This window comes from Leiobunum rupestre, chromosome 1, assembly GCF_980474605.1.
Source record: "Leiobunum rupestre chromosome 1, qqLeiRupe1.1.hap1, whole genome shotgun sequence".
In the NCBI taxonomy this organism is placed as follows: Eukaryota; Metazoa; Arthropoda; class Arachnida; order Opiliones; family Sclerosomatidae; genus Leiobunum; species Leiobunum rupestre.
Window position 1 is genome coordinate 89431009 of NC_143384.1, and position 72089 is coordinate 89503097.

At 35.2% G+C, this 72089-nt stretch overlaps 2 protein-coding genes and 1 long non-coding RNA gene across 4 annotated transcripts; 2 read left to right on the top strand and 1 right to left on the bottom strand.

Moving 5' to 3' along the window:
• Nucleotides 1-17343: 17343 nt before the first annotated feature.
• Nucleotides 17344-23136, bottom strand: LOC149968839 (uncharacterized). Of its 2 annotated transcripts, none has more exons than XM_090154975.1 (5): nucleotides 23015-23136; nucleotides 22245-22317; nucleotides 22090-22181; nucleotides 21901-22013; nucleotides 17344-20090 (listed from the first exon to the last, which is right to left on the bottom strand). In XM_090154975.1, the coding sequence occupies exon 5, from the start codon at nucleotides 20055-20057 to the stop codon at nucleotides 17463-17465; it is 2595 nt and encodes an 864-aa protein (XP_090011101.1). In that variant the 5' UTR covers nucleotides 20058-20090; nucleotides 21901-22013; nucleotides 22090-22181; nucleotides 22245-22317; nucleotides 23015-23136; the 3' UTR covers nucleotides 17344-17462. The 2 variants fall into 2 exon arrangements, with proteins under 2 accessions (XP_090011101.1, XP_090011100.1); XM_090154974.1 differs by having other exon boundaries at nucleotides 23006-23136.
• An 8264-nt stretch (nucleotides 23137-31400) lies between these two features.
• LOC149968840 (uncharacterized) lies at nucleotides 31401-34630 on the top strand. Its single transcript, XR_016480645.1, has 4 exons — nucleotides 31401-32790; nucleotides 33273-33360; nucleotides 33493-33568; nucleotides 34134-34630. It is a non-coding gene; the product is annotated as an uncharacterized LOC149968840 (long non-coding RNA).
• A 35619-nt stretch (nucleotides 34631-70249) lies between these two features.
• Nucleotides 70250-70837, top strand: LOC149968841 (uncharacterized). The gene has a single exon (XM_090169062.1). It carries the CDS (start codon nucleotides 70250-70252, stop codon nucleotides 70835-70837), a length of 588 nt encoding a protein of 195 aa, XP_090025188.1.
• The last annotated feature ends 1252 nt before the right edge of the window (nucleotides 70838-72089 follow it).

Below are 72089 nucleotides of genomic sequence, written 5' to 3' on the forward strand. Positions count from 1 at the left end.
TAAAAGAGATGAGCGCGAGCATGGGCTCGCCCTCTTGTACTAAAAGATGTGAGCGCGAGTGCGGGCTCGCCCTCTTGTACTAAAAGAGATTAGCGTGGGCTCGCCCTCTTGTACTAAAAGAGATGAGCGTGAGCGTGGGCTCGCCCTCATGTACTTAATGAGATGAGCGTGAGCGTGGGCTTGCCCTCTTGTACTAAAAGAGATGAGCGCGAGCGTGGGCCCAACCTCTTGTACTAAAAGAGATGAGCGCGGGCGTGGGCTCGCCCTCTTGTACTAAAAGAGATGAGTGTGAGATTGGGCTCGCCCTCTTGTACTAAAAGAGATGAGCGCGAGCGTGGACTCGCCCTCTTGTACTAAAAGAGATGAGCGTAAGATTGGGCTCGCCCTCTTGTACTAAAAGAGATGAGCGTGAGCGTGGGCTCGCCCTCTTGTACTTAAAGAGATGAGCGTGAGCGTGGGCTCGCCCTCTTGTACTAAAAGAGATGAGCGCGAGCGTGGGCTCGCCCTCTTGTACTTAAAGAGATGAGCGTGAGCGTGGGCTCGCCCTCTTGTACTAAAAGAGATGAGCGCAAGCGTGGGCTCGCCCTCTTGTACTTAAAGAGATGAGCGTGAGCGTGGGCTCGCCCTCTTGTACTAAAAGAGATGAGCGCGAGTGTGGGCTCGCCCTCTTGTACTAAAAGAGATGAGCGCGAGCGTGGGCTCGCCCTCTTGTACTAAAAGAGATGAGCGCGAGCGTGGGCTCGCCCTCTTGTACTTAAAGAGATGAGCGCGAGCGTGGGCTCGCCCTCTTGTACTTAAAGAGATGAGCGTGAGCGTGGGCTCGCCCTCTTGTACTAAAAGAGATGAGCGCAAGCGTGGGCTCGCCCTCTTGTACTTAAAGAGATGAGCGTGAGCGTGGGCTCGCCCTCTTGTACTAAAAGAGATGAGCGCAAGCGTGGGCTCGCCCTCTTGTACTAAAAGAGATGAGCGCAAGCGTGGGCTCGCCGTCTTGTACTTAAAGAGATGAGCGTGAGCGTGGGCTCGCCCTCTTGTACTAAAAGAGATGAGCGCGAGTGTGGGCTCGCCCTCTTGTACTAAAAGAGATGAGCGCGAGCGTGGGCTCGCCCTCTTGTACTAAAAGAGATGAGCGCGAGCGTGGGCTCGCCCTCTTGTACTTAAAGAGATGAGCGTGAGCGTGGGCTCGCCCTCTTGTACTAAAAGAGATGAGCGCGAGCGTGGGCTCGCCCTCTTGTACTTAAAGAGATGAGCGTGAGCGTGGGCTCGCCCTCTTGTACTAAAAGAGATGAGCGCAAGCGTGGGCTCGCCCTCTTGTACTAAAAGAGATGAGCGCGAGCGTGGGCTCACCCTCTTGTACTAAAAGAGATGAGCGCGGGCGTCGGCTCGCCCTCTTGTACTTAAAGAGATGAGCGTGAGCGTGGGCTCGCCCTCTTGTACTAAAAGAGATGAGCGCGAGCGTGGGCTCGCCCTCTTGTACTTAAAGAGATGAGCGTGAGCGTGGGCTCGCCCTCTTGTACTAAAAGAGATGAGCGCAAGCGTGGGCTCGCCCTCTTGTACTTAAAGAGATGAGCGTGAGCGTGGGCTCGCCCTCTTGTACTAAAAGAGATGAGCGCGAGTGTGGGCTCGCCCTCTTGTACTAAAAGAGATGAGCGCGAGCGTGGGCTCGCCCTCTTGTACTAAAAGAGATGAGCGCGAGCGCGGGCTCGCCCTCTTGTACTAAAAGAGATGTGCTCGAGTGTGGGCTCGCCCTCTTGTACTAAAAGAGATGTGCTCGAGTGTGGGCTCGCCCTCTTGTACTAAAAGAGATGAGCGCGAGCGTGGGCTCACCCTCTTGTACTAAAAGAGATGAGCGCGAGCGTGTGCTCGAACTACTCACTTTGAAAGAGAAGAGCGTGAGCTCGGAAATTTGGTTTTTGCCTATCTCTGCTACACTTATTATCTCGACAAACCTTAAGACATTGGACAACGGGTTATATTATTGAAAACAACTCCCCTCTCCGGCAAAAAAAGAAGAGCGCGAGTGCGAGCTTTCCTCTCCAGAGATGGGCTAAACTCCGGAAAGAAACTCCAATACCAGAAAGAATTGGAGGGAACGTTTAGGAACGCTTTTGCCTTCCACCTTCTGCTCTCCAGAGCTAAACAATTAACTCCGACAGCCCACACATGACATAAATGTCCCCTTCCGCCCGCTGGCCAAAGGGTCGTTTTAGTCAGTGTTATAATAGCAGCCGGAAAACTTTTTAGAAATCCGTGGATATATTGTTATTATAATTTCCTATTTCACTTTTCTACTATCAAACTGTCGTGTAATGAGGTTACGTCCCAATACAATGTTTTTATTGAATAAGCCAAAAGTCAAGCAAAAATCAGTGGTTTGTACCAAAATTTAAACATAAGAAACTCGCCAGAAATTGATAATTATAAAAGCTAAGCCTTTGCCCAAAACTGTTAATTGTAACGCTTACGTCGTCAGTGCTATTTATGGCCTATAAATATAAATAAATGGGCCACTTGGGACAAATTCACAAATATTGATCAGGAATATTTCTACAAAATCTGTTTTGACTCTCAGACATTGACTTTAGGCTGGCCACCTTTATTTCTGGAAAAGCGTATATTGGTCTTATTTTATAAATAAATACTATATATTATTTATTTAAACTCCTACATGCTCAGTAACCTAAATAAATTCTTGTTTCAGTACATGTAAAAGCCAGATTTTGAAGTTTAAAAGGGATTTAATTAAACTTAAAAGCTACTATTAAAATAATAATTAACTTGAAATAAGGTAATTTTCAACGATTGACTGTACACTATAGAACACCTTATTTCGAAAACCAAATTATAAAGTTTACGTTACATGTTCCAGCATGTTTGGTGAGTATGCCGTTGTTCTCAAAGGTTTCTACAAATCTAATGACACGTGAGCCTCTGTCTCTACCAAGAGCTTTCTTACATTGTATATGTAATCCAATTAGTGACAGCAAATTGTCGGGGACAATGGTGATGGAGATTCCGTGAAAAAACGGGGAAAGATGAAACAAGTCGGCCCAGGCCGTAATATTAGTTCCACTTATCAGTGTATTCGAGTGGGCAAACCCATACACCCTTAGTAGACACAGGTAGGATAACTAATACAAAAGTTGTTGAGGCTACGTGATTTCTTATCATTTGATATATAAATTGCCATCCTAAGATAAAGAGTGGATGCAGCCCACCATCAGGAGACCCGGGTGGGAAAACTTATATAAAAGCTGTTGAGCCCATCCGATTTCCTATTGTTTGATACATAATTTACCATCCTTTGTTAAAGAGTGGCCATCGCCCACCCTCAGGATACCCGGGTGGGCAAACAAAATTAACCAATACAAAAGATGTTGAGGTCATGTGATTTCCTATCGTTAGATAGACGGAAAATATCAAAGGTGAAATAGGTAAGCAAAACACGACGAACATTATTCTTTTAAATAATTGAAATTAGTGGAAATATGATATAAAGAAATTCTTAAACTGGGATTAAAATGGGTTTATTTTAGGAAATTTATATCAAACATTTGGGTAGTTTAGGCACCAAAAGTCATGTAAATTCGCAAATTCATAAAAAAAATACCCATGAATTAATTAACATGTTTTTTCGATCACTCTCCATTTAAGGGGGTTGGTGGAAGGGGGCGAAAATTAACGGCACTGCCTGTGCGTCAAAAAGTTCTATCGAATGAGACCAACTTGTTTTTTTCGGTAACTCTCCCTTTAAGGGGGTTGGTCGGAGGGGCGAAAATTAACGGCACTGCGTGCGCGTCGAAGTGTTCTATCGAATGAAACCAACTTGTTTTTATCGGTCACTCTCCCTTTAAGGGGGTTGGTCAGAGGGGCGGAAAGTTACGGCACTGCCTGCGCGTCAAAAAGTTCTATCTAATGAGACCAACTTGTTTTTTCGATCACTCTCCCTTTAAGGAGGCGAAAATTAACGACTCTGCGCGTTCTATCGTTTGATATAAATAGTACCATCCTAAGTTAAAGAGTTAACTTTAACGTATTTTTATTAAAGGGGGGTCGAAATTGTGCCCCCTGTTTACCTGACAGACCTGAAACTGGCCATCGGTAAAAGTTGTGGGTTCGAGTCCCGGTGCCGCCAATAAAATTATTTATATAATTTATTTTTCGCAGCTCCATCTACCGTGTCGTCGCTTTTCCACAACAAACAAACAAACAAACCACAACAACGACATTCCGTCTATAGCAATAGTCCCACTTCGATATATATATTTCGATGTGGAACTAAAAACAGGGTTTGATAAAGACTGAGGGGTGTACACATCCAAATTAAAAAGATATAGCTGACCTAATGTCATTGTTTAAACTAACATCAAAGTTTCCGCGTACATTAGTATTTTAAGTTCCGAAGTCAAGGTTTAATAAACACTTCTGGAATTTTACGACTTCACGGCAGGGGCCTAAATCTCTATTGAGTGTAGTGTTTTTATGTCGTATTATTTTGCAGGATTCTACAATATTTAGATTTACCACTATTTTGGTTTTTAAAATTATTTCCGCATCATCCCATAGAATAAGATGTGTTGGGTTAATTTCTAAATTGGCCGGCAGGTCTGAATAACATGAGTTTCTATTATTTAAGGGTTCCATCATGGAGATGAGGGTTGGAAATGAGGGAAGTGAATTCGCACTACTTTCTTTGGTGAACGTAGCCAAAAAGAAATTGTAAAGTGGCCGCTATGCCCAAGCACTTAAGACTACCAGCGCCAATTACCTACGGCGGATTTTTGGAAAAACAAAAAACGGGCCGTTTTCTTTTCTACCCCTCATCCCTGTGAGAGACCCCTTTAACGTCTCTTTTTTGTTCCTGTAACCGGGTAGAAAACCGTTTTTTGGTCGGTCATATGTAACAATTGTCCAATTGCAATTGATCTTATAAACACCACTATAGTCTAATGGGTTGCGTTGGTCTTTTAAATTAGTTAGGGTATCTGTAATCTTATTTGGTGGTTTAAAAACTATTTTCTACTTAGTTTGTCGCGTAATTATATATATTTTTGATATACGGAAATCTGGGCCTGGGATTTTCGAAGGGTGATTTGATCATCTTTCCACCAAAGGCCATCACTGACAATTGTCAAAGTAGCTAATGGGTGTCATAACATCAAAATTTCTACTTATACCTACCAGAACTCATACCAATACTCCTACCTACCTATTTACTTACCTACTTATTTACCTACCTACCTGAACTCATACAAATACTCCTACCTAAAACCTCGATTTTTAGGAGGCGCTCACTTCGATGTCAGTTGTCTGAAATTTATCTCCTTAAGAAAATTTGAATTTCAAGCTAAACTCTATAATAAACATTGCTTTCGCGCAGTGAAGGAATTAATCTACCTGTAACTATTATTAATAATTATCCCCTAAAAGATTATTAAAAGGGGTATCACAAATAGAGCTTAAATAAGTATCAATTCGAGATTTGAAAACTTTGTTAGGTGACTTTCAAATATCACTTTTAATGTTTTGTAATTTCCTCTGGGTGAAATCGGAACAATGACTGAAGAAAAGATACGAGTTCTGGTTTGCTTCCATGAAAACATTTCATGCCAAGCCTTGGTTATGCAAACTAATGTTCTAAATATATAAACTTTTTAGAGACATAAATTTCAAAAGAGTTGTCAAAATCAAAGTTTCATAATTCCCTTCGGGTCTTAACTTTCCTTAGCTATCAAAGGCGTATTAAATTATTCTCCGATTTGCCCTTGTCAAACTAATTTTAACGTAGAAAAAACATTTTCTTCTTTCGCGTAAGAATATGTTGACAAATTAAAATTCAATAGTTAATTAGATTTATCGCATTAAAGCTACAGAAGCTACGTTTCATTAATAAATTAACAAAAATGACCAACAATGATTTGAACACTCGAGTCGTCTTTTTACATTTATATAAAATATCAATGATTAATAAGTACAAAATATCCATTTTCAAGGCCCAAAAGCTAGAAAGGTATTTTTAATCAATGTCTACTATTAAAAACTTCCTCTTGTTTAGTTTATATTAATTTGAGTTAGTGAGTAAGACTTCATAGTATTTCTGAACGTTACGTGTTTAAGCCTTATTCAATACAATACATATTAAATACACCGGGAACTTACCACGCAGATATAGACGGTTAATCCAACGTCTTTGGCTTAAGGTGATTAAGACCCGCCCGCCAAACTTCATCTTAGCAACCAAAGTATTAAACATCTTATTTAAGAATTAGGATTTAGGATAAATCATTTAGGTTCAAGTCCTCTAAGTAGAGTTTTAGTTGTCAAATTAAAATACTTAATTAATGACGTTATTATTTGGCTATTTTAAATTATAGCTTCCTTTGCCGGTAATAGATAGCACCACTCTCTCCAGATAAAGTCATTCAATAAGTTTAAATCAAAATTTCCCGCCTTCTTTTAAAGAGTGAAAGAGCTGACCTTCACACTTACTCGGCAAATGAAGGAAAAGTGAAAAATCCACTTTTGCGGTTGGAGGTTTTGTTAGTGAGTGCAGCTAAAAAAGTGTGGGGGTAAAGTCCCTCCCTCAATTTCATAATTATGTACCCCAAGTAAGCCTGTAATACTGCAGATTCGTTTTTGAGGATAAATCTAGGAGACTGGTACGTTGTCTTTCTAAAGGCTCCAAGGGTCCATCTCTGTTGCCGGGCCTGCACGGAGCTTGGGAATTACGAACTGAAATTAAAAGGTCGGTCAGATGAAATAAATTTATCAAAACTATTTAAATATCCTGAACATTGCTCATAAATTTGTATCTTATATCTTTCTTAATGTTAATAGAAATGTTTTACCCTGGGCAGCTGACTGTACTCGCCTTTTTGCTTTCCACGGGTAGATTTTGGTCACAGTGGTACGTGACGCCACTGCCTCTAGTGGCCGCCATATGAACAATATTCGAAAATGCACTTAATTGACAGTGGTGCCTAAAACGGGGGAGGCAAAAGGGGATGAGGCACTTCCAATCGTGAGACTTGTAGGGGATAAGACCCAAGATTATTTAAAATGTATAAATTTTCATAGTCTTCGTACATTTTGAATTCGATATTTTATATTTTACATAATTGAATATCCTGAAATTGTTCATTATGGTCATTAAAAACATAATTGATGACGTAAGGGCTATAGTAAAACGTTATTTTTAATGGAGAGACCGAATGGACGTCAAAAATCCCCGGCGGAAAGTACGGCTAAAGGTACAAAGCTACGTTTCATAGGGCGCCATCGTTATGTGAAATTGTTGTAACTGTATTTTTAATAAAGGCCTTGAAGCCCTTAAGCACCGTGTTTATCTTTATGTTTTTAATAATTAGCTTGCCGTTGCTATTAATATCGAAGCACAATTTGACAACCCGCAGTTTATCTTTTGAAATAGTAACGAAGGAGGGTTCACAGTTGATTTGGGTGCCAGTTTTATCGAATAACGTTTCTCTAAAAACAAAGCAGATAACTATTAAATATATATTCCTATCTTCGTCGTATTAATATTAAGTTTAATTTTTTTATTATGTTATTTCTAATTCTATCGGAATTGTTGATAGCTATTTGTTTTGATTTAATTAATGATAATTTTAACAAAACGACGACGAAAAACTTGATTTCGAAGCGAGATTTTTCGACGTCTATGGGTTCTTCGATGCACGTTAGTATGGTATATGGTAAAAATAAATGTTTCTTACAACAAAAAGTTTTAATTTCTCTGGGTTTTTTAACATGGAGAAATCCGAGTTTATTCGATTTTAATCAACTTAAACTGATTATACTGAATAGTCCTTGACACTTTATTTGCATTTACCACATTTTCTCGAATTTACGTCATTTTCCTTGAGTTAAAAAATTTCTTAGATTTACCAAAAATGTATTCAAAATTGCTCAAATTATTCAAAAACTTATTTACAACGATTGATGTGGGGTGGCGGAGTGGTTAGCCCTTTCGCCTCGCAGTAAGAGGAACCGGGGTTGATCCAAGCTAGTGGCACTGGGTGAAAATCCGGAACTAGTCCTTCTGCGTAGAGTTTGTAAGCTCTCTCCCCACTGGTTTAAGGGGTTTTCCCCGAGATCTTCGGTTTCACCTTCGTATAAAAACTTGCTGAGGTTAACGGTAATAGTAAGTGTAGGGAGCTGATGGTTGGCTCGCGTGGCATGAAGGGCTTGCCACCACCCTCCTACGCATTGTAACCCGGCCACCTTTTACTTGATAACGCACAAGCAACATTGCTTATGTGACTAGTCGAAGGTGGTGCCTTGGGTACTAACTCTCTTTAAAAAAATTTATAAGTATATTACTCTTATATAACAGAATTAATAGCTCATTACCTAAATTTACTAAATTTTAGCTTAAGTGATTATTAGCTATTTTAGTAATTATTATTAGCCATTTTATGGTAATTGTCTTCACTATACACTAGTTGACTTTTTCTTATGTGGTTCTTTGGGTGTAGGGCCCGTAACGAAGATAGATGGTGTCTAGGACGCGTACCGAAGCAAAGATAATATTAAGGTCTGTACCGAGACTAGATGATGTCTAGTACCTGTTTTGAAGCTAAATGATGACGAGGGGGTAGGTTTCGCGTGTCTAATTTAGTGAAATATTTGTTTCATTCGTCAAAATTGTATTAACTGTTCGTTTAAAACCTCAAAATTGTACTCTATGTTCGTTTAAAACCTCAAAATTGTACTCTCGGTTCGTTTAAAACCTCAAAATTGTACTCTCTGTTCGTTTAAAACCTCAAAATTGTATTATCTGTTCGTTTCATATGAGCAAATTTGTACTTGAACTATTAGAAATAATTTTTACACTGAGTTAGAGTAGGTTACGTCATTCAGCTAATATAAGATCAGGTTACGGACATCTATTATGAAAAACTCAATTTGGGATAAAATGTAACTCGTTAGATACGCGAACCCAATCGTGTCATTCATAAATTGGATGTCAAGTTCTATTTACTCGTGGCCTCGGTAGTCCAATGGTAGGGTCGTCGGGACTGTCACCCCATGGCTGGAGGTTAGAGGTGATGGTGATGTGATTTGCTCAACCGCTCTGGTATAGAAAAATGCGCCAAGGTATTCCTTTGTTAAAGAAACTTCTGAGGCTTAAAATGAAGAGAGACCAGCAATGAAAACTAATTCTAAGTGATATAATTCTTGTTTGCACGAAAATACATGTATACAAAAATGGCAGTATCTTAATAATAATTAATAATTTTTCAAAGGCATTAGCGTAAAAACAAGAAATATTTACAAATACTAAATATGAAGTACTATTGACAATATTATATACTTAATACAAATGATAAATATTTAACTGAAATCAATAATATTTACAGTGATTTGTCTTAAATTTGCAAATATAACGAAGTTGACCTCTTTTAATAATCATCATAACTACCACAAACAACTAAGCCTTGCTTAAAACTGAGTAATATAAACAATACTATATACTAAATACTAAGTAATGTTAACAATACTACAAACTAACTACTAAGTAATATTACCAATACTGTAATCTAAATTCTAAGTAATACTGCATACTAAATACTAAGTAATATTAACAATACTACAAATTAAATACTAAGTACTAATAACAATATTACATGATTAATACTAAGTAAAATTGTCAATACTACACACTAATAATCATACTAATATCATACTAAATACAAACAAAATACTAATAAACTAATTTCACTTCATAGCTTTGGCTATGGCTGAAATTTTGTGCTGTTTTTTTTCTCTATGCGAAAAAGCATGGAGGACGTCGTGTCACTGAATAACTAAGTAATACTAAATACAAACAAATACCTAAATACTAATACTTAAGTAATATTAAATACAAATCAATATTAAATAATTAACAACACATGTTAACATATAAAACCAATTACTATACTATTAAAATAGCGGTCACAGTAAAGAAATAGTGAAACAAAGTAAACAGGAGACATTTCATCGCGCGGCGTAGGAAACGAGAGGCATAAGTAGTATTCCTTGGTCAGCAATAGATTCCGGAAACGAGTGAAAGAGTGGTGTGGAGGTTCCATGACAGCCCCTCAAATACTGTACCAAGCAAAGGGAAAGATGTTTCCTTCCTGTTTCCTCTTGGTTTCAGGAAGCATTCAGAGACGGTAGAAGTCGGTGATGAGTCTTGTTTAGATGGCTGTGGCTTCAATTTTCGCTCTCACATTATTAAGTTTATAAAAACCACCTATGGAATATAATGTAGTTAAATTACGCGAAATAAAAAGTCCATAATAAAAAGGAGCAAAAAATCTAAACTCTAACAAATTTAAACTAATGATAAAATTTACGAAATACTCGGACCAATAGGTTTTCGAGGATAAAATTAAAAGGCCAAACCAAATAGATCTTAGAGTCAAAAACAAAAACAAATTAAAATGGTATTATAATAGTCAGAATTTGTGACTAACAACATTATCAACATGCCCTGTAAAAGAGCCTTGGATCGGACCTAAGTTCTGGATTAGGTTCATTGTAAAGTTGCAAGCCTTGTCAGCCGAGACAACGATCACGTTAAAAACAGGCGCGTTAGTTTCGACGTCACTAGAAGACTTACTACTACTCTGATTATTTTCGAACTCGATAACCAACTGTTCGAAATTTCGCTCAAGGACCACGATATTCTCCAATAGAGGTAATTGCTCTCGTTACTGTTCATCAATGGAAAATTCCAGTTTCTTAATGCGAAGATCACCGTCTTTGAGTGGCACGTCTCGCTGGTTTTGCTTACACTTCTGCCGATCCTGGGCGTGCTGCTCCACTAGCTCTCAATTAATTTGTTCAATTTTCGCGATCGGCTGTGATTTTACTCGCTCAAGGTGGTGCATTTTTTAGCCTACTCTTCACTCTCTTTTTCACGCTCTTGGCTGTTATTTTTTGCATAAGCCTCCATCTTTTCGATTCTTCTCTTTTGTAGTTCCTCCCTATCCTGCTGTTTCCTCTTCAATTGATCCGGACTTCGATTCTTTTCATATATGCTTTTCCTCATTGTCGTCGGTATTTCCGCCAAAAATTCGGATGAATTGAGAAATAATTCAATACCTTTAGAAGGGTTGTATACTATTGGACCGAATCCCGTTTGACCGAATCCCATTGAACCGAAAAGTATTTTCATTTATAGCCCAACATGGCGGGATTCAGTTGAATGGGAAATTTAAATCTGGTTCGTTTTCACTTCGGGTAGGTTAGTTCAGGTTGGGTTAGGTTAGGTTAGGTTAGTTCAGGTTGCGTTAGGTTAGGTTAGGTTAGGTTGGGTTGGGTTAGGTTATGTTAGGTTAGTTCGGGTTGGGTTGGGTTAGGTTAGGTTAGGTTAGATATGGTAGGCAACTATTTCACGTCGGGTCTTATTAAGGTTATTTTCCAAAATTAAACCCGGAAAATATCAAATTTCAAGGGAAAAAGTTCTAAAAATACATGTCGGTACGAAATAATAAATATTTAAGACATAGTTTAGTCCAAATTAGATATACTATCGTCACGTAACCTACGATATATAAATATGTATCACTAACGGTATATTGAATGAAAACCGCGCAAAACGCGGTTTTCGGTCGATTGGAATTCGGTTGAATGGTACATTCGGACGAATGGGATTTCGGTCCAATGGTCTACAATCCTTTAGAAGAGGTCTTTCGATAAACTTCGATCAGACTGGCTTTCGAGACTGTTGCCATTTCGTGTTGAATATTACAGGAAGCGTCATTTGTAAGTTCTTCGGATTTATCTATGAAAGTATCTCTTGGTGCGGATCCGTCAATCGAACAAGCAAGACTCACTACAGATATTTCGCCTTCGTTATCGTTCACTCCTCGTTCCACTGAAAGCTGGTCCACTGGTTCGTGACCCTACTGAGCACTTGCCGATAACGAAGTGGCTCCTTCATTGTCTTGTACGTCAAAATTGCACTTATTTCCCAAGAGTAAACGGACTGCCTGTATATACCCATTCCTGCTAGCTACGAAAAAAGCTTTTTAAAAAAATGGTCTAAACATTGACTTTATTCAAAAGTGTTACCCGTTTAGTTTCTTTAAAATGACGCACTAGCTTTGAAACAGACCTTTATTAAATAAAATGGTATACTTATTAGTACTTTGTTACTTATGCTTTATTACAACAAACAATTATGGAAAATTACCTGTTCAATTTCGGCAGCAGGAGAAAATATGGGGAGTAGAACTCTGTGGCTTCGGCTAGTGACAGATGGCACCAAACACGTGTAAACATGAACAATTTCTTCTTGCATGTGTCTCAAATCCAGGTGGAAGTGTCCATTCGACGAATGGGTTGTAAGAAAATGGATTTTCGAAAAATTTTAGATGGCTGTTATTTTCATGTTGTATTTATGGCATCTATTGATATATGCTTGGATAAATAAGCGTAAAATGGAACGGAGTACCGCACAACTGAGTGAGCTATCGTATCCATATATGTCTCGTGACGAGCGTTTACATTTTATTGTATGTTTTTAGTGTTTCACGGCACCTTCGTTATGACTCCTGACATCGGTTAATATAGTGTGGTCACCGATACCGATTAAGAGTATTTACCGATACCGATAATTAAAGTGATATTTCAAATTCAAAATACGGTACCCTATCTTACCGAGTATTACCGATAACGAATAACACCGATACCCTATCTTACCGATAACGTCTATTACCGATACTGATGATTACCAATATTTTACCGATTATTACCGATACCGATTATTGCCAATACCGAATCAACAAAGCCAAGGTCAATGCTAGATCAGCTATCTACCTTGTTTTTGAGAAGAAAAAGATTTTAAAACATCGGGCGAAAATAGGTTATTAAGGCACGATCCGATTAAACGGTTAAATTGGTAACCGAAACCGATATGAGATCGGTTTCGGTTACCAATTAAACCGTTTAATCGGATCTCATATCGGTTTGCACCAACCTCTAGTTTTACGTAAAGCGCTATTTAAATATTTCCATAACAGGGATTTGTAGTATAATCTCGAGGTTAATCATTTTAAACTAGGTGTCGCTTCCGTTTTAATGACCAAAGCCCATTGATGGAATAAACTAATTATATCTATCATAATTCTACGTAACACGTACAGGGTGCTGGTATTACAAAAATATTTTTAGGAATTTCGAGCGTTTTCGATATACTTCACGAATTCACGTGAATTTGTAGCACTACAATTATAGCATTTTATATTGTTCCTGAAACTATTACTTTACTAAATAAGTTCGCCCCTTGCCACCCATTTTCAATTTTTAAATAGAAAGTTATGTTAAGTGAGGAACATTTTACTTTTAAACATAAGGAAGTAAACGATGAATAATGGCCAAATATATCATTTCTAACAATCCTAAAGTTTCGTAAGTAGTTATCGGATATATTCAAATTTAGACTAGTAGTTTTCCATAACAAGCACGTCAAGGGTCCAGTTTTAGCGGCAGCAGTAGCGGCGCCAGGATTTTTGGGGAGGTAGGCCAACCACTTAAAATTCTTAAAAATTATCCTTTAGTCAAATTATAAGTTGTTTTACCGTTAAAGGAAAGTCAGTTGAACCATTTTAACCTCACCTGAACCAATTTAATCTTATCCAACACAGAATACCTCTCCTAACCAAACTTTACCCCCTAACCTCAAATAACCTAGACAAAATATTATTGAATCTCTTAATATATGCCGAATTAAAAATATTATAGTAAAAAATTCCAATATCCAATTTTTAGTTCCCTTATTTGAACGCTACTTGTTTGTCATATATCTGAAATTTATTATGTCCATTATATTCATTAGGAATACTACATTATTTTCATTCTCGCAACTTACGAATTCTGGTGGTGATCAGAACTATATGATCTTCCTGGACGCCATGAAGCGAAGGAATGCACTCTAATTGTTAATGTAGTTAATCATTTTTACCGAATATTTTTGGTATTAACGTTTCAATATGAAGATAATCATTAAAGATAGTACTACTAAAATATTTAATGAAATATAAAATTAATATAATTTATAAATATTTAAAATGATGTAGAATAAATTATAGTACCTAACGTTATAACTTCGTAAAGGACATTCGCCCAAGTTGTTTTTTAGAAAAACACCGTAACTTAACAAGCGTTGGTGGCGAAGGAATGCACTCTAATTTTTCATAGAGTTAATCGTTTTCATCGAATATTTTTGGTATTAACGTCTCAATATGAAGATATCATTAAAGACAGTAATTAAAATGCCTTGTTATCCTTAATATTCAGAATATGTAATATAAACTTAAAAAGATAAAACTGTAAGATATTGTATAATTTGTTTGAATAGGAATTCGGTTGATGGTAGGATACCGAAACCAGTCACGAAGGCGCTCAGTTTGGAATAATGTAAATATAAAACTCTAAAGAGTCCTATATGTGTTTGCTTAACTCTCAATGCAGATTTAAAGCGGAAAGGTAGATTAGTCCATAATTAAAAGGGATAATTCCAACGGTAGGCCAATTTCGTCATATTTGGAAACCAGTCTACCGTTGGAATTTCTGGCTATTTTATTTAGTTTTTATGTAATTTATTACTCGAAGATCTATTTGATCCGAGATTCACGTCTTTTGGTTTGCTCAAAGACATATTATGCCTTTTAATTATGGACTAATCTACTTTTTCGCGTATTTTATCATCCTTCGCACAGTCCATAGGTGGTTTCTTCTCACTGAACTTATCAGATTTTAAGTAGTTGGTGAAAGGAAGCGAAGTCGAAGTATGATCATGAATGTACTAATTCCTACCATAAGTGTAGAGCTGCATTAGGTTGTCTGTCATCAATTACGAAAAACAAAACTATGTTCGCTTGCTCGTCATGCCAAAACGTATATATTTGAAAATAAAAATTGCCCGTATTCCAATGCAATAATAATTGTTGCTAGTAGTCGGCATTATCCGAGGAAAATGTTACATAAGTTTAAAAATTTATACTTCGGGGTTATACCTAAAAGGATAATTTTTGGTCGGTTAAGGATATATTTTACAGAAAAAAATAACCGAATATAAATTATTTATTTTATTTTAAAAAGTACTAATTTTTTAGATAAGCAAAGAAAATTAATTATTTTTCGTAATCGATTTACGGCAAATACTATTTTTCTTAGATGTTTTATTTTCGAATAATGATATTTCAGGAAAAAATCTTCAGCGGTTAGCTGCTCTTTAAATTAATCGTAACAAACAATATAAAAATATATTCTTTAAAAATATCTTTTTTTTTGCGAGAAAGTGGTTTATTGATAAGATGGAGAAAGAATGTTTTTATTCAATAAATGAAATAATCGCTGATTTTTATTTTTCAAATATCTTGGTTACGACAGTACATTTGTGGTATATAAAAAAATTGGCTTTGATAATAATAGTTATCGGTGAACCGTACTAAATTGTTTATCCGAATAAAATAACTGAAACAAATAAGGTGATATACTTCGGATAAATATTCATTATTCAAATCGCCGGGCACTAGTTAGGGTTAGTTACCCTGGAGGGGGTATAACCGCGCGACCACCCAACAGGACTACGTGTGAGAGTCATCTTTGATTTGGCTGAATTATTGGAAGTATCCTTCCTATTGTTAGGACGTTGCAGTCGTTCGGATCTTAGCTTGATCAGCGACATTCATAGAGTCTAATTAACTAATCAAAAGGGTAAAGTTAAAAAAAGGGTAAACTCTACGAGGACTAATGCGATACAGAAACAAATTCTTCGATACGATAATCCCTACTGCGAGAGAGGGCAGCTATTGTAAGCGAGCGTGAGAGTAAAATCAACAGGAGGGGGGGGGGGTTAAGTCGAGTGAGGGAAGATCTTTGAAACTATGTGTGGCAACGAAAATAAAATGAAACAAAAAGATCCCAACAAATTTGGACAAACTTCAAAAGAAAGATAAGCCAAACCATTGAAAAATTGGACAATTGACCTGGAAATTATAACACCCTTGAGAAAATACTTAATTTGCTCCTTACGATTAAATTGAAATAATGAATGACTTACAAGTGCATTTCTTAAATATGTACAGGACAATTAAAATTATATCCTGGACGGAAACCCCAATTTTTAGCGAGAGCGGGACAGATGTAACTACAATGAGAGAATTAGGTGGCGTAAGAATGACCATGTTGAAACGCTACGACAAAAATAATCTCTGCCAGGCATTCACTAGTGGAGCCCAAGATAATCATTCAAACTAAATTAAATATAAAATGGTGTCTAGGGGTATGACTTAATAAAGAGATTAGGTTATGAAGGTTGCCAAAGAAACTAAATTTTAATTTTTTGTTACCAACTAATTTTACAGTAACAAAGAAATACCTAATAATATGGTGCACCTGCTATGATTTTACTTCTAACGCTAACTTAAAAACTAAGATTTTTACAACATTCAAACTACTTAACATTGACTCTAGTCTTTAAGAGACGATATACTTAATACACCACTAGCGGTTTACATCGAATTAATTCTTGTCGTTTCCTTGTATAAAAAGAAAGTTATAATCATCTAGGCTTTCGTGCCGAGTTTGGCGGACATCGTTCCTGGCGAGAGGTCGTTGTCGGCGATCCCTGGTGGCTTACACCGTTGTTGATACAATGAGTCCGTGGTTTGCTCTCCCACGACTATAATGTTGGGGTCAACTTCGTGAGTTCATCGTCACGCACTTGAATCTCTTGTTCTACGTTTTTTATGGTTTTATTAGCGGAGAATCCAAAAGAGCTTATTCCTACCAGGCCGCACTCATTTCCCTTTTTTTCCTTGGGTACGCGCATCCGTCTCTAGCAAAGCTTTTTTTATCACCACGTCATGGGCCAAACCCACCAAAACTAGCGAAAGCGTGGAAAAAGGGGGAATAGCACGGTCGAACGGGGGAACGTCGCACCTGGCCAGGCATACGCCAATATCCCGTCACCAAGCGACCAGCGCTCGACAACTCTTATAAACCAGTTGACCGTGGGTTTCTTATTATCAGTATTACATTTATTAATAGAAAATTAGAAATTAAGGACGAATTTAAATAAATTTTTAATACCTAAAGAATTCCACGTTACGCAGTAAAACGTTCCAATTATTTTGCGTAATCAAAATTACCAATAATTAACACACGTTTATAGTAATCTTAATACTAGTCATTAAGTTAAGTTTAACACATAAATTAACAGTTAACTTTGTGGTTTAAAATTACAAAATCTAGGATTTTTTAATTTCTATTGAAAAGCGTTTGTAATAGAATTTATACAAATATTTAAATTTGAATCTAAAATGTAATCACAATCACTCTTATATTATAATTTACAGCATACTTATTATATTTACGTAATGACCTTAACATATAATCATAAACAACAATTTTCTTAAGGAATCAACTGTGACTAGCTGTCTATAACTTCACTTAAAATTCGCTTCGATGCTCTTAACGTCCCCAGTAAGAGTACCGTTGACGGGACCCGAAGACTGAATATGGTAATTATTATTGCTAATCGTAAATTGGCTAGCCTCTCCAGCCCCGCGTAATTTATCCCACAGTCCTTTGGTGGCCTCCAGCAAGCCGGCAGCGCCCCTAAATTTCACCTTCCTTTTAACTACCACCGTTGCTTCGACGTAACCAGACGACTGGCTGAAATTCTGATCTTCTTCGTACTCGATGTTCAAGTTTTCGAACTCTCTCGCGAGACTCGCATTTTTCTCCCGCAGAGCTCGATTTTCCCGTTCCAGTTCGACGACGCGCAATTCCAGTTTCTCAATGCGAAGCTCACCTTCCTTGAGCAGCTCGTCGCGCTGGGTTTCCAAGTCACGCTGGCTCTTCTCCAGTTCATCATCCAATTTCTTTTCATGCTTCATTTTCATCTCTTCAATTTGAGCGTTGAGCAGCGTCTGGGCTCCCTCCAGGCGGCCCACTTCTTGAGCGAACTCTTCTCGCTCCCGGCTCAGATTGTGAGCGTATTTCTGCATCCCGGCAACACTTTCTCGAAGTTGTTCGGCTTCTTTTTCCTTTTGTTCTAATTTCTGCGAGTATTTCCTCTTCAACTGCAACAGACTGAGGTTCTTCAGCTCGACGCTCTTGCTCATTGTCTGGGGTACTTTCGAGATAAAATCAAACGTGTTCGTGAACTTATTTATAAATTTCGTGACGTTCTTATTATGGGTTTCAACCAAATATGCAAATTGATCATCGCTTTTAGTGTTAAAATTAAATTTTTTAGTTTCTTTTTCGGTTTCTTCGACCGATGAGGCTCCCAAGATTATTGCGATGTCGTCTTTTGTATCAGCTGTAACATCATTGAGATTCTCTTTATATTTCGCATTCGGCACTAGTCTCGATCCCTTCATCAAATGATCTGTCGTTTCTTCGGACATGTCAGGATATTCGACATTTCCCCATGGTCCCATGGCCACTTTGACCACTGGTTCGTCGTCCTTCTGATCAGCTGCGAATATCGCTATGTCTCCCGCTTTATCTTTGGCAACAGTAACAGAGCCTTCATTCGAAAGTTCTTGGATGAATTTGGAAGAACTGCTTTTGAATTGGTCAGTGCTGTCTACAAGATGGTCGGCATCGAATGAAACCTTCGGAGAATCTCTATGATGCGCTTTTTCAGCCTTGCGAATGAAAATCGGTTCTTGATTTTCGTCCTTTATTTGGGTCAATAAAATTAGTGCTTTTATTTCAAATTGACCGCACTTCTCGGCTATATCAGAAGGAGATAAACCATCTTTGTTTCGTGCCTTAACATCGGCTCCTTGATGAAGTAGCATCTCTATCAATGGTGTCCGTCCGCTTTTGATGGCGACGTGCAGGGGCGTTTCTTTGTCCGTGTTAACAGCATTGATATGCGCTCCGTTCTCTATTAAGAGAAAGGCAATGGCCTTACTAGAGGCAAAATGAAGTGGCGAGTTGTTGAATTCATCAGTCAAATGGAGGTCAGCTCCCTTTTCAATTAGAAGCCTGACTATATTGAGTTTTCCCATTTCGGCCGCGGCGCATAATGGTGTAGAGTTGTTTTCCCGAGGATTTGGAGTGTCCAATCGAGCCCCCATTTCAATTAATACCTTTACCGCGTCTAAATGTCCCTGCTTTAATGATGCCCACAGAGGAGTACTACCGCCTTTCGATGTGATATTCACGTCTGCTCCTTTGTCAATAAGGAGTCTTACCACGTCAGAATGCCCAGCATGCGAGGCAACCCACAACGGCGTGCCTTCAATGTCTTTATCTTTCCCGGTTTTATGAATGTCCGCTCCGTGTTCAATTAAAAGTTTAACCACTTCCACTTGACCCTTCTCAGAGGCGATATATAACGGCGTGGCTTCAAATTCTTTATCTTTCCTTGTTTTTTTAATGTTCACTCCGTGTTCAATTAAAAGTTTAACTACTTCAGAATGCCCCTCATGCGAGGCGCCCCACAACGACGTGACTTCAATGTCTCCATCTTTCCCGGTTTTATTAATGTCCGCTCCGTGTTCAATTAACAGTTTAACTACTTCTATATGACCCTTAGCCGAGGCGATCCAAAACGGCGTGGCTTCAATGTCTTCATCTTTCCCAGTTTTATTAATGTCTGCTCCGTGTTCAATTAAAAATTTAACTACTTCTAAATGACCCCTAGCGGAGGCGATCCACAACGGCGTGGCTTCAATGTTATCTTCTTTTCCGGTTATATTTATGTTCGCTCCGTGTTCCTTTAAAAGTGTAACTACTTCCAAATGACCCGCCGCCGAGGCGATCCACAACGGCGTGGCTTTAATGCCGTCATTTTCAAAGGTTTTATTAACGAGGGCACCGTGTTGAAGTAAGAGTTTCGCGATATCTAAGTGGTTACAGCCAGATGCCACGCACAAGAGAGTTAATCCTTCCCGGTCGGCAAAAGATGGATCTGGGGGGAAAATGCAGTTGACGTCGACTCCTTCTCGGATGAGTGAGATAACTTGTTTCTTATTGTCTTCCGTCACGGCCTCGAAAAATCCCTTTATTTTTTCATCCATTTTTTTAAATATTTATCTGGCACTTGGTTTTTTCTGAAAAAATTAAAAACTTCAAGGTTTAAATAAGAACGCCGTAGCTTAGCAACCTTTAACATATAGTACGAGTACCCTTCCCTGACCCTGGAAATTGTACATCTCAAGGCTAACCAATTGAAAAAGTTAATCATTGTTTTACATTGTGTTTTTTTCTTATTACTCCCCCAGCTCAACACATTGTCAACTCTGATAACTCCCCCAGCTCAACACATTGCCAAGTCTGATAACTCCCCCAGAACAACACATTGCCAACTCTGATAACTCCCCCAGTACAATACATTGCCAACTCTGATAACTCCCCCAGCTCAACACATTGCCAACTCTGATCGTAAACATGACATATTATTTGATCAAGTGAAAATTTTAGTAAAACAGACCACTGTTTAAAACTCGATGTCACAAAATATCTGGAAATGATTAAGAAACGGTCCTCCAATCCAGACAAAGCATTGAAAAGAGGCAATCGGCTTTGAAATATTTTAGCGAAAACGTGGGTAAAAAATTGTAATTTCTAAGAAGATACGGTTTAACGGTTAAAAGTTCTCGTAATTTTTATAATGTTTCTACTCGCATATTGTTAAACCCTTCTATCAATGTTCAACTATAATATTTTATGAAAATTGTTAATTCTATGGGTTATTTATCTTAACTATAAAATATATTACTCAAGCTTTCTAACAACGTCTGACTAAGACCTGATGAAGCCTTTCAATAAGACAGTGAAATTAGTCGTCTATTTTAATTATTCAATAAATTTATTTAAACAGTAGTAATTTTTGAAGTTTCGTCGAAATTTAGGAGTATTGCTGCAACACCATCTGTAGTTAAAACTAAATTCGTTGGTATTTCAAATAAAACTTTCAAAAATGTAAATTACTACAAGTTTAAAATTCACGATCATTTTGTCAATAGGTTGCGTAATGATAATTGCACGGAAATAGAAAATACTACGATTATTATTGAAAGTGCAATCTTTATAATAACAATATTATTAAAAAACTAAGATTATGTTTATATAATTTTTTTTTAAATCCTTAACTGTCTTACATTTCCATGGCTACAAAAAGACTATGCAACGTAGTATATAAAGGATATGTTAAAAACGGAGTCGATACCAACATTGTATACATTTATACACTGACTTTTCTGTTAGACAGTTACACGCGAAATGTGTATTGTTGTACAATTTTCAGAATCGAGAAAGATTAATAGACAACAGTTTATACAATACCCGCTCTGTTTCGGATAGTTATTTATCTCTCGACAATAGAGTGCTTTTGTCTGATACGATTTTGAAAAGTTTTAACGTCACAGCTGAGGTGTTAATAGTGGCCGCCATGACAGTTACCGTTTTTTATGAATACGGAAATTACATCGCTGACGTCGTAGGATTCGAATTGAAAGCACTCAATATGTTCAAATATAGTAGCAAAAGATAAGCTTTATACCTGGGTTCTAAGCTGTATAGTAAATTAAATTTTTATATTAAAACTAATGTTAATATAAGTGTTTTTAAGAAAACAAACTGTCAATGGCTCATTGAATAGGGAAACGAAAATTTCACAATATATAATAATTAACTTATATTTTCATGCAAAACAAATCGTATATAAATAAAATCTATGTATTTAATCTCTAGGTGAAGTCATTTAGATTTAAAGGCGAACTTGTGTTGTCCTTGCACGCTAGGCTATGATAATAATTTCCAAAACATTGTCCGGCCGAAAAACATTGGTTCAATATTATCGGCAGGCAGAAAACTAGTCGTGTTGTCAACATCAAAGGTTCACCTTGCTCATTTACCCACCATAAATTCGTTCTCTTCGGTAGAGGCGCTACCAGTTCAATTTGGCGACGTTATCTTCCCTCCCGGATGTTGTTCTCGTCAATTTCCGTTCAAGGTACATGGCCGTCGCGGAGCTATGACAGTCTTTTACGTTAATTGACCCAACGAAATCATTCACACCTCTTTAAAATTTGAGCCTTAAAAGCATACCTAGATTTACTTCCCTAGAAAGGTCTGTTCCCGGAGAAGGACTGCCTTTAATAGAAAGTCAGCTCTGTTCGATGGGGTTAAGACAATCGTTGCTAGAAATAACAAAATAATTATTGTTTATTCCACGAAAAATTGGCACAGCGTGTCAGCCCTACCTCCTCAGATTTTATTGTGTTTTAGTTCCTGGACAAAGTGGACATATTTTACGCCATTTCAAGAAAGATTCCACTAGAAAAATAAAATGCCGGACTGTTAAGAGAGCTTCGGAAAACGCAGTCAGCTATGTTCGTGGATGAAGAAAATCTTCGTTGAAATCACAAATTAATTTAAAATCTCGTAAGAGAGAAGTATTCATAAATGTCCTAAAAATGAAGCGTAAGAGACCTTCAAAATCGAGGGCTCTAAGAAAAAAGGCCCAAACAAAATTAAAAGTGTTAGGGTTTACTCTTCTTATCTTACTTATGGCACCAATAATTTTATGATTTGTAAAAATCAAATTCCGCTACCGCTGCCGTATAAAGCCTTCAGAAGCGGATGTACCACCATCAAAGGCTTGAAAATGTTAACTCGATAACTTTTGATATCGTAGATATTTTATCATAAAAAGAAAAGTGCATCTTTAGATAAAGAAAATTTCTATAGAACTAGTAATTTATTTCGAGAATAAAAAGCTTTAATTAATTATATACTTAAATTCTTTCTTCGAGAAACACTTTTTATAACAATTCTGTGACAGGTGGAGTTAGTATTTCATTTTGCATCTCGAGTTTCGGTCTAACTTAAACAATACTTCTGTGGCTGGCAAACGTGCTCAGTAATCCTAATTCGTTTTCGGTCTCACCTATCACTTTAACCCCTGTCTCGCAAATAATAGTTGACGAACATTTCAGAATTTAAAAATGATTAAACAGTTTACCTGTCGTACTGTTCAATGATGTCCGATCTAAAATAATAATTTATCATTCGATGAATAATCATACGCGACTCTTCGCAATGTCAATCCTCACATCGCACATTCAGCCATTAACTCAGCGACGTGAGATCCGCTCACCTAGTGAGAGTAATGATGGCGGAGTACCTTTTGTAGAGGAGTCTAATCAAGAATATTATTCCAGATAAGCCAGTTTTCGGAGAAGAGCGGAACTGATAAAGAAAGTCAGCCGATATTTCGTTGAGGTTAAGGACACATTTAATAAACATGAAAGAATAAACAATCCGATCAATATACAATTAAATATAAATCTCATTAATTTTCTTTGGTTGACCGGTCAACATTAATTGGTCTATTGATATCGCAGTGAAATTCAGCCTAATCTCATTGGCTATTCAATTTCATCTCTAGCTGCGATGTACAAAAAATAAAATTTAATGCTTGACTTTACTGGAGAGCATGGTGCCATCTATTAACGGTAAAGGAAACTAAATTTTAAATAGTCAAATAATAACGTCATCAGAGAACCATTGTAGTGCATTTTAATCTGGCAACTTATACTCTACTGCGAGGAATTTAATCTAAATTATACATCCAAAATCTTAATTCTTAAATAAGATGTTTAATACATTGGTTACTAAGGTGGAATTACGCGAACTGGCGCCAATGATGGTGAATATGACCTTCACACGTTTCGTTTGGATTCAGAAATACTATGAAGTCCTAGTCACTAACTCAAATTCATATAAACTAAAGCAGAGGAAGATATTAATAGTAGCCATCGATTAAAAATAGCTTTCTAGCTCTTGAAAATTGATATTTTATACTTATTAATGATTGAATTGTTGAAAAAGGCGCTCCATACCCAGAGTAAAAAGACGATTCTGCAAACCTTCCTCCAGTGCTTAAAATATTATTTGTCATTTTGATAATTGTAAGCGATACGTAGCTTCTGTAGCTTTAAGGTGATAAAATCTAATGAACTATTGATTTGCAAATTGTCAAAAAAACGTTAAGCGAGAGAGGAAAATGTTTTCGGTAAGCGAAAATTAGATTGAAAAGGGCAAATCAGATAGTAATTTAATACGCCATTGATAGCTAAGGAAAGTAAAGGACAGAGTAATCTTCCATTTCAAATTATATTTATTGGACCAAAGTAAAATTTATCGCCTTAAATTTGAAGTTTATCACCAAGAATAAATGTGATAGCAGTGACGTTGACAAATCTCACTTTTTCGCCAAAGTGAACTCGGCGAGTGACGACCAGTGAGAGAAAAGACCTTTATTTAGTTCAACTCTCACTCTTGACTCTCGAGTGAGAGCAGTGGCGAAGCCCGGGTTTTGTTTCGGGGGGGGGGGCACATTATTTGAGATGGTATTGCTGTTTTACAAACTTTCCGCATAACACACAAATATCAATCTATATACCATTTCATTTTATCAAAAGTAAATTTACCAAAGTTTGGTCTTCGAAATATACCGGGACGTGCTAAGTGAGAACCAACATCTTTGTTTTTACGGCTTAAATTTGAGATGTGGCGTAACGTAGTTTGTGAAGCAAACGCCATTTCTTGATTCGAGATATTATTTTGTGGCGCTTTTCCACCGCTTTGGGTAACCTTCGCGCCATTGGATATAAAGAATGAAATTATAATTGGAAATGATTGTGCACACGCTACGTTGTAAAGCAGGGCGGTAGGAACGTTCTAGAAGTTGGAGGGGGCAAAGAGAAACGGAAAGGGGTCTGGAGAATGGTTTTGAATTTTTAATGGAGTGTAGCTTCTCCGAATGCATATGTTCCTTTTACCACTATGTAAATTGGCGGGAAAAGACTGAAATTTAAACACAGTTAAGGTTCTATAAGCTTTATATGCTTTTAAAATGAAAATTTGAGCCTTTTGAAGATTTCAACTGACCAAAAAGTTGGAGGGGGCAATAACATTAGTTGCCCCTCCCAGCAAAATTCTAGGGAGGGGCATTTCCCCCCCCCCCTGCCCCTCCCGGCTCCTACGCCCCTGTTGTAATGGCTGTCGCACACTTTACTATTTTTCGTACCAGCAAGAGTTGCCGGTACCAAATCTGGCGCTGCTATCGGGGACCAATATCGCACACAATCAAGACAGAGAATGAAGCCGACACCGGTGATGTGACGCTCGTACGAACTTGGTACTCGGTACCGACTTCAACCACACTGAACTTTGGGTCGCTGCTCGCGGCAACGGACTCTGACGCCACAGCATTCTTCTTTTATCCAGCCAATAGAAGTTGAGTTTTTTTTTCTAGTAAATACTACACCTCGCCGTTTATTAATAATATAATATACAATATAGTTAATTAAAGTATAATTAAATAACTAAAGAATAATAAAATATGATTATAATGTAATAAAATAAAGTAACGGAGAACAAATTAACATTATAATATAACATTATAAAATGAAGTAAAATAAAATTATAATATAATATAATATAAAAAATAAAATATAAAATAGATGTATAAAAAATAAATGGAAGAGAACAGTGGCGTAACGAAAATTTTGTTACAGGGTGGTGGACAGGCTATGTACAATTTCAAAAGGTTGTTGGAGGAGAGGGTATAACTATATCACAGTCAACGATACACTCACGGAAACACGCTTGTCTACGCCACTGGTATTGATTTTATAAACTTATTACCGCGGGAAACTCAAAATATGAAAATTAAATCAACACTTATTCAAACGAAATGGATATAGCAATTCCGTTTGTTAAAATTACGGTTGAAAAATAAAATTGATACAAAAATGAAAAATCAAAACAAACCGATGCCCAGTTTTGCGCACGCAATCACACAGTTTCGTGTTTTAGTATCAGTGCTTCTTCCCAATGTGCGACAAATAAAAATATCGCTGGCAGCGGTATCAATTTGATTTTGACGCAGATGTTGAAAACATTTAAAATCAAAATTCAAATTTGATGCCAGCGTCAACTTTCACTTGTTATTTTAATAGTTTGCGACAGGCTTTACAACGGTGTTATGCTAAAAAATCAAAACGATTAACTCATTGGAAACCGGACAGAAACTGCCGCGCGAAATATTTTAAACACCATGTCATTTAATAAAATTGTTCATCTCGAGATTAAGCTTTAAATGGGACATCTTGCCAAAAATAGGGTTCCAGATAAAACACAGTTGTTTTCTCATTTTTATTGCAGTGCGTTCCAATAGAGTTGGAGATATTCAAAAATTAGTTGATTCAACTTAGAGGTCGGCGTTTGGATAAAAATTAACCGTTTATTTGGACATTATCCAGAAACAAAAATTATCCAACAAATAATCAGAAATTTTTGGCTTTTTCCCATATTAAATTATTTCTATCCATGGATAATATCCATTAACCGCAATTTTTATGATTAATTGAAATTTTGCCAGTTAAGTTATCTGTTACGGCGATCTCTAAAAATTTAAACTTGCTGGTCACATTGCCCCGGTAAAGAAAACCCGGCCGACTTACCCACTAGGGGTAAGAAGCTAAACGAATTAAAAGAAAGCGAGTTATGGTGGCATGGTTCATCTTTTCTTCAAAATCAAATTAAGTTAGACCCAGATGTAGAACTAGAAGTCGATGAAAACAAGCTTAAAAGTGAACTGCGTGCTTAAAATGAATATGTTTGTTTGGTTTCGGGAGAAGCCAAATTCAAAGAGAACCCCTACTCCAACTTAAAAACTATAGTTCCTTGGTTTTGGTTTTAAGGATCACGGCTTGGCTTAAGAGATTTTTAAATAATTTAAAATCAAAAGTTAAAAATAAAGACCCATTATCAGCTGGAGAATTAATTTGCGCGGAAAAATATTGGATAGGAGTAGCTCAAAATGAAAGCTATCCAGAAGAGGTTAATTTCTTAAAATTAGGCCAAGAAATACCAAAAACGTCGAATATTTTAACTTTGAGTCCATATCTCGATGAAGATGGTCTTATACGCGTAGGAGGTCGTATAGACGCGGCTACTACTAGCAATAGAGAGCGTCACCATAAACCAAATTGCGTAACTAGCAAGGAATTGTAAGAGGACGTGGTTCTACTGGAAGAAATAAAGACTCCGCGACTATTGTGGAAAATTGGGAGTAGTTGAAGACACAATCTAAACCAAGTAGTCAGATCGTGTATGGTGCGTCTTCATCACGGAACCCGTGTAAAACGCCCTATCAATCTCCTTTATAATTTGGATATTTAAGTTGTTGAACTAAAAGTTCAACTCGGGGGAGGTTGTTAAATCTCGATTGTATAATATTTTTTTAATGTTAATTAATTAATTAAATGTAAACTAATAATTTTAATTTTGTAATATTTGTAATTTCGGTAGTGTATTGTACGTATGTTTTGTCGATTTAGTTTTCAGTATTTCCCAAAGTATTTTGTAGGCGCCATTTAGGCCAATACCTTTTGTTAAAGAGATGAAAATAGCTATAGCTCCCCTATGAAGGGAAGCGAAAAAAGTGTAGTGGGGAAATCGCCCAAGTAGCGAGAGTGAGTTCCGTTTCCTCATGTTGAGAAATAGATGGGAATGTAAAGAAAGTGTCGACCATCCGCCAAAAGAGGGATTACTGGCCGTTAGTGTCATTGTTAAGAAAGAGAAAGGTTTATTTGCAAGAAAAAACCGTTAGAATGAAAAGTTTTTAGTCAAGAAAGCAGCGACTTCGTCCGTCTCCTCGTTAAGCGCCCCCTTGTGTTAGGGCATTTAGTTAAAAATGGGCAGATAAAAACTTAATCAATTTTGTGCATTAGTTTAAATAAAGTATTTGTTTTGTTTTTAAATAAGTCTAGTTTCCTTTTATTTAATTCTCACGTAACCCAACGTGTCAGGTGAAAAGGAATCTGCGAATGGAGTGTTTCAGTCCGCCTTAATCGCCAGTTAATTTAAGCTCTCCCTTCACCTGCGTTTTGATTTTAGTTTTCAACAACTCCAATCTCTTTTCCAGTTGCTTCATGCATTGTAATAATTTCGGAGGACTTTTAAACTCAAGGACGCACAATGCCGTTATAAGCGCTGGATCCTTTAAACCCGTGATTAAATATTCAATCATTGCTTCTTCGGTTAGACCGAATAAACGTGCTTTTGCAATCTTGTCCTGATAGTATCGTTCTAGTGTTTCGCCAGGTTTTCTAAACCTTTGCTCCATTTCGCGGTGCAGCTATTCAGTGTTCTTCGCGTGTGGAAACCATTTCTTTAACAAGTCCTTACATTCCGGCCAGGTATAAACGTTGGATTCTAGTCCCTCGAACCATATTTTTGCGGATCCTTTAAGTCGTGGTAGGGTTTATAGTAACGCGATCAGACCATCCGTACATCACGGCCATGTCGTCCGCTTTCTTGATCCACATCTCTGACGTTTGATGAGGAGCGGACTCCGGATCGAAGTATATATAATTATAATAATAATAATAATAATAATTTTACTAACGTCTCCCCATTGATGATATGCGACGTTGTTTGGAGGGGGAAAGGGCCCGCTAATATTTCCACTATGTCCGGCATTAAATGTTTTGGTTTCTCGCTAAATGCTGCAGCTGCTGCTGCATTGCCGCCATTGTTGCCGCTACCACGTTCGTTACGAAAGAGCCTAAAGCTATGAAACCGCCTGCGGGGGGAGCGTCTTCGTTTTCTTCGTGGTTGCTCGTGTTGTCTTCTTCCTGACTATCCGCCATTGTTTCCAATTTGTGATCGCTTTCGTTTAATAAACTGAAAACGGCAGCTACATTAAGCGATTCTTGAAAAGGTTCAAATAAATCTGGCGTAGCGTAAGCGCTCGTGCTGGCTTTTTCTTGCAATTATTAACTTTGGAGATTAGGCTTATTTTCTAACGACTCGTTAGTTAACCTTGTTTTCACTATAGTTTCGTTATCGTGGGCTTGTTTCGTAGAGTCTAATTTCCTTTGGGCTTTCGTACAATTACGACAAGACGTTTTCGCATTTACTGTATGATTAGCTTTGCCTTTAGTTGACTCGCTTATTCTACTACTACGTCTCACGTTGGCTAGAGGGGATGCAATGTGTGCAGATAAATTCAAAACGATCATTTAAATCCAAAACATAAACATCTTTATTAAGAGATAGCTACAGGTTTTTATCACCCCGATGGTCACTGTTTAGGTCACGATTTCGTCATCTTTTTATTGTCTGCTACCCAGTCTCTTTTTATAAATCAGGGCAGGAAATTATGATTATTGTTTTAAAGGCAGAACACCACACATTCGTTGACCGTTAATATTTTTTTACACCGTGAAATTGGAGGAATGTATTTACATGAAAATGGCTTCCCGTGTCGTAGATTTCTTCGTCTCGTTGAAATCCAATATGGCGTCGCCGCGTTGTCGTATTGCCCTCTAACAAAAGGCGAATTTCACGTTGTTAAGTGTGCTCGTATTTTTATTCCCAGACATGCATACGTTTTGATATTTTACAAGAAGTTTAATATACAAATATATACATGGCTCTTAGAACCGCGCAATCATTGACGATCAAGAACCGAATGAACCCCCCCCCCCCCCGCGTAACTCATGCCGTGTCGTTAATTCGAAAAGGGGGGAAGGGAAATTCAAAAAGAAAAAGTAGTGGTAGTCCGTTGGGTTGTTTACGGAATAGGTATCGCCATCTATCGTAGCTAACACAACCGTTGTCGGCTTCGATTGATGAGCCAACTACGACGTTTAGCCGACGGACTCGACGTCGAACCAACGCTTTATGCTATCTACTGGGGATCGATGATATTTTTCATTAAAAATGGGAGTGATCAATGATGACTTAATGATACGCCATATTCGCCATTTTTGATGAATATTGAAGTACAATTTTCACTAATCAAATTGATTAGTGAGCCTCCAGATTTCAATAAATTTTAGTAGTCAAATGCCGTGACTAGTGCCTTATGTTTGCATGCGACTTGATGATTGGTTATTATAGTGCAAGATGTCTTTTAGCGCCCCAACCTTGAGTTTTTTCTATATCCACCACTGACTTTTTAATGACTTGAAAGTCATTTTTGTACCACTTTAGACATAGAAGGGATCGAGCAGTGGCAGGGGTTTATACTGACAAAGGTGCTCTCCAATTGGTCTTGTTAGAGCCATTGGCAACTCAGTCTAGCTGTGGCCATAGCTAGAGCGATTCTTTATTCGCTAATTCAGGGCAATTCCGGAGCATTATTAAGGGAATTGTTAAACTGGATAGAATAAGTCATTCTATCAAAATAAGCCAATATATATTCTTAATTTATTAATGGGTCTGTTCGTATAAATCGTTGCTGTTCGTTCTACCTAGCACCGCCTTCCTTCCGTTGTCCTTTAACAAGTGACTTTTTCCTATCTTAAGTGCAAAAATCGTACGATCATTGGCGCAGTGTGGAAACTCGATTTTAAAAATAGCGCCACAAAGCCAATAACGCCATCTACTGTAAGTTAAGAAAATTCTCCTTCACTGCCGATCACTTTCGGAGGCTCAGGTAACATTTTGTTCGAGTATACGCCACGTCAGCGATAAGTTAACGCGCAATCCCTACAAGTTTAATTTTACGAGTCTTAATCTCTCTGTGACGTGTCTTTTCTGACATAATTAGTTTCGATTTGACGCTTTGTAAAGATCTTGCAACTACGAGGCGGGTGAGTAATCTACAAAATTATAATTCCTTTCTTTCAGACGTACTTTTATCGATAACGGAGCGCAGGTTATCCAGAGCAGTGGAAGGAATTGTCGTCTGCTTCGGAGTAGGGGACCTCCTCAAAACACTAAATGCAAAATTTAGACACTCACTCTCTAAAATAAAACTTTTGTTCGTGTATATTAAATTGTTTTTATATATCGAATGATTCACAAAAATGAAATGTGGTGATAAATTCACCGACGAACTTTGAAAAGTAAATACCACCAACTACTTTATAACTTCTCCGAAGAGTGTCTTATCAACAACATTCAACGCCACATTCGAGACGATCTTAGCAAAGTGAAGGTATTAAACTACTACCGGTAAATATTGTTGATAATTACTGCTAAATACAATGTTTGTAAAGGAATTCAACGGATTATTTCATAGTAAGAGCTAAACTTAGTATTAATTGACGTGATTTTAAATTTTCGACAGGTAACTTTATCTTTGAATCCGAGGGGCTAACCCCTCTTAGAAAGTCTGTACACCGGACTACGCTTAGACTAGCACTGCCAAAGGCAGAGACTTCAAAGATTACGCGTAATCCCATTAGTACAGTCAAAGGTACGGCTCTGTACACCGATTACGCGGAGTGATCAGCCCCTCGTTTGAATCTGTTGATATTTTTAGCTTCTTCTAATCGAAATTGGAGCTATAAGCAAAATATAAGATTCTAGAATTTTCATTTGCTTCTGTGAGAATGTTAAGCCTTGGTTATGGACATTCGATTTAAAAACATTGTTAATTATGTTTTCCTTTGTCTTCCAAAGTCCACTTCAAAAAATCCTTTTTGGTAATCAGAGGGTCCGGTCCCTGGTTAAACGATAAATTAGAACCTTAGGGAGCCGTTACTAACGAAGAGAACAATTAGTTTTCGGGAGGAAAGTACACGGGCCCAGGCACGTAGATATAGAAAGTCCAAGGGGGGGGGGACGGGTTAAAACACAACCAGATGAAATCGCGAGCGCGAAATGTTTTGTTAGAAATAGCGCATATTTAAAGTACTGGCTAGATTCGGGACGAGTTACAATTACATTTCGGCACGTGTATCAAACGAAGTTTTTTAATACATTTGCGAGAAAATGATAATAAAACAAAGAACAAAATTGATATTGTTTTGCAAAATTTAATATTTTTATTGGAAAAGGATAATGTTAAAGTAGTAATTTAAATTCATTTTAACGTCTTACTGTTTATTTCTTAATGTTGCGCTCCTTTCGTAAGAAAGGAATCGAGTCCTAAGGGGGGGGTTGAACCCCCTAAACCCACCCCCTTATATACGTCCTTGACGGGCCCCAGTTATTGGTAGCGATTTCCCCCTCTAGTGGTGCTAGACAATAATGATCTAGATATAAGTTTATCAGATGATCAATATCGCAACATGGATAAGACGACCTTAAATAAATAATACAATAAGAATGCTTATAAAAGTTGTAATACACGTTTTTTTTAACAAATAATTACAAATTAAGATGACGATGCCTAAACCATGCGCTAAGGAAAAGCTTGACCTTAATCAGGCGACCGTTATCACCTCTCAAACTTCCACAGTAAGAGTCTGGTAGATTTTGAAAACCAAATAGCTGCCATCAGAGAACTAAGCTTAATTTTCGGGCAGAAATTGATAACGTGAACATCCGGTTGCGATAATCCGGGTAAACCCGTTCTTCGTCTATGGTAATGGTCAGAGTCGGCTCGCGTGGCATGAAGAGCTTGTCACCCCTGTGACCCCTCTCCTACGCATTGTAACCTAGACAACTGTTTTAGGCATTAAAAGTCGCTAGATGACTTGGGCTAAGGTGGTGGCTTGGGTATTAGCCTAGCTGATTATTATTATTTGACGATCAGTATAAAGATCTAAGTTGTAAACGCTTTAAAGAGTAAGAAAGTTTTACCATTTCCATAACAATTGCTTAGACTTACAATTTAATAAACCTTTTAAAATTCTGCTTTTCTCTTATGAAAGTTATGTTCAATAATTGTTTATTGTTTCGATAGTAGTAGTTTTCCAGTCAGCTGCAGAGCCGTTCTTAGAGGTCTCGCGGCCCTGGGCGAAATGCATGGGTGAAACTGAGTGTAGCGGCCCTCCGGTAAGTACATCCCTATCGTAAAATTTCAGCGGACCTGGGCGACCGCCCGGTTCCCCCCCTCCCCCTAAGCACGGCCCGGGTCAGCTGGAATGCGTACATGTAGAAATACAAGTTTCAAATTAACTATACGAATGCTATAGCATAATAGCATAATTTGCAAAAGTATGACACGAATCGGAAGTATGAAAGAGGAAACTCATAACGCCTTAGCGTCCGAAAACTAGGAAATTATTACTTATTATGTTTATGTGGCTATGATAGTTATAATAATGCAATATTCCTAACCACAAACTTAGTACGCCTTTATATGCACTTTCTTTTCTAAAAATACATCCGGCGTGTTAAGTTGGCAAGGTTTATTAGAAGAACTTGAAAAGCAGAGACATGAAGTAGGATTTCTTACCAATCTTGCGAGAAAATTCAAGCTTTCTGATCAAATTGAAGCGTTGATATTAATGTGACCTTATTGGTTTAATTATCAGATGCGTCACTTCCTTTATCTTTTAGAAGTCCCGAAAAAACAGCTTAAATTCCGATTTTCACAGAATGTCATTGAAGACAACGTAGAAGGTACGCTCATTTCACTTAAATAAAACGATAATTTTGATTTCGCTTTGATTTTTATTTAAATCTACTGTTAGGGAAAAGTAAAATTATCTTAATATAAAATGTATTAATCCTTGGATATAATTTAACGCTTAGATATGCAAGTTTTTATTCACGAAATAATTTGGCATAGAGGAAAGTTACTTGACCAGTGGTGGAAGGAAAATATTTGGTGGGTATAATTAATTGATTATAATATAATTAATATTTATGAGGGTTTTGGACAATTATAGACCAAAATCTGATTTATTAAATTTTTGAAAGGGCAAATTGTCGGGTACAAATTCGTTTATTATACCCCCGCTTCAAATCTAAAAGGGTGCAATGATCCCCTGTACCCCCTTTTTCGCCGCCACTTTATGTGGTATGTAATGGTCTCATTAGCGTGGTTTTCCATTTACGCCGTGTGGCACTTAGTTTTCGAAGCTGTGTGGCATTTACTTACCGAAGCCATGTGGCACTTACTTATCGAAGCCGTGTGGCACTTACTTATCGAAGCATGTGTATGACCAGAAGTAATAAAAAGTGTGGCACTTACTTATCGAAGCCGTGTATGGCCAGAAGTAATAAATAAGTGTGGCACTTTCTTATCGAAGCCATGGAATAATAATTCTAATAATATTATCGCCTTCTTGGCGAACTTGTTTAATTAATTGTAATAATAAGCTTAGTAGACCTGGTCTCAGGGAATCTGTTTCGGGCTCAAACCTCCATTTATCTCCATTTATTTATTTCAGAGAGAACAAACAATTTGACAAATGGGCGCCGGACACTCACTCTTGCACCAGGCTGTGAGGGATATGAATATAGGTCTTGTTCTTTCACTGATCAACGACAGAGTTGACGTCAACGAGATTTATCCCTCAAATTCATCTTATTTCGAATTGGCAGGAAACACTCCTTTGTACCTTGCAGTTTTATATCCCTAATTAGAAATCCTAAAGCTTTTAATTGAATGCGGCGCCGACGTGAATCAGCCTACGGAATGGGGCACGACGCCGTTAATAGGTGCCTTGTCAAATCGCGATATCAAAGTGGTCAAGCTACTTATTCAAAATAGGGCCGACGTCAATCAGTCATCGTTTGAAACAAAATCACGAGTATCGCCTGTTTATTATGGTTGTTTTTGGTTTCGAGAAATACGCCAGATACCGCGCAGGTTTCAAAAAGAAATCACTCCGTTATTTTTCGCTTCTAGTAATGGGTATTTTGAGTTGGTCAAACTACTTCTCGTTAATGGGACTGCGAAAGTAGAGCCAGGTGATGACGTTACGCCACTATGGGTCGCGGCTAAGAACGGCAATTCGCAAATTGTAGAGCTACTGATTAAACCCGGGCAGACCTTAATAAGAGCACTCCGTTATACGTCGCCTTGAAAGAGGGACATTTGAATATAGTAAAACTTCTGAAAGAAAATGGAGCGGACATTCACTCGGCTTTACGGAAAGCATCGACTGAAGGCCATTTTGCAGAATTTCAGAATTTAATCGAAGAAGCCGTTGGACTAAATTCTGAAGCGCAACTAAAGAATGAGGATAAAATCTTTAGAACATTTTTGGCCACGTTGGTCTATATTTCGGAAATCCCGGCAACACTGAACCAGAGCATTGATGAGATGAACCGCAGTCTGGAGCAGTTGAAGGAGAAGTTCTTGTGGAAACTACGAAGGAAGGAGGAAGAAGTGGAAGAACTTCGTAAAAGAATCGGCGAGATGCAAAAAAACATCGGGGTTCTGAGTGAAGAACGAGATGAGGTTGCTTGAGAAGTGGACCGTCTTGAAGGCGCCAAGACTCAATTGAACGCCCAAATTAAAGAGATGAAAAAGGATCACCAAGAGGAGTTGGAGCATGAGTCGCGTAAGGCTATGAGAAACTTGGAAACCCAGCGCGATTGGCTACTCAAGGAAGGTGACCGTCGCATCGAGAAACTGGAATCGCGCATAGAGGAACTGGAAGGCTAAATTCTTAAGGAAAATTTAGAGCAGTCGACCGTCCAGAACGAAGCTAATGTGGTTGTAAAGAAAAAGGTAAAATCTAAAGATGTTGCGGATTTGCGGAAGGCTACCAAATTGTTAAGGAAGAATTATTGTAAAGTTGAAGAGAATTGCAGAATTACGATTAATAATTATAATATTCAGTCTTCGGGTCCCGTCACTGGTACTTTAACCGGGGACGTTAGGTGTATCGAGGCGAGTTTTATGTAAAATTAAACACACAGCTTTTAAATCATAGAACCTTGTCTCCCGAAATTTAAACTAAGTACTGGTTTCGATCCTTTTTGAAAAACTATTTTGTTAATTTCATAGTCCCAAGATCAACCAAAGCATATCATTAAATATAAAATTAAAATATTTTTTGCGTAATTACAATTTAAATAAAAGTAATCATACTTTCGTGATAATTCATACCTTAAGTTAAGAAATAAATCCTAATTTTAACTTTTCAACAATACCCAAATACCAAAAATTTGCCACAATGCTGCTTTATGCCATAATTCATGCTAGAAAGCTATAGAATGTGCGAAAGTAACGCTAACTACGAAGATAATGAATCTACGATGGGAGCTTTTAAAAGCCAATATTGAAGCAAATCTGGGGTAAGTGGAATCGAGGGCTAACCAGTAAGAATTTGCCTGTCCACCAATTACGTAAGCATTACTGATTACGACGAGTACACCGGCAACCCAAAACTTTAAAATTGTTACAGATTAGTAATTTTGTACGGAAGAATTCCAATGAATACGCGTGATTACAGATGATTACGCACTATAACAAATGATAACACGTGATTACAAATGAGTACGGGTAATTTCAGAATGATTTCGGGTGATTACTGATGAGTACGATGATTACAGAAGATTACGTAATCATAACAGTTGCGGTGTACACCGATTACGGGAAGTGGTTAGCCCCTCGGGTGGAAGTGCGTGGACTTGACTTTTTATTTAATAATTGTAGATTTTCCGGTGAGTCTAATTGTTTAAGTATAGATTTAACCATGGTAAAACTATTTCAATTGATACGATTATACGATTGATTAGATAACCCATTTTTCCACAATGGAATTTTTAAGGGACCTTATCCCAGGTAGCACAATCACGTATATATTACGTGTTTTATCGAGGTTTCTAAAACGTATACGAAACACGTTTGGTAAACGATGATCATGTCACCAGTTAGCACGTGTTTCACCACGTAGTTTTTAAGTGGTAAATTACGCGTACATTTAGATTAAAAAGCGCCTATTAAGTTCAAATAGCATTAGGTTTGAAAACAATAACCGTGTTTTTTATTTAAATTATAACGTATTAATCAGCGATTTTGCGTGTATTAAGAAGTTATTTTTTTGTGTATTTAGCGGTTAGTTTCAGTGAATTCAGGTATTATTTCGCGAAACTTTTTGTGTGGCAATCGGTTGTTTTCGTTGATCAATCGGTTATTTTGCGTGCATTAACTGTTTATTTTATGTACATTAATGGACTATTTTGTGTGCAATAATAAGTTAGTTTAGTGCATTTGTTGCCTATTTTGGTTGCATTAATTGGTTATTTTGTGTACATAAATTCTTTGATTTGGTTGGGTACATTAATTGGTTATTTTGTGTGCAGTCATTGGATATTTTGTGAGTAGTCATTGGATATTTTATGTGCATACATTAGTTATTTTGCGTGCATTAATTAGTTGGTTTTTGTGCAATAGTTGGCTATTTTGTGTGCATTTTTTGGTTATTTTGCATGCATTAATTGTTTGTTATTATGTGATGAATAGGTACACATTACACGATGGGTTTTCGTATAATACTAGATAGAATAAAGTTTTTGGGATACAATACATTTATTGATTATGTGTTATATTGATAAATAATGTTTTCAATAGTGCATATCTTAACTTTCCTTCTCTTTAGGACTAGAATGCATAAGACGGTAAAGATAGTTTAGTGAACATCAGTAACATATGACTAAGGTACAACTTCGACCTATTCATTGCAATATTTCTTCAATAGATCTGCATTCTCTATAATTCTGCCCAATTATTTTACAAAATGTATGTGAAGGACATACGCCACGAAATTGTGTATTAAAATTAAATATATACTTCTAGTTAATTTCATTAATTTAATGAATAGACCTCAGAAAAGAAGTTTTCAAAAATATATTTATAAATCGCGCTTGAAATCTTGAAATGGAGACCTTTTCAGCGTTTAAAGTCAAACAATCCTTCGGAAAACAGTACGTCATAAATAAAAAAACAGCTTAATAGACGAAAAAGAGCTTAATATATGCAAAATAAAATATTAATGTATTCGAAATAATATTTTCGTGCACGCAAAATAAATGCTTTTTACTCGAAAAATAACCTCTTATTGTATTCCAAATATCCGCTTAATACACGAAAATTAACAACATAATTTACGCCAAATAACCTATAAATGCACGGAAAATATCACCTAATACCAAATAAAAATAAACAATAAGTTAACGCAAAATAACGAATTAATGCACGGCAGTAACTTATTAATGCACGGCAAATATCCCTAACTTCGTGAAAAATAACCAATGAATGCACGCAAAATAACCAATTAGTTCACGAAAAAGAAGCGTTTGACACATGAAGAATAACAAATAAATGTACTCAAAATAATCTCTTAATGCATGAAATTTAACCGCTAAATACACGAACAATAACTCCTTACTACACGCCAAATACCAGCTTAATACCGTATGATTTAATGTAATTTAATCTTAATAAACGCATTGTATAATCGGTAAGTACGCATAATGTAACAGTTAAAAATACCTGGTAAAAGTGAAGAGGGAGTAAGGATGGTGATACAAATTTTGCGTGGTCAAAGATACACCCGAGGGATAGTTTTTAAAAGGAACCATTCACTTGTCTACGCCACTGGTTTTTTGTCCACTTTTTGAAACCACAATTACGTATCTATTGATATATTTGGCTAATATATCCGGTATAGCAGGAGCACATGTAAATTAGGCATATATCTACGTAAGCACAACGTAAAGCTTAACACTTTTCCAACGTAGTTAATTATCTACTATTTATAAACGAAAAAACTACCTGTCTGCCAATCTAGTGATATGTTCATGCACCATATCTATACGTAGGAAACACGTGTAGTGACACACATGACTGAATAAATGTCTTATATACTAACTTAACACGTTGAAACGACGTATATATTTTACTCGACACGGAATACAAACGATGAATTCATACTAAATATCACCCTTATATACACGTGCTCGTGCTACCTGGGATGTTTAGAAATTCATTTCTGGATCTTGTAAACGTAAGAGTTAATATTTTAATAAATATCGTGAGATATGACTAACGTAAGTTCATTTGATTTTTTGGTTATATTCTTAAAGTAAATTAACAATTTAAAATGTATATTTCACCAACTCTAATTTTTCAAACTCTAGTAAATTAATTTTCAGGATGCATTTATCTTAACAGCTATGTCCTATGGCTACGTCCATCAATTCATCGCCATGATTAAATTTTTGGAAAAAAATATTAAGCTGATTTATTTAAATTAATAAAAAAATTAAATCTTCCTATAGAATAAGTTTAATTAAGCTAATTTAAGTTATTTATTACTTAGAAATACGGTTATTATCCTGGGGACTGTCTTCAGGTGTGTTTTATAGCTCTGACTAAAACCTGGATGAACCAGGGAATTTTGGTGAACACGCCCGTTTTCGTTCGGACTGTGATTCAACTAAACGGGTTTATGTTGGGTAGAATTCAAGCTTTCCTTTATCTCTTCGGGCGTGAGCTTTGAGTCGCGAGGATCTGCCGCTCTTGCGGAAATGTCATTGGGATATTATGTTGGCGAAGAAAATGTGAAAAGTTAAGCGGCTGTTTTCAATTGCACTGTGATATTTATATAAATACTGTTATAAAATCTTAATGTTTTTGAAACTTTAGAATATATATGGTCCTACGCATAAGAGCTTGTTCAATGAATAGGCAGGCAAAGAAGGTATTGGTATACCACAGTGACATTTGCCTAAATGAGTGGACACATTTTCCAAAAATAATTGTTCAAACAGCAAACCGGGTCAGTGTAAGTATTCTTAAAACATAAAGGCTATAGAACTGCTAATGAAAGGGTAAATCCATGTTTCAATATCCGGTGGGGTTTAAACTGCGACCCTCTTTGAAAGGAAACCCATGTTTTGCACCCCCTCAATGCATTTTAAAGGCTTTTGGCGACTTCTCTATGAAAATCTGCATACAATTCTTAAATAATTTTAATTTCTAGGAAAGTGACAATTTTGTTTACGTCGTGCATCTCGTTAATTAAGTTTATAGTCGAGTTCAAAAATAATTCGAAATGGCGTTTGTTGCCAATTCGTGAGACCTTACAATCTTCATCTGCATTGTCATATTTGAATTTGGTATCACTTCTATGTTAAGACACAAGCACCAATTACGATATCTCGAAAATTTCATATCCGACCTTTATACTTCAACGGATGCATTTAGGCATCAGAAATTATTTTCTACAGGATGATCGTTAAACTATGCTACATACTTTTTCAGCGCATTATTTTCTATAGTGGGATGTTGGTTACGCAATGTCTCGTTAACACCAAAGGGGGGAGCCATGGCAGCCAGAGAGAAGTTAACTTGAGAAAAGCGTGCGATATTAAAAAATAATCTTGTATGAATACACACTGAGAGAAAAAAGTTCTGTAAACTTTACAGATGTTTTCTGGCAACCCATGTTGCCTGAAACTTCTGTAAAGTTTACAGGAAAAAAGTCTGTCTGTGTGTCAGATTCTTACTGTAAAATTTACATCTGTCTACAACAGACCCAGTTCTGTAAATACTACAGTGGTCTCAAATATGTAATTTTTACAGTTTCGTTCCGCATGAACAATCTATAATTTTAACAAGCACTTATGCAAATTTCACAGGTTTGTTCTGTTTTGGAAACCTGTACTTTTAACAAGCACTTATGCAAATTTCACAGGTTTGTTCTGTTTTGGAAACCTGTAATTTTTACAAGCACTTATGCAGATTTCACAGGTTTGTTCTGTTTTGGAAACCTGTAATTTTAACAAGCACTTATGCAGATTTCACAGGTTTGTTCTGTTTTGGAAACCTGTACTTTTTACACATATAATTGTACACTTTACAGTTTCGACCTGCATGAACAACCTGCAATATTTACAGATATTATTGTACATCGTACAGCTTTCTTTGGCATGTGACACCTGTACTTTTTACAAACAATAATTTAAATTCTACAGGTTTGTTCTGTTTTGGAAACCTGTAATGCTTTAAATCTAATTTTTAAATTTTTAATGCTACTCTAAATTTTAAGTGTTTTGTAGAAAGTGTTTAAAGCAAGTTCAGTGGTTTGTTATGCATATATGTTTTATTATTATTTTTCCATCAAACATTTATTGTATCAGATACCATCAAACTGGAACATTTTGTTAGTTAATAATAATATTTTTACATTCGCTTCATTTTCTTCATTTTGAGGATTAATCCGGGCTATGCACCTAACAAAATTATAATAAGAAAATGTTTTTATTGTTAGAGACTAAATAATATTTACCGTTGAACAAATTGCATAAAAACTGCAGCTCTTGCCGGATACTTTATATTCAAAATATAGTATAGTCCAAAAAAAGAGAAAAATCCTGTAAACAAATCCGTTGATTTGATATGATCATTGATAATTGTTTTATCGACAGAAACTAAATATTGTGAAGAGTGTCCCAAAGTTTCTCCTATAATAAATAAATATATGATATATATAATACAATTACATTAAATGATATATAAATAAATAAGAGTTTAACCAGTTACCTATTGTTACGAGGCACGGGTGGGGGGGGGGGAGTAAGTTCTTCTCGATACTATTAAGGTTGGTTCCACCCTTGAAATAATAAACACTTTTCATTTGTAAAATAATGATGTTACAAATATCTCATATAATATACAAATAAAGTACCTCAAAAATTGGAAATATTACATCATCATCTTCTCTGAAATGTACCATTAGAAGCATTACAATCGTGGCTACCACAGCTTGGGTTTTGTCCTTGTGGTGGCGTTCTTTAAAGGTAGTGATAATGTTACGAACTGTTTTTTTTTTTACTTCTTGAAAAGTAAGTTAGTATGTAGCTGCTCTTTTCGGTAAAAAATCTTTTAAAATTTGATAAAATATCAATGCCCAAGAGATTTTTCAAGTGGACATCATTTACGAAACCCTCAAAGAGGAATGGCCAATTTATTTTTAGCTGTTCTACAGTCATTGCTACATTTGAACATAGTTTCATTCCCCTGTAAAATAATTAATTCTTATAATTCTGTTACGGAACCATTTTGAAATTTCAACATATAAAATCAATTTGGTGAATTAATTTAAGGAAATAGGTCTTTCTACACTTAAATTAGGGTCCTTGGTGACCCGGTCAGACACTCAACCTCTCTTTGAACAATTTAATATTAGAGTCCTAGCAAATATTTTGACCCAATTACCCATTGACTACCCCTAATAGCAAGTCTGCTTGCTGTTGAAGTAGTTGAAGACTTAGAAGGTTTAATTATTTTCACTTAACAACTGTAGTTTACATCTGCCCCAATACTAGTTTTGGATTACGTAGGGTACGCGACGATTGTATTAATAGTTGTAGACTAGAATATTGATTATATACGGAGCGGCTACAAAACAGCGAGAAATGGCTTGTTTCTAGGCTTGTTAGGTTATGGTTAGGTTAAGTAAGGTTCAGTTAGGTTCAGTTAGGTTAGGTTAGGGTTAGGTTAGGTTAGGTATCTCTGGTTCTTTTGTAGCTGATTCGTAATTAATTACCTTGTTTTCCATTGAAACCAGCCATCTTTGGCCCTTTGTAGCTTCTCTGAATGCACATTCCCTGTTTTTCATTGAAATAAAAAATGTCTGTTTCTTTTGTAGTTATTCCGTATTTAATTACCCTGTTTTCTATTGAAACAAGCCATTTCTCGCTCTTTTGTAGCTGCTCCGTATTTAAATACCCTGTTTTATATTGAAACAAGCCTTAGCTTAGTCTACAACTATTAATACAATCGTCGCGTACCCTAAGTCACCCAAAACTAGTATTGGGGCAGATGTAAACTACTTCCCACTTAACACATTTTATATATTTTATAAATAAATTATGAAAAACACTTACTTTAGCCTCACTCATGATTTTACAATAAGAAGAACCTGAAACAAAAACTTTAGCACAAAAATTCAGATTATTATCATTATTTATTTTCAAATAGTAAATTTTTAAAATATTTAAGAGAGCTAAAGTGTAATGAACGTTATTTGTATTTCCTCCAATCGGCCTTGGAAGGAAGCTATCGAACCAGCAGACTACAATTTAACAGGGTTACCGGACAGGCTTTGTTGTTTTACATAAAACCATGTATAGGGACTTGGCAGCATGACATCACGCCATACCTTTGGCCATGGCCGCCATTCTGGTATACTTTTTCTCCCCAGGATAAAAACTATTGAAAAAAAAACTGTGACGTGGCACTGCCAAGTCCCTATAGCCATATAAATCAGAAAGTAACTAGAACGGCAATGGTATACTACTGGCGGATCAGTCAGTAACGAAGTCTTTAACAATATTCTTTATTCGTAACGAAGGTACTTTTTAAATTACAAAACTAAAGGGAAAAGTCGCCACCGGCGGATCCCGCTAATTTTTATTAAAGCCAAAGCTACGGTTCTTATCGCCGGTCTTTGCGCTATTGGAAAAATCGTTCTAGCTAACATCTGATTTCTATGTGTACGGCAACCCTGTTTCAATGACTGAAAAGCATGACCATAGAAATCTCATAGGTAACTAGAATGCTGCCGCCTACGGCCGAGCTTGACGCCAGTTCGCCTTGAACCTTTCAGCCAATGAGAGGCCGTAGAGCGGTTCCGCTACTCTCAAAGCGCCATGCCGCGGGAGGATAAATATGACAATTGCAGACGATGCAATCGACAGCCAAGCTCAGGAAATTCCTGTAGGATTTTGCTGGGCTTTTCGATTTTGAGATCTTAAGTTTGCAGATAATAACTTAAATATAATCGTAAAAGTATTAAATTCAAAATTTGTTTTCTTAAGTATATATTTAATAAGGAATCTTTGAACTTATTTGGAAGAAGATAGTTCCGTTTCATTTGCAGGTGCGCTTCATAACCGTTAAGCCACTGACCAGATTGAACTGTGAACTTTGCATTAGACACACTTTTCATGAGTGTAAATAGATATGCCAGCTAATTAGATAATTCTATAAAGGTTTGTAAAACAGAATTTAGATTGTTAATAATAATAATCAGCTCGACTAATACCCAAGGCACCAACCTAAGCACCACCCTAGGCCTAAGTCATCGAGCGACTTTTAAAGCCTTTAATTCAGGTGACCGGGTTACAATGCGTAGGAGGGTGGTGGCAAGCCACGCGAGCCAACAGCTCCCTACCCTAACTATTAACGTTAACCTCAACAAGTTTTTATGGAAGGGGAAACTGATGATCTCGGGGGAAAACCCCTTTAGCCAGTGGGGAGAGAACTTGCAAACCTTCATAAATCTTAGCTACTGACACCAGTTGCTTTAACAAGAGTTACAACCACAGTACGCAAGTTCTTTAGTTCACCATTTGCTTAACAAAGGGTCATAGACCCATCATGTCAAGACAGGGGGATTTTAGTCATGCACTTCAAAGTACGCAGTGAGCGCTTTCCGAAACTGAGCACGATGTGGGAGGAACTTCAGGTGTTCAGGGAGGGAGTTCCAGTCACGGACAGAGGATGGCAGGAAAGAGTGCTTTCACATTGCGAGACGAACACCCGGAAAGAATGTACGTGGCATTTTGGTTGCCTCTTGGGGGGCGGGACCACAATGATATAATTTTGGATAGGGGAGTAAGTGCCCCACAGGCGTTGTGAATCACTCTGTTGACGAGAATGTACTATGACCAAATAAGTCGACAGATGCCAAAAAATAATTTTTCTAGTATAGCTATTGTGGGATTCACAAATAAGTGACTTCCAAGTTTCAAATTAATTTTTTTTGAAAAATAATAATAAGGTGTGTTACCTTTAAAATAAGTTATTGGTCACTATATTTTCTCTTTTAGGACCAAAGTTATAGCTATTTTATTGTTTGGGTGCTACGGATTTTAGGAAAATCACAAAATATTATTTTACCCTATAACTTTCATAAAATAAAATTATCAGCACTTTTGCTTTACAGGGTTTATTTTTACCAACAACTACACCTGCTCAGAAAACTTCATTAAATACGGTTACTTGAATGGTATGGACCTGGTTGATTTGACTAACCCTCAACAAAAATTAGGTTGGCTAAAAATCACTGAAAACAACTATTATTTTAACTTAGTTTGTATTGTGACAAATGCATACTTAAATCATCTTTAATAACCAACTTATTTCCAACTAGACCAGAATTAACCCCTTTCATTTAACTAATTAAAACCAACTTAAAAATATGTAATTTTCTGACTACAAAAAACCAACTAATTTCAAACTAAAAAATAAGTATTTTCCTACCAACTTAATAACAACTTTTTACCCCTTAAACTAGTAACTTGAAATATGCTGACAACTTGAGCCTACTTAACACCAAGTTAATATTGACTGATAATTTGTATACAAACTAAAATCCAACTTGCTTTTTGGTATGGGAATGCTTAATGGTTAGCTAACCACAACCCTCTCATGCAGTTAAATTAAAAGGATCCCAGGCCAGGCTATAGAAATAGTTTATTTTTATTATTTATGGTGGTTTTGACTTAAATAAAAAATCATTCATAAAATAAAATAAAATAAATTGATCTTATCTTGAAAATTTCCAAAACCACTGCAGTGTAAGTTTTAGAATAATAACAAACAATAGATAAATATAAATTATTGCATTTTAAGGTGTGAGAGTTTTCTAATTGCCCATTTCTTTTGTAATTTTTTTATTCGTGAGTTTTAAATTAATGCTCACAAATAAAATTACAAAAGAAGTAAGCAATTGGAAAACTCTCAAACGTAAAGTTTAATTAAATAATTAAATTTAATTATTTATTTTTATTTATTGTTTGCTATAAAATAAAATAAAAATAAAGGATAATAAATTTATGTAGCAAAAATGTGTTATATAGCACAAATATATGTATTTTCAAATATGCTATAAATATGAAATTATACAAATATTAATCTTAATAATAAACTACAATAAATTTAAATTGTATTACACAACATACAGTTTCTACATGTTATCTTATATTTGGGGAAACAAAAACATTAACATATATACATTTTTAACCCTTTACTCGGGGCATTTTCATGTTTAGATATTTTAAAACATTCAAATCAATTTTACAAAATTAACATAAATATTATATTAATTCACTTTAGTATGGTCAATAAATTCATGTGTCACATTGTCACGTGTATCTTTCATTACCGTAGAAAAAGGTTGAACTTTTACAACGGTGATATTTTATTATATCCCAAATTATATTAATGAGTTATCGAATAAAGTGAAAACCAAATTACAAAGTTTGAAGAGTTTTATAGCAGTTTTTTACTGACCCTTAAATAGAATTAATTTAGTTAATTTTTTGCGTATGGCGTGTCCCTTCAGTTTTTCGTTTTGTTGCCTAGATAGGTGATGCATTCGACAGTTGATGTACTTTTCAGATATTAAATCGATCATGCAATTTAGGTTATGGTTTGGATTCATTTCCTCTTCAAACATGTGCATTTCTAAGCTTTGGAAAACAGATGATCCAACAATTTGCTTTTTTACTTCGATTTGGATCCTCTTTGTTATGTTTGAATTATTTTCAGGTTGATTTGTACTGTGCTTAATTATTGCTTCTGTTATTGAGCAGATTTTTATAACGTCTGGTGATGGATAAATCAATCCACCATTGTCCTTAACATCAATTAGTTGGTAGCTTTCCTGGTGTTCAAAATCATGTACTTTTCCTTTTTCTGTTGTTAAACTTGCTTTGCACGTAGAACATTTAATTTTTGGCAATAGTGTTCTTACTAGCCAACCTGTTTTACAAACAAAAACTCACAATAAATAAAAAGTTGTAGGTAAGTTTTTCATTATAGATTTCATGTTATTGAACTGCTGATTTTACCTGCTATGTAGCTTGATACATTTTTGCAGAATTTTCTGATTTCTGGCAAATTTGGTATTGGTTCATCAGCATCGCAATCTAAATCAATGTTTTCATGATTGGAAGTTAAGTTGGGAACCTTTATGATGAAAAAAATATAAGTAAAATAGAATAAACTATTTTTTCTTCTCTGCAGGAGACTATGAAATATTTTAAAACTAAACTTGAATTTGCAAGTAAAATTATATCTCAGTTATTATTTTTGGGTGGGTGAGGGGTGGCTAACACCTAGATAAAATAAATTCATTTGTGTATTTCTTTCAACAATATTGAAATTTGAAAGCTAGAAGTTCCAATTTTAAGTAAAAATTACAGCTTTAGGCGTAGTAAATTTATTGAATGGATGTTAAATATTTTGTAAAATACACATGTAAATTTAATTTTTTTCTTTTATTTGCATATGAAATCAACAATGTATGATAAATACACAATAAATATAGTCCAACACAAAAGGTTGCTATACTTTAGCATGCAATGGTAGCATAATATAAATTTGGTCAAATGGAGGATCAGATAATGTAAAAGCAGAGGTTGTCCAATCGAGTGTTATGTTCAACTATTTTTCACTGAAAACATTGAAGTTGAATGACCATGGAGACTTTAAACCTCTTCTTTTTCTATACCAAAGTTAAGGATATAAATATAGTAAAAATGTATTACTGTGGTTTCATCAAGTGGAGTAACGTTTCCACTTCCCGATGGTGTTAGGCTGGTTACAAGGGTTTTCCTGTATGCTGATCGAAACTGACCAGCAGTTGGATTATTATTAAACCCAGATCTTGATCGTATGGTATTAAAGTACAGCTCAAGATGATCTTGAGATAGTTTGTAGGTTAACAAGTACCTAGGAGAATTTTCTGAATTGTATTTCTTACCCATAAAACGTTTTACGAATAATTTTTAGAGCTTTATCTATTGAATAAAAGTTAACCATCACCGACCTCTACTCTCAATTAATTATTTTAAAGTCCCCAAAAATGAGTCTTCTCATACGAGAGTAAAATAAGTTTCAAATAAATATATAAATTTACCTTCTTTGTATCTAAAACCAATACTTCAGGTCTCAAATTTTAATACTTAAATAATACTTAAAAATCTTGAGACTAATTGGAGACTAAAGTAATATAAAATGGAAAAATTACAATTCAATTAATATTTACAAATGGTGAAAACCATATTTTTCCTATCTATTAGTTTAAAAAGTAACTATTGTGACGTATTGGGCCAACTATTTTTCCACTCAATTTGTATTTTGAAAAACCAGCAGGAAGCTTGTGCTAGCACATGTACGTGTACATGTATGGACATTACTTATGGTTTTGGGTATTTACTGTTATAAATGAATATATTTACTTCAGTGGCGCGTTATTTGAGCATATATAGACTTCAAGTATTTCCAGTGTGCTGCTGATGGAAATGGCAAATCCAAGAAATCCGGTTTTTCTCTCGCCAACACACAGTAGCTCTCCATTTTCGTCCATAAGCCTCAAAACCAGATCCTTCAAATCTAATAAAGTTTTTTCCCAAATGTTTTTGTTCTTCTTCGTTAAGGCTGATTTATTTATTTAAAAAACTAAAATCCCATTGCCCTGTCTTATCCCAGAATGACGTCTTAGGGAGTTTTGATATAACCGATATGTATGGTAGTATCCCTATAAATGAAGCCCTTAAATTATTGGAATCTAAATTGAGAAATGACCCTAATTTATTACAAAGATCTCCTCTTAAAATCAATACAATTCTTAAGCTTTCGGAATTATGTTTAAATAGTACTTATTTTGACTTTAATTCCCAAATTTATAAACAAAAAGACGGCCTAGCAATGGGGAATCCATTATCACCGGTTATAGCAAATCTCTTCGTGGAAAATCTAGAGGATACCATTTTTGGGTCGGACATGGACAAAAATCATTTGGTTTGCTGGCTTCGTTTTATGGATGATATATTTTTTGTATGGAAGGGAGACTTGGATTCATTAACGACTTTTCACAATGATTTAAATAATTTACATAACTCTATTCACTTCACTCTTGAACTAGAAGTTAACCACGAAATTCCTTTTTTAGACCTATTTATTAAAAATGTTAATGGTAAACTAACCTTTTCATTATTCCAAAAGCCTACTCATTCAAAAACCTTTTTAAACTTTAATTCAAACCACCCCAACCATGTAAAAACATCAGTCGTAAAAGGTTTAAAACACCATATTGAATCCATATCTGATAACCCAATTGCGGATAAATTAAAAATTAAAAATCAGTTAATTGAATCAGATTATCCAAAAACACTTATAGAAACCATATTTGACAGAAACTTAATCAGCATGCCTTCTGATATGAAAAGTAAACCTAAAGAGGAGGTTTTAGTTTTACCCTATATACCTAAAACCACAGAGAAACTTAAACGTATTTTGAAAAATTATAAAATAAACTTAGTATCAAAAACCACTAATATACTAAAAAATCAAATTTCTCATTTAAAACCTAAAATAGAAGATTCCGCCATTCGAGGCGTTATTTATGAAATCCCTTGCTCATGTGGAAAAACGTATATTGGTGAAACAAAACGTTCCATTTTAGACAGGATACGTGAACATAAATCCTGCGTGGCTAAGGGCGATATGAATAACGGAATTTCAAAACATATTTGGTCTACGTTAAACCACTCTATTAAATGGGATGATTACAAAATTTTAAAACGGGAAACCAATTGGTACAAAAGAAAATTCTATGAAGGATTGTATATTCGTAAACTAGGTAATTTAAATTTAGATAAAGGATGTCAAGAAGTAACTAATTGGGGTAATATTGTGATTTAAAATTTTATTTTATTTTATATTTATATTTTAATAATTCACACTGACTTACATATACTTTGGATTTATCGGTTACATTGATTCTATTACACACGTAAATTGTTAAAATCAGTAAAACTTTTGTTTATTTTTTAACACGCTGACCTTCTGCTCGCGTGATATTAGAACTTGAATATGGCGCGTGGTAAAATTTTAAATCAAATTAAAACTAACGAACGACTGAAGAAGAGCCTCGGCTCGAAACGTCTTGTATAAAATAAGTTTTATCTTCTAATACCATGCCGTTTTCTCTGAATTAAACATAATTTCTACTAATATTCACCATGGTAAATAATAAGTTTAATATATACTGATTTATTTCCCTTTCCAAAAGGGTTTCTGCAGTTGAGTGCATCAAATCCTCTATATTTTATAAATATTTTATAGTCTTTCATATTTACAGCAGGAATTAATTCCTTACACCGGGAGGAAAAAGTGTGCACTTTATATACTCTCTTTGGGCTACACTAATTGCCTCAGTTAAGGTAATAATTTCTGCCTTAAAAAAGGAATATATGTATTTTTTAAAATCTCACTTATCTACTGTGGAAATAAATTTGATTGTTGCCTCGAGCTTTATGTTTTGAAAATCTTCATGCTCTGTCACCTTCATGAAAAATAAAGCTCTTGCGACAGATGCACTGAAAAGCTGGGCAGCCAAACTCACTTTCATTTTTAAGGCTGTATAATTAATGTGATTTTTAGTCAATTTGTTCCCTGCTCTTACTCCTTCATTTTCTTGAATTTTATGTAATTTGACTACAGAGTTCCAAGAAATTTCCTTAAAAAAAGTCACTTTGGATTAGATTCCTATATTTTTATGGAAACCCAAAAACATGATTTTTTTTTTCTGTATTTCATCAGGTAATAAAGCAAAAACTTTTCGTCTTAAAATAAAATTTTGTTAAACTTATTTTTTTAACATAGTTTAAATGTACTGGTAGAAACCTGACCATTAGTTACAAGGCCTCATAAGTCGCAACTCGCAAGATGGCTTAGGCCTGTAGTGGTGACTTGGGTATTAGCCTAGCTGATTATTACTATAAATACTTGCCGAGGTTAGGGACGCTAGTAGTTAGTTAGCTAACCCTCCCTCGTGGTTCAAATTTTCCTGTTTATCACTGTTAAAAAGACTTGTTGCAATGCAGGTTTTGAAAAGTAAATTATTATTATTAAGTTATTACAATATTCAATTTGTTTATGCTGATACTAAAAGACTATAATACATTCTTCAATAAGTATGTCACATTAGGAAATACTTTACTGACGGCTATTCTTGGAGTGGCAATGGTCTCCTAGCACTGAGCTGTTAAAGGATATGCGAGACACAAGAGCAAAATTAGTGAAATTGGGGCAACTCTTTATGATTAATAGAACATTTGGCAGTTAATTTATCTGTTCCACCGAGTTCAAATTGGTACCTATCAATTTCAATATTTTCTATGTTAAGGTCCCATTATTCGTATAATTTAAAACATTCTCGATGGGAGCCCTGCCGGAACCACTTCTGCGTAGAGTTCGCAAGTTAACTCCCTACTGGCTAAATGAGGTTTTCCCAAAGATCTTCTGTTTCTCTTCGTATTAAAACTTGCTGAGGTTAACGGTAATAGTAAGTATATGAAGCTGATGCATGGTTAGCCTGTGTGGCATGAAGGGCTGGCCACCACCCTCATACGCTATATAACCTGCTCTTATAAGTCCCAATTTGACTTTGGTATTAGCCTAGCTGATTAGAGTAGCATTTTCCATAAAAAAATTACCATCTTACAAACTTATGCTATTACTTACTGTCATATGATCCGATTCCAAAAATATTTTCTTATCATGCCATGCATTTCTCAATAATTTCAATGCATGGCATACATCTATAATTAGATACACTTTCTCGGTTTCATCAGATGGATGTTTGAAAGACGGGATTAAATTTATGGGATCCAAATTTACTCCTAATTTTTTGGCCATTGTCAGGTTTGATGCTAGTCCAACACAAACAATGGCGATACATTTCACTCCACTATCGTATATTCGAACCAATCCTTCGGTTACCAAGCTAGTTAACAGCCAGCTTGGAGAACCACGGAGTAAAAAATATCCGATTGGAATTTTCCAATGACTATTTATCGCAACAGCCATTAAAACAAGAGCAGATGTAGCGTATTCTCCATCGTCTGAAGAACTCTCTCCAGTTCCGTAATCAGTATAGCCAATGAATTTTTTCCCGTCCCATTGAACATGTTTTCGAATTGCCATTTCGTCAAGTTGAAGGCAACACAGAACAGGGCTTGTCGATTTTTTTGACATTAATTCGAGGAAATTGAAGCTTTCTTCAGTGAATCCAGGTTCTGCATTTACTGCAGCTGACCACTTTCTTATTGTTGAAGGGTGTGGCAATTGAAAGTGTTCTCTCAAAAATCGGTAAGCTTTAGGTTAGTAAAAATTCAGTGTCATAGAAAATGTTTTTAATGTTTCGGGATATGGCAAATTATTAAATTTAAAGCTATTCTTTTGTAGTTGTTTAAATAAACTAATTGAAACAGGAGATAATTTGTAATCAATTGCATCATATGCTTCTGTGTCAAGGAAACTATTTTGTTTTAATAGCTCCATTAATTGTTTCATGGAATCAATTTTGTTTTTCTTTCTTTGAAGATTTCTTCGACAATTTTTGAGAAGCCTCTTTAGATTTTTAATTTTGTTATCTGCTTGAATACTTAGTCGTTTCAATATCTCTGATGAGCTTGCATACGTGTGATCAGATATCTATTACATAATAAGAAAATTATTTTTCATAAACAAATCTTTGCGTTATATTTTTAATAGGAAATTCATTTCATTACTAATTGACATTATTAAGGGGGGGAAATACAGTGAAAGCCTCTTTTTCGTTCAAGCTGAACGTTTCAGTTTTAACAATTACATAATTGAATTATATTTTTCTTATTAGGTTGAACCTTCATCTAGTGCTTAAAATAATTTTGATAATTCTAATATTAATAGTTAACGAGATATAAGGTGATAACTAAAGGGTAGTTTGGGCGCTTGCCCAACTTGTTTAGCTCCGGGGATCCGAATTTTTACGTAATAACTTAATTACTTTTATATTTAAAATTGTAAAAATTATTTTAGTCACTAAACAAGAGGTTGTTCTACACTTAAATATTATTTTTATAAGTTTTATTACAAAATTAAAAGAATTCAGCTTGAAATAGCGCGAAAGTAGACAATGGCCACTGTAGTCTTCCCCCTTAACAATGGCCTACTTTTTGAAACCCCCCATGATATGACTTATGAAAAGATATAGAAAATTAAATATTTACCAAATCTATCTCAAAGTTATTTTCTGAAGTAGTTGGAAAACTATGAATTTCTCCAATTTCTTGGAGAAATTCACTGTGCTCCATGTATTGTTCCTGAAATTAATGAAATAATTCTTTATAATATAAAATTAAATTAATCTACATTTTTAAAACCCTAACTGGTAATGTTATATTCATTCCTATATTATCAATTTGATCCACTTTAAGTAAAGAAAAATATCAATTTAACAGGTTTTCTTCTATGTGACATGACTTTGCATGGCATAAAATCAAAGATATTTTTCATTAACGTTACCAAGTATTATTGCCAAACCTTTTTTACATACAATCAGAGTGCTTTTAATACCTGGGATATGGTTTCGGTTAATTGTATATTATTTGAGGGCTTTTGGGACACATCCTCAGCTGTATCCATATATATCTTGGAAGTAGTTTCATTTGACCAGGTACAATAATGATCTTGTGCCATATTCCCTTCAATTACACATGCATTTGTCATTTCCTTTTATAATATAATGATTTTTAAAAATGAACACATTTTTCTATTCACATCTACAAATTTAAATATTTTTCTGATTGAATGGGAGTGAAATAAAATTAGTTTTAAAATTTCTTATTTACATTATAAATGGTTTTCAACTACACTATTATTATATTAATTATTAAACAACCTTAAATATTTTATTTCAAATACTTACCTTGGTCATTATTGGTGATCCATTAGTTGTAATCCGATTGTTTTCCACATTGAATTTTGAATACGTTCTCTTGTTTAAAGACTTAAAAAATGATCAACAAACGAATGTTCACGTCAATAATAATCAGCTAGGCTAATACCAAGGTTAACTATTCTTTTATGCTGAATTGGAAATTATACACACATATATATATATATATATATATATATATATATATATATATATATATACATATATATATATGTATATATAATACAGTAAAAATAGGGGTGGCTTAAGAACTGGGTGGTCCATTTAACTAGCGAACATAGCGATGATACTATCGAGGGGTGCCAATAATACAAATCGCCTGGGTTAAAATTTTACCTTGAGCCGCCCTTGAATAAAAAAATATTATATATTTCCAACGACTGTCTTGGACTTTAACCTATATGTTTTACCTTTATAGTAGGCAAATCAGTGTATTGAGGATGAATGAGAGACTCCAAAATTGGTAATTCTGGCTGTAGAAATTATAAAAGCTTAATAATTATCAGATTTAGTAGTTAGCTTTTAGCTTCTTACTTTAAACAATTAATGTTACAAGTACTTAATATACTTTAAAGTGATATACCCAAAAGTTTGACATAAGTGATTTCTCAGCGGAACCCTTTTCTATTTAAAAGACTATTCACTACCTTTTCATATTTATTGGAATATACTTATAGTATTTGAAATTTTACATTTGTTTTGGTTACTATAATTTTTCTTTCAATATAAAATAAGTTTATGATAAATTTTTAAAGTTAATTACAAATTGTCAAGTTAATTTTACTTGTGATTCATTATTCATGATTTAATTGTTTCACTTATCTCATAAGCACAATTTCTACAGAGCTATTCAAATTAGTATTTTATAGGAATTTGCACTACAATATAGTAAAAGTATATAATACTGCTAATATTCAGTTCTAGAACATGCAACTAGCCGGCAAAATACTTTATGTAGTGGTATTCTAAAACTTGTTATGGAGACAAAATTTTGTTTATAAGAAATTAAGTACATACTCCCACTCTGTAATTTCTACATTTTACATCCATAGGCAAAGGAAGGAAATCCATAGTTTAGCAGAAAAATTACATCTATTGTAATCTGCACAGCGTATGCAGGTACGTGTTTCTTTTTATGGCCTAGATACTTATTTTTCACGTAAGAGATATATATATTATACACTTCTAATTAAAAACAGAATGACCCCATTTTGTAGATCAGTTATTATAGTATTATTATAGTTTTTTTAAATAGCTTATTGGCAATTTTTACTGTATCGTACCACGTTGTTAAAGATAGATGGTACCGCATCATCTTGTAACTGCTTTTGGCTCCCGAGTTGGTAAAAATCCGAATTATGAAAATGCAAGCTCCATATGAGACCTTTAATGGCATCCTTCCACCGAGACATGAGAAAAGGTTTTTTAAATGGAAACCTATAAGTATCATTAATAGTTTGCTGTAAAAACACAACATATTTTTAAATGGCAACCTAACAGTATTATCAAGATTAATATTCAATGATTAGCTTCACAACAAACCACCATGAACTGACAACAAATGTTAAAAGCCGTAGGAGGGAAAATTTATTAGCTGTTTTTGTCACATAAATTCTCTAGCCCACTTCGCCAATAGATACATTGTCCAGCTGCACACTCAGTTTCAAAGTAATGGAAACCCAATTAAAAATTTGGTTGGAATTTACTTTGTGGTAGCAGATACGACCGATCCTCTTCTGGAAAGTACCCCAGGAAACTGGTAGAATTGAAACGCTGGTGTATCCCTTTCATATTGCATATATTTAAATAACTATATTTGTGCTAATTAGACTAGATGGAAATTGAATCCCAGCTGAAACAGGTTTACTTTTCCAAGCGAAGGAAGGCGTGCATCATGTATAGGTAAGTGGTTGATAAGTATTTTTGGGATCTTATAAAAACGTAAAAAGTCGAATCAAACCTCCCAAAAAAGGTAGATCACAATTTAGGGGCCCACCAACTTTGGTTGAAGGCAGGCCTAAAATATGACGTTACGTCATTGGAATTAAGTAAGGTATTTTTTTTTCAACTTCCTCAATAAGGTGGCATGTGCGGCTATAGTTGTATGCAACCAAATATCAGAATACAGATGAAGTAATAATTGCGTTTTTAATTGTTATAAATACAATTTACTTGAATTACAAAACAAATTGGCCAAAAAATGAATACACACAAAACAGAAACAATAAAAATGGACAATATTTTAAACAAAAAGGTCTAGCAATGGGATATCCCTTATCCCTGATCATTACCAATTTGTTTGTGGAGAATTTAGAAGACACAATGTTTTCTAACACGTTAGATAATTATCTTTTAAAATGCTGGTTGCATTTTATGGATGATATTTTCTTTGTGTGGTCAGGTAACAGAAAAATTTTAGATTATTTTCACCAAACTATTAATAATCTAAATTCAAAAACAAATTTACATTAGAAATAGAAAACTTGGGTGTTTTATCGTTTTTAGATATCAATATAGAGAAAAAACCAAGTGGTTTATATTTCTCAATGTACCATTAAATTGTTTTTTTTTCAAACTTTACATTAAAATACTTCCCTTAAATTTTTATTCGAACTTTATAGGTGTGCATAGTATATAGTATTTTTAGGTTATTTGATCCCAGTCTTTATTATTAACAATGTGTTTCTAAACTTAGTTAAATATGCCATTATCAAATGTCCCAAGTAATGTTTCTCAACTTCATTGATTATAACTTCTTTTTGGTGTTGTTGTTTTATATATCTTCCCATCACTCGTTGTTTCGAAGAGAAGCCCAGTGGTGGCTTATTGAGCAGTTTTCAATAATTAAATAAATAAATACCAAAAACCTACTCATTCTAATACCTTTTTAAATTTTAATTATAATCATCCTAATCAGGTTAAAACGTCAGTGATAAAAGGTTTAAAATCCCACATCAAGAAAATATCAGATTATCCCCTTACACGTAAGGGTGTAGTTTATGAAATTCCGTGCTAGTGTTCAAATGTATATATTGGAGAACGTTTAATTACCAAAATGATGTTTAGGTATAATAAACACAAAACAAAACTAATGGCTTATACAGTATACCTAGACACATTTTTTATACCACTTTGGTACAGTCCTCAATCTTCATTCAAATTCGCCATAATTCCACTAAAAAAAGAGAGGCTGCGATGTTGCAGCTATAATTATTCCAACACAAAACAACACATAAGAATAAAACAGGTAAGTAATAGTTTAGTTTTATATTGGCTATAATATTTTACTTTAAGTCCCAAAATGATATAAAATCAACACAAAACAAATGGCTTGTACAGTTTAAATATGCATTTCCACCTTTAAAACAAAATTTTAGTTGTACGGTATATCTAATCTAGATACACATTTTTATACCTTTTTGGTACAATTAGAATCATTGGTATAATAAGGGATAGTGTTACTAATTGTAGACCAATAAAAAATCCGGAGGATCGCAATGTTGACATTTTATAATCTCATAATATAGTCATTATTTAAGTTTCCATTTACTATTTTACTCGCCAGAGACAGTTAAACACTTTGAAACAAAAATCTCAAACCATTCTGAAATTGATTTGTTTTTACTATCATAAACAATCTTTATTATAAACAATAATATCCCTTTACTCGAGTGAAAGAATATTTATTAAATAGTCATCCGACGTCTGAAAATCAAATTGAATTCAGTTTAAATAACCCGCCGTTTTGATGAAACTCACAAATAATAATAAAAACATTTAAATTTCCCGCCGTTTAAAAGCCGAAGCTTAATGTTTAATACCTGAAAAATGACACATTTTCTCGACCGGAATACCGACGCTTCTTACATGACGGAACAAAACACCGCGAAGGCATTTTTGTAAATAAAATAAAATAACAAATAAAATACTATTAAAAATATTTAAAAAAGTTCATAAAAAACTTGTCATTCGCCGAGGGCGCCGTATTTGAAGATATGAAGAATGAACAAATGTTTCTATGGTAACATAATTAAAAAATAATAATGAGCTAGGTGACGCTAAAATCTTGGCAGAACCGCTCTTTGAGCTCTGATTGGCTGAGATCTGGCTTTCGTCTGCCACGGCGTTTGGTCCATTTGCCAGTTACACGTTAGCATTCTAGTTACCTATGAGATTTCTATGAGCATGACTACCATACATTTGTATTACGCAAAATAAATAAATTAGAACTAATGCCTGGAAGACCTGTGCAAATATCTTCTGCTTACCAAATTCGGCTTCATCACAGCCGCTTGAAGGAAAATGTCCATTCGATTTTAAACGACAGATAATTTGTCTTAATGATTTTTAAGGTTTAGTTTTGAAAACAATAGTAAAAATAGAAGCATGAGACAGTCGCGAAATATAGTCATGCTAATATGCTTAGTAATAATATTAAAAATAAAATTACTATTTTTAAAATACGTTTTGATGTAGGGACTAGCCTATATCAATTATGTTTAATATCTCAAAATATACATACAGTTGTGAATATAGTTAACCGAATCAAGCCGTTAGAAGAAGTTATGTGGTAACAAACAAAACTTACCATCCCAAAAATATTTTTTTTTGAGAGTGACACGCAAAGTGATGTCGGCTAAAAGCCTTAGACACCAACTCCCAAAAATAGTTTTCACTATAGAATTGAAAAACGCTCCAACAGTAAACTCGCAATGCACGCAGTGTTGCCAATGTTGGCAATTGTAAATTCCCTCTTCCGTTTCTAAACGTTCCCGCCTTATTATAAAACATGCCCCCTTAATCCTTTTGTTTTTAGCCAAATCTCTTTACATTTTTTTTTAATTTTCTTCGAATATTTTGATAAATATGATTTTCCGCTCGTCTTGTGTGATTAAGGCGGAGTCAAAAAACCATATTCAGAATCTTTAGAGATTATTATACGGCTAAACTAGTATTTTAAAAAGATCATTTAACCGCTAACTAGCTTCACAAAAAACAATCGTAAATTATTCTTAGAAGTCAAAAATACCGCCAAATCTAAGTATTTCGACAACAATTCCCTTTTCCCCTTTTATCTAAATTATAGGCGATAATTCCGCCAACCGGAAAAGTTCCCGCTCATTGGCTACAATGAAGGCACGTTTCCAGTATGTGTTTCCAGGTCCCAAAAAATCAAATTATCGTACTAGACCGAGGAAATTATCGATTAGCTCTAAGCAATTTGCAACGCAATGATAATTTGCTTAGCTGACACTGGAATTATTGAGGCTGACGGACAAATCTTTTGTCGCATATTTGTGGAATTTGAGTTTGCTTTTTAAATTACCTACGGAGTTCGTTTTTGGTTGGCCGCAAAGCTCGCCCCCCCCCCCCTCCCTTGAAAAAAAAGAGATCGGTGCCGCTTGGTGGGGAGCTGTGTTTGATGCCCCGAGTTGGCAGGTACCTACGTACTTTCGATCGACAGTACAAAATCGTACACGACGCTCGTACGTTTTCTATATCTATTCGTGGCGTTGATAATTAGTTAAAGTAATCAACCAAATCTTCAAGGTCATTTGAAAACTAACTTGGCAACCATAAGAGTTTCAAAGTTAGTTCCCATTAGAAAAGTGTTCCCAGTCGCATTTTATGGCCAACTAACTTCGACACGATCTGATTTGCGAAATGTTAGGCCAAAAACGACACGATCGTTAAGTTGATAACGGGTCGAAGACGAGGTTCTGGAGCTGATAACTCTAAAATTACTCGTGTTAGAGATCTGAAATTTGCTAGAAATCCTCGTCGAGAATGAGGGTCTGTAGTTCAACAATTTCAATGACTTTGTACCATGTTTTCAAAGTCATTCGAAAAGTATCTTAAGAACCGTAAAAGTTACGAAGTTCAATTAGAAAAGTGTTCCCCGTCACAATTTATGGTTAACTAGCTTTCATGGGATCTAATTTGCGTGATAAAAAGTCGAGAACACGTTTCTAAAGGGAAACAACTTCGTAACTCCACGGTTCATTAATATAGTTGAGATAGCGCGGTTCTCAAGTTAATTTTTGAACTACCTAGGAGACATGGTTCTAGGTCATTGAAATTTTCAAACATGTAATTTTTTCAATTTTATTTCACTCCGCCTACCGTTATCATCCGATTACTTTTATCATTTATGACAAATCCCAAAACAATCGCTAAAAGCGAAGTCTGTATAATGTATAATTACTGTAAACATTCTATGAATATTACAGAATAACACCGTGTCATGCATGTTTTTTGTGAAGTGTAAAAACCACAGTTCGCCCCAAAATAATTTTTGTGATATTTACAGTATACAATAGTGAATCACAATTTACAGAACTATTCCTGTACATTTTACAGAAAATAGTTAAAAGTATAGTCCCACTGGTATAATTACAGATGTACACTGTGTATAGTTAAAATAATTTTTCTGTGTTTCTTTCATGCAGAAAAACATTGTAAATTTATTTTACATTTCACTACTATAAGACCTTTCTGTAGAAAGTACAGCTATTTCTCTCAGTGCAGTCATATATATATATATATATATAAATATATATATATAAATATATATATATAAATATATATATATAAATATATATATATAAATATATATATATAAATATATATATATAAATATATATAAATATATATATATATAAATATATATATATAAATATATATATATAAATATATATATATAAATATATATATATAAATATATATATATATAAATATATATATATATAAATATATAAATATATAAATATAAATATATATATATAAATATATATATATATAAATATATAAATATATATATATATATATATATATATATATATATATATATATATATATATATATATATATATATATATGACTGAATTCATACAAATAAAATTAAGTGTAACTTTCATATATATATACATATATATATAATGCTGGATGTGACAAAGAACGTATTAAGATTACTGAGAAAGAATAGTAACTCCACTTAAATATAAAGAGTGAAACACCTTACGGTTATGGACAATAATATAGGTAAATAATCACGACATTATCGCGTAAGTAAATAGTTCATTTACTTTAATAACCGACTTTCGCTTCGGTACAACCTTGTGCCGGATTTATTTTGGAAACCTGTTTAAACTCAATGAACTACGCTGACTTTCTTTAAAACTTTGGCTCTTCCCTAAAACTGTATCTTTTAGAATATTTATTCTTAACTTTACCAGCTTTGCCATGGCAAGGTGAGCCAATATTGTTTTGTAAAAGCTAGAAGTACTTTAACGTTAGAATGAAACTCGCGAGGCAAACGCGCTGAAGACCCGAGTGGCCCCCAGCTACCTCTAACAGAGCGTGTTCAACGAGAGCAAAAGGTATCTCGCTCTGGGCCGGTTCGCTCTCGCTATACACACGGAGAAAAATGCTGTTAAAAAGACAGTAACATACTGGCAGCAGCAGACGCTAGTACGATACTGTTGAAAAAACACTAATAGCGCGCTGTTAATTGCACAAGAGTACTACTACTACTACTTCTTACAGATTTTTCGGCTGTCCATTAACAGATGAATACTTTTTTCTGACTACTCCTCACTGTTTTGCCAACAAATAAGTACTATTTTCCCCACTATTAATTACTGTATTTCCGACTACTCTTTACTGCCTTTCCGACTACTCTCTACTGTTTTCCCTGCTATTAAGTACTATTTTCCCTACTATAAAGTACTATTTTCCCCACTATTAATTACTGTATTTCCGACTACTCCTTACTGTATTTCCGACTACTCCTTACTGTATTTCCGACTACTCCTTCCTGTATTTCTGACTACTCCTTGCTGTATATCCGACTGCTCCTCACTGTCGTTGGCGTAAGGTGCGAAACTCCATCTTAGTAAGCAAGGTATTTAACATCTTATTGCAGAATTCTGATTTTGGACGTATAATTTAGGTTAAAAAAAGTAGAGTTTAAGTGGCCAGATTAAAATACACTACAGTTGTTCTCTGATGACGATATCATTTGGTTATTTTAAATTTTAGCTTCCTTTGCTGTTAATAGATGGCACAACGCTCTTAAGTAAAGTCGAGCAATAAATTTTAAAATAAATTCCCCGCTTTCTTTAAATAGTCTTGAAAATTTATAAGAGTGAAAGAGGAAATAGATAGCGTTAAAAAGTATTGAATTAAAAATTGCTTAATTTTTGGGTAAAGGGCGTTCTAACGTTATTTCCGGAAACTGCGTCATCACTTGTCATTTCACACTTGTGACGTCGCGGAAGGCCTTCAATTGGTCGAAGTAAAATAGGCCTTTCCCTTCTTATTCGTGGGGTCATGCAGGGTCATGCAGAATACAGCCGTCTACGATGAAAAAGTGTTCAAGCTCACATCAACTCTGCAAATTATTTCTAAACCTCAATGAAATTAGCTGACTTTCTTTCTCGGTTCCGCTCTTCTCCGAAAACTGTCTTATCTGGAATAATATTCTTGATCAGACGCCTCGTCAAAAGGAACTCCGCCATTTTTGCTGTCTCAAGGATAGTAAATATCGCGTTGCTGTATTAGTTGCTGAATGTCTTTGTACGATGTGAGGATTGACATTGTGAAGAGTCGCGTATGATTTTTCATCGAATAATCCTTCATTTTAGATGGGAAATCATTGAACACTACGACCGTTAACCTGTTCTATCATTTTTAAATACAAAAATGTTCGTCATCTCATTACGGTTTTTGCGAGACAGCGGTTAGAGTGATGGGTTGGACAAAGAACTTCTAACATTACTGAGAATGTTTTCCGGACCCTGAAGTATTCTTGAAGTTAGACAAACTCGAGATGCAAAATAACATAGTTACTCCACCTGTCACAGACTTGTTTCAAAATCCGTAATGTCACAGACTTGTTCAAAAACGTGTTATCTAAAGGAAATCATTAATTAAAGCTTTTTCTTCTCGAAATTAATTACTAGTTATACTGAAATTTTCTTTATGTAGTGATGCACGTTTCTTCTTAAAATAAAATATCACGTTCTTACAACAAATTCTGACGGCCGTTTGAGAGCGGCAGTTGGCCAATGGTGTTACGTTGACAACCTTAGTATTTTTCTGCCGGCCGATAATATTGAACCAATTTTTCTCAGCCACACAAGGTTTTGGAAATTAATATCATAGCCTACCGTGCAAGGACAACCAATATACATAAAAACGCCTTTAAATCCAAATGACTTAACCTCTTTCCGGTTCGGAGGCGCTGACAATGGCTCGCGATTTAGTGGCGGTACTAATGGTCAACGTTGCTATCTAATTTTAAAAACCAGGCATCTCAAAAAATTCGCTATAACTAAAAAAGTATATCAATTAACGCGGTCGCGTTTTTCTATCTTATTTCAGTCATGTAAAACAATTTAGTTTGAGAAATGATCATTTAAATTTAAAAACGGATCTATCACGATACCCGCTCGAGCCCTCGGGACCCATAAGTTTGGGCTCTTGATTTCTCAGCGACCACTGAAGCACAAATATGAACGATTCCATCAAACTCTCAGAGGCGTGATACCCATTTGAGCCCCCAGGGCTCGTTATCTTGGGCCCTTGATTTCTCGGCAACGGCTGAGTTCACAAATATAAACTATACGTCCATTTATTAGTGTTTAAATTTGATCTCACTTCGTATTACATTTGGAATCTTATCTTAATAGAATGGGATCTGGCAGAATTCCTAAAATAAATTTGGGTGACATAAATATCAACTTACTAGAAAAAAACTCTCGAACCTCCGATCTTAATGATTTAGCTTTATGCCATAACTTAGATCAATTGGTGAATCAGCCAACCAGAATTTCTGGTAAGTTGGTAGATATTTGTTTTTCAAATTTATCGCGAGTCGTGAGTTCGTGTAAGGTCTACGCGGATTGGGATATATCAGACCACTACCCTATTCATATTCACTTAGATTTCCTCAACCCCGAAACTATCTATACCAAATAAGAAATAAAGCTCCCAAAAATATTGAAAACTTTTCTTGCTGCATAAAAAACACAGATTGGAAATTTCTATACTCACAAAATGATCCTAACGTCGCGTTTAATGGTTTTTTAGATAAATTAGTAACCACGTACAATAACTGTTTTCCTTATATAATAGTACATAGGAAAACTTCGCACTTTTGGATAACATATGATCTAAAGAAGGATATTAAACTTAAAGATAAGCTTAGGAAAATAGCTATACGCACGCCCACCGACCAAAACAATACGAATTATAAAAATCATAGAAATAGCCTTAATAACCAAATCCGCAACGCCAGAACCACCTACTATAAAAAATTATTACTCGACTCGAACTCTCCAAAAGAAACGTGGCAGATTATAAATAAAATTTTGGGTAAAAATAAGAAAAAAAAAGCCTCCGAATCCCATTTCCACCTTCCCTGACACCTTCAATGATTTTTTCGTTAATACAAAAACAACTAATATTAATATGGAGAACGATACATCCTATGATTTAGTAAAAAACTGTGCTAACTCAATGATGCTATTTGAAACTGATGAAACTGAAATATTCCGTATATTTACGAGCCTAAAAAACGACTCAGCCCCAGGAAAAGATGAAATAACGCCGAATATCCTTAAGTGCATAGTTCCATATATTGTTACCCCATTAGTATATCTCATTAACCTGTCATTTAACTCTGGCACTTATCCTAATGGTTTAAAAAATCGGAGTGGCTATTCCAGCCGAAAGTTTCGCCCGGAATAGCTTTCAACTAAAATGTGGCTAAAACGGCCGAAACTATACTGACTTATTTATGTATACTCGCTAACTTTTTGTCGGATAATTTATACTTATCGTAAACTAAATTGGATAAACTAACGAGGAGACTACCCGAGCTGATAATCACCGATTTTGTTGAAACTAGGTGGGTACGTAGACCTTATGGTAACAACAAATTTCACCAAGGGAAAAGTTGCAATGGGCATTAGTTTTGCCATGGCAACCGAAAATGTTTTTGACAACACGGTATGTATATTTTCCCATTGAAAATGACATGGGAATCTGAGCACTTCTAAAAAATAATAGTAATAATTCTAATTAAAATTATTAATTTTGATAAAATTCAAACAACTGAATTCTATTTTATTAATTTTCATAAAATTCATTTATTATCGTCGATTTGGCGATTAGTTGGTAAATACAACTTTTTATTTTTATATTTCGCTTTTCTCCATTTTTACCGATTCTGATAAAATTTTATCAAATTGACCAAAATTCAGCAAAATATCATAAAATTAATTTCATTTGTCAATTTTGATAAAAATTTTTGGTTTTGAAAGTTTAGAAGCGCTCAGATTCCCATGTTATTTTCAATGAGAAAATATACGTTCTGTGTTGTCAAAACATTTTCGGTTGCCATGGTGAAACTAATGCCCATTGCAACTTTTCCCTTGGTGAAATTTTATGTTACCATAAGGTCTACATACCCACCTAGTTTCAACAACATCGGTGATTATCACCTCGGGTAGTCTCCTCGTAAGTTCTGCATTTAAGAAAACTAGCAAATTTAAAATTAGTAGGCATCCCCAAATCCTAATAAGATGCCTGAAGAATCAAATAGGGTTTGCTACGGAGGGGAGAGGTGGTTATTCAAAAAAATATACTTTCAGGGTGGGGAGGGGGTCGTTTAGGGTGGCTCTTATTTCTGAACTTATGAAATAGGATATTCTTACCCTCTTATTTTGTTTCTATATACGAACTAATACATGTATATCAGGTTTTGAACAATTATTAGCGGTAGTTCAGTGATGTCGACAAATATATTTATAACATAAATAAAATCGGTATGTCAAGAATGTATTTATTTATACCTAGGGAGAATGTCTATGTCGAGACGGTTTTAGCCTTTCTCTCAATCCACCCGTTGGTCCCCCCAGTACGCTCCTCCACTAAAAATAAAACGAATAGTCCCGGTATTTCATTGGCTGCTTAAAATTTACGTCACCTAACGCGATGGTAATCAAACGCCGGTGACGTTTTGTCTTTCTCCCTGCGCGAGACGGGAGAAAGGCGTTCAACGTGCCCGGCGATTGTCGCAACATAATCATTCTTCCTAAATATAAATAAATACATTCTTGCTATACCATGTCTAATAATAATGTGATATATGCCTATTTGGTAACAATTCTTCTTTTTGGGGGACTCATACCTTTTTATTTTTATTTTAGATTATGATGATGCTCGCTGATTTATAAGCGCCTAAGTCGCTGATCCTCACATTTCACTCTTTTTGAATCGCTTAAATTGGCGCTCCTCTCATTTTTGATATGTGATATTTTAAATATTTAAAAACTGCTCAAAATGAAAGGAGCACCCATAAGATTATTCAATGTACGTGTTCCATAAAAGCAATACGAATAGTCAGGGCCATGCAGACGAGTCGCAAGGGGAGGGGGGAGGTTGAAAATTGAAAATTTATTAAAAAAAAACACTTAAAAGGCTGGAAGTAGGGGTGCAAATCCACCACTTTTCTATTCCGCTCCAAGGGATCGAAAGGGGGAGGGAATCAACAGCATTTCAAATCCGCTTCTAGGGATTGAAGGGGGAGGGGGCGGCCAATACGAAAAACTATAACAATGATTTAGGGTTTCGAGGGAGTCCTGTAATTGAAAAGAACCAGCGACTATTGCTCCAACACTTGGTTAAAATGCTTATCGCCGCCCCTCTTTAAACCAGACAGTCTCGGAAACCATGTTTAAAGCCAGTGAGGTTCTAAACTTAATGTTCTAAATATAGACCTCAGTATCTTTCCAGAATTTTTTAAGAAATGTAAAACGTCTTTCTGAAAGACTGACGATAAATATCCAAAAACCCTAGCACGAAGTCATTGCATGACGGTGTAGTTTTTCCTACACCCTAATTTCATAAAAAAACACATTGAAGGGTTGAAATGTCAGCATAGGCATACTGTGCATTCTCTAGTACTAGGCCTATATGTGGGTAAATTAAAACCACTCGAAAAACCAAAACGCGACCCTAAGTTGTAACTTTTTCCGTGTGGAATTTGTATATTTCATTTCAGTAAGTAAATTATCAAATAAGACTAATAATATCATTCAATTTAATGAAATACAAATTATATAAAACATTATGCATTGTTATAATACATTCTAAGTAAATTAGATCAAACAATTAAACCTTTCCGTTAATATTCAACGTCTTCCGTCGCGTAACCTACTTCGTCGTCAAATGTATTCTTTCCACCCTACAGAATGTTTAGAGATTGAAACTTGAAACTGTTAAACCTAGGCTTAGTAGTAGTACTACTACAAAGTAGTTTACCAAAGTATCTGTACAGAGGCGCAAGCGGGAAATGTTGCTCCTGGGGCCAAAACAACTAAATTACTTTAAATAAAATTAATTTGAAAATCCAAAAATTGTGCCTTCGATGGAATCTATTCACTAATCACTAGGTATTTTCGAAAATTTATGCAAAGTGTGATTTTAGATACAGTAGAATTGACGACGGGCTAAATTTAGTTATATGCAGAAAACCAAATATAATTGTTATCAAGAATCAACAATCAAGCAATATATTTATAATAATATAAATATTGAAATTGCAATTAAAAACCTTAATTTTTGATTTTATTTTCACTCAATATATAGGGAGTTAACATAGACATAATAAAGAAATAGACACCTTACGCGGAGTTTGATTTGCCAAAAATATACGGGATCGATAACTAGCAGACAACCGGTATTTGTTCCGTATTCCTGTGGTACCACGTTTAAGCGACGCCTGTCGATTAGGCGAGAAAATACAAAATCATCACGTGACACGTCACACATGTTCGTGTTTGTAATCTTTTAGGTACTCTGACGTGATTCGCGAATATTTTGGCTGTGAGAATTTAAAATAAGGTAAATTTTTATTATAATTTTTAAATAAGTCAATTAATTCTTTCAAAACCCAAATAAAAAGCAGCAGATGATCTTATAATTAAAAACAAAAACATTCTAATTGCGAAATGATATTTTGTCAAAGGCTTAAGTATCTATCCGGTTTGTTGTGGTTATGTCTTGTTATGGGAATATTCTGAGATTCTAAATTGTAAACAAAAGTAAATGGAATTTTGATGAAAAGGATGATTCTACCTTGGATTAATAATGATTCTACTAAAGGTATGTAGCTATTGTCCTTGAAATAAAATTAGCTTTGACAATTTAAGTCTGATGGCTTGACCCTTCATTTCTAGATTTTTGTCCTTCGCTAATTTGTGGAGTCTGAGCTTGCAATATAAATTAATAACTTTCTTAATGATGATGTTCGATGGAAACCAAACCAGAGTTGGAATGGCTTTTGGTGTGACCCACCTTTTGCCATTTACAATTTGTATATCCCGTTCTAAAAAGTGATCATTACAAATTAAATCATGATTTGAATGTGTCGCGATTTACAGCAATTGTCCATTCATTCTTATTTAAAATCTTTTTATAACGAAACCTACAATACTTTCTCAATGGACAATTGCTGTAAATCGCGACACATTCAAATCATGATTTAATTTGTAATGATAACTTTTTAGAACGGGATATAAAAATTGTAAATGGCAAAAGGTGGGTCACACCAAAAGCCATTCCAACTCTGGTTTGGTTTCCATCGAACATCATCATTAAGAAAGTTATTAATTTATATTGCAAGCTCAGACTCCACAAATTAGCGAAGGACAAAAATCTAGAAATGAAGGGTCAAGCCATCAGACTTAAATTGTCAAAGCTAATTTTATTTCAAGGACAATAGCTACATACCTTTAGTAGAATCATTATTAATCCAAGGTAGAATCATCCTTTTCATCAAAATTCCATTTACTTTTGTTTACAATTTAGAATCTCAGAATATTCCCATAACAAGACATAACCACAACAAACCGGATAGATACTTAAGCCTTTGACAAAATATCATTTCGCAATTAGAATGTTTTTGTTTTTAATTATAAGATCATCTGCTGCTTTTTATTTGGGTTTTGAAAGAATTAATTGACTTATTTAAAAATTATAATAAAAATTTACCTTATTTTAAATTCTCACAGCCAAAATATTCGCGAATCACGTCAGAGTACCTAAAAGATTGCAAACACGAACATGTGTGACGTGTCACGTGATGATTTTGTATTTTCTCGCCTAATCGACAGGCGTCGCTTAAACGTGGTACCACAGGAATACGGAACAAATACCGGTTGTCTGCTAGTTATCGCTCCCGTATTTACCCCCCGTAGAATCTTGGGTCTATTTCTTTATTATGTCTATGGGAGTTAACAACTGACATAGGTTTGACGTCATTTTCAAAAATCGGCGCGATTTACACGCCATCTCTCGAGGCATCCGCGAACTATATTTCATAATAAAGCTGTGGTCGGCCATATTGGGTAGAAATTATCTGTTTATAGTCGGAGCTCTAAAGATGGTTAAAAGTTGCGGTGTCAAGGGGTGTAAAAGGGTTTTTGGGGCGATAGATAATGAGAGTAATATAGGATTTTTCAGGATCCCTCGCGTAGTAAAACACCAAGGTGAAAAAACCGAGGAACTTTCAAAAGAAAGAAATCGTAAATGGCTTAGATTTTTAAGCCTTGCACCTGAAGCCTACAGTGAACATATGAGGATATGCTCAAAACACTTTCTCTCTGGAGGTAAAGGTTAACAAATATTTTGGTTAATTAAATAAGTATTCTAAAATATATCCAACATATTACAGCACCATCGTCATTGTTTGACACTTCTAATCCAGACTGGCTCCCGTCTAGATTCGTAAATGACAATGAAAAATATGAAAGCGTCAATAGTTCAAAACTGCAACGTTTTGAAAGAAGACTTAAACGAGCGTGCCCAGAACTACTACCCAACGCTAAAAGAAGAAAAATCAAAGCTTCACAATTAGATATTTCTAACATAAGCACCAACATCCTCGAAGATAGCGCACTTGGGTTATCGTTACAAGAATCGGAGTTAGGAGTTGATACTTCTTTGGTTATGAATAGCACGTTTAATGAAATAAGCTTATCTGAAGTTTCGAAATCTCCTTTAAAAAACATTTCCAATGATTTTGGAACGCAAACTTATATGGTACGGAAGGATTTCAGTGCCCAGGTAACGGTTGGAAAAGAAGTGTTTGACTTCAGCGGGCAAACAGATATCACTCCAAAAGCAAGTTCTGATACTCAAACAATGAAAGCTGAAATTATGGAAAATGAAACCCAAACGCTCTTCAGGGTTATTGAAATGTTTGAATTTGAAGCAAGCAAGCTCAAAGTTGAAGAATCTTTCACCGAAGCTGAAAAATTGAAAGCATCAATTAAAGAGGCAGAAGATAAAATAAAAAATTTCTTTGAAGACAATGTTCAGCTAATTTGTAAATTAGAGAAACTTCAAAATGAACTGAACCTAAGAAACTTCAATCAACATTCGTCAATGATGATTCCCGCACAAGGGTTTTTACCGGCCTAGAAACCTACTCGACTCTCTTGACATTGTTTAACGGAATCGAAAGCTACTTGTTTCAAAATTCCTAACTGACCCCTTTCCAGCAGTTAATTTTGACTTTGATGAAACTCCGGCTTGGGTCCAGCAACAGAGACCTAGCGTATAGGTTCAACGTTTCCGAAATGACAATATCAAGATTATTTTATAACTGTTTGAATGCGTTGTACAAACGTATGACAAAATTTATTCACTGGCCAGATAGAGACTAGCTACAAAAAACAATGCCTATGTGCTTCAGAGATAAATTTGATAAAAAGGTTGCAGTTATCATCGACTGTTTTGAAGTTTTTATGGAAAAACCATCAAATATACTAACAAAAGCCGAAACATGGTCTAGTTACAAGCATCAAAACACAGTAAAATTACTCATTGGAATAACCCCGCAAGGAACAGTTTGTTATCTTTCTAAAGGATGGGTTGGAAGAGTAAGCGATAAACGCTTAACAGAGAATTGTGGTTTTTTGGATAAGCTCACGCCTGGTGATGTAATTCTCGCAGACTGTGGGTTTACAATCAAAGATTCCGTTGGATTGTATTACGCAACTCTGAAAATTCCGGCATTTCGTGATAGAGGGAAAAAACAGTTAGATCCCCATAAAGTAGAGTCAACGAGGAAAATAGCAAATGTCCGTATCCATGTTGAAAGGGTGATAGGTACTGTAAGACAGAAGTACCCTATTTTATTCTCTAAGCTTATGATTGAGCTGCTACACACCACAGTTGGGGAGAAAGTAGCAACTATAGATAAAATTGCCGTAGTAGCTTGCGCTTTAACTAATCTTTGCCAATCAGTTGTGCCATTTGATTAAAATAATTTTCAAAATTAAAATCTTGCTCGTATAACCTGGAAAAATTTGTAAATAAATAGCAAGTGATAGTTTTAAACAACTTCATTTTCTTTTATTTTTTACTATGGTTTTTTTACGCTTATTTGATCGATTAACTTTTTCGCGTATTTTATCATCTAACTTTAACGCAATCAGGGCAAAACCATTTTCCTTTGGGAACATCATTTACATTTATCTTTAAACACTCTAAATGAAACCACTGCAGTACACATTTTTAGCATCGCAACCAATCATTTCACCTTCATCATTACCTCCGCAGTTAGGGTTTTCTTTGAATTTATTTTATTGGGCGAGTTAAAATATAAAGGACTAGCCTGAGAATTTGTCAATTTATTATTTAATTGGTCCTCAGTAAATGGTGAAATACCGTGAATTAAATAATGATAAAGATGCCCATATTCTGTAGGCGGCAAATGTTCAAAACCAAACCCTACACCTCTATGTTCTCCATCCCCATGAACTTGTTTCAAATCGTCTGAATTCATTTTATACGGATCGATATTGTTGATGAATTTCATTTTTTCAAGGTACCTCTTTTTAACATGATCAGGGAGTTCATTAACATAATCTGAAGGAACATCTTCCTTTTCTTTCTTAGGCCTACCCATGACTAGGTTATTCAACTTATTCTACGTTTCTACCCAATATGGCGGACACTGTAGTTAATACAAGTTCACGAGAGATGGCGCCAAAATTGCCAGCAAAAAAAAACTCTACGTAATCTTTTTTTTTACCCCTCGGATGTTAACTCCCTATCAAGGGGCTAACCAGTCTAAGAAAGTCTGTACACCGGATTACGCTTAGATTAGCACTGCCAAAGGCAGGGGCTTCAAAGATTACGCGTAATCCCATTAGTACAGTCAAAGGTACGGCTCTGTACACCGATTACGCGGAGTGATCAGCCCCTCGCTCCCTATACACGACGACGAAGTATTAAATATGTACTGAAATCTTAATGGGTTTTTTTTCAATGATATACATGGTGTCACGTCACGCTTGTAAATTAATGTCCAAAGGGTAATTCTATGGAAAGTAGTTATGTAACATGCCCTATGAAAATACAACCCACCGGGTAAGGTTCCATAGATAGGACATCATAAATTCCCCGCCTATGACCTGTAAAAATGATTGAAAAACTTCATCTACAATTGAAACTTTCCGTCCGTAGATATAGAGGCGAAACTTTTTAACTCCAAACACTATAGCCAGACAT

Excerpts from the sequence above, each read along its gene's own strand:
- LOC149968841 (XM_090169062.1), top strand. The coding sequence starts at position 70,250 with ATGCCTATGTGCTTCAGAGATAAATTTGATAAAAAGGTTGCAGTTATC.
- LOC149968839 (XM_090154975.1), bottom strand. The coding sequence starts at position 20,057 with ATGGATGAAAAAATAAAGGGATTTTTCGAGGCCGTGACGGAAGACAAT.